The 72089-nt window shown below is 36.1% G+C and overlaps 2 protein-coding genes and 1 long non-coding RNA gene across 4 annotated transcripts; 2 read left to right on the top strand and 1 right to left on the bottom strand.

The window, feature by feature from the left end:
* Positions 1 to 18606: 18606 nt before the first annotated feature.
* LOC149183757 (aspartic proteinase NANA, chloroplast-like) lies at positions 18607 to 19473 on the top strand. The gene has a single exon (XM_089415068.1). The coding sequence runs from the start codon at positions 18607 to 18609 to the stop codon at positions 19471 to 19473; it is 867 nt and encodes a 288-aa protein (XP_089271194.1).
* An 11520-nt stretch (positions 19474 to 30993) lies between these two features.
* Positions 30994 to 31533, top strand: LOC149183756 (putative protein phosphatase 2C 44). The gene is made up of 2 exons (XM_089415067.1): positions 30994 to 31273; positions 31442 to 31533. Exons 1-2 carry the CDS (start codon positions 30994 to 30996, stop codon positions 31531 to 31533), a joined length of 372 nt encoding a protein of 123 aa, XP_089271193.1.
* A 4588-nt stretch (positions 31534 to 36121) lies between these two features.
* On the bottom strand, positions 36122 to 37282 carry LOC149183755 (uncharacterized). 2 transcript variants are annotated; one of them, XR_016257205.1, is made up of 3 exons: positions 36790 to 37272; positions 36485 to 36696; positions 36122 to 36413 (listed from the first exon to the last, which is right to left on the bottom strand). It is a non-coding gene; the product is annotated as an uncharacterized LOC149183755 (long non-coding RNA). The 2 variants fall into 2 exon arrangements; XR_016257204.1 differs by having other exon boundaries at positions 36122 to 36696; positions 36790 to 37282.
* Between the last annotated feature and the right edge of the window lie 34807 nt (positions 37283 to 72089).

The raw sequence follows: 72089 nt of genomic DNA, 5'->3' as shown, positions 1-72089 counted from the left end.
AGTAAAACAATACACATAAGACAACAATTTAATGAGGAGTTCACCCAAAACTCTTGTGGGCTACGTCTCCGTGAGCTCTTGTCAATTTGACTTGGCTCTTTGGGATTATGGCTTCAATTCTTTTACAAGTGCTACACTTAACTCCATTAGTTTACAACTGAACCAATGGGCTTAGAATGCCATCTTACCCCGCTGGTTGTCCATGCTCTGCTGACAGATCTAGGCTTCTCTGGACTAATTCCTTCAGTCAGTGCTCTGAGCTTCTTGAGCTTCTGGCCTCTCTGACTCCCTCAGATCTCTATACTATCTCTGGAAAATGCCTTCTTCTGTGTTCAACTCAAACAATACCAACAACAGCTCGATCATTCGGTCTCTTTGTTGTCTGATACTTCACCAAAGTATTTATGCGTTGCCTCCACCCTCTAGTGGCTTTGCTCTATTAAGCGCTCTGGCACACCAAACTTCCCAATGGGTTTCTCAGTGCTCCAACTCTGCTCACGCATTCACTTCACGCTATGGACTATCCTTTTGGCAAATTCTCAGCGTCCAAGCTCCTCTGCGCTTCTGGAGCTCCCTCTGCCTCCGCGCTACCTACTTATACCTCTTAATAATGCTCTCAAACTCCGCCAACCCCTGCTTCTATCATGGAACGACTTTTTAAACCCATCGGTGCTTGTCTGTTCTTTTCAACTCTTAGGCTCTCTAGCTCCTGGTCGTTGTCCCTTCACCTTCCTTCTGGGGTGTTTAACATTCATTGATAACATCCCAAGGTGTGGTGACCATTTGTTTTGCACAGAAGGGCAATCGATGCTTTAAATTCCTTAGTAACAGTCGTTCTCTGTTTACACAAAGAACGTTGTGAAAACATGGGAAATCGGCATAAAACCCAATATATCAGACTTCAAACATTCATAATCCAACTTTATAGCACCATCAGATCCACCTAGGTATTGCCATCGCATATCACAATTGGTCTGCTCCTTTATATTCCATAATACAATAAAACATGTGGAAATACATATAAAACTACCTTTCGGCGGATTTGAAAATATATAAAATCTGGCTTATCGCTCGATCGGGTCCAGCTAATCGCATATCACATGTCGCAATGTATATTGGCCTTGTCATCGGGGGTTCGCCGATCGGCGATATCGGCGTATCGCTATCGGCCCCTTTGCATTGGTGCTATCATTGATCGCATATCGGCGTATCGCAGAGCTATGACCCGGGGGTCTTCCCTTATGACACACACTGATCCGATACATATGCGGATGTGATATTGCATTGAACCATGTTGCAGTCGAACCATCAGGTCCACGACATACATCGCAGTCAGGGGTTTTGGGGTGATGGCCTATAACCGAACCCACCGATTACGTTGTCGCCGATATATATATGTGTCGATATATATAAATATTTCCCACTCCGATAGTGTTGAACTCATATATGTATGGGTCTTTTGGCCCCCGATAATGTTAAACGCATCCTTTGCTCCTTTGATAGCTCTCGATACTATTAATATGGGTTTATGCCACCAATAGTGTACATGACCCATATATATATATATATATATATATATATATATATATATATATATATATATATATATATATATATATGTTTATGCCTCCGATAGGCTCGATTTCATGGTTTTCTTCATGTTTTTGGGTCCCATTATTAGTGGATTTTGCTCCTTTTTACAAGGGATATAAGCAGCTTCATTTTATAATAACTTCTGCATCCTAATTTGGTTTTGGCCCATTCAAATTGCAGTATATTTAGAATGAGACAATCTCTGCAATGGGGCTAGTTCCAAGAACTTCCCTGGACTTTCATTTTCCCTCAATGAGGAATACTTAGACTTAGGAGTCTATCCAAAATCCATTTTGGATCACGCCTCCCCACTAAAATAACTTTTGGTCTCCAAAATACTGATATACTGATCTGAATAGTAAATGAGAGTGACTCACCCTCTTCTTTCAGCCTCCCTTACACTTGCCTTTGCATAGTGCCTATGAACCAAACTTTCTGATCACTTCTCTTCTCTAGATGGCCTAGTCTTCCTGAGAAGAGTTTTCTTCCTCCTTGCCTTCCTGCAGAACTTCTACTAAAATGGTCATAGAAGGTAGTTTGAGCTTCCTTTCCTTGATCATTGATACAATGTGGCTCAAACAAATGTGAAGTACATCTTCTCCACAAAACTTTAATTTGTACCTGTTTGACAATCTTCCAACAACAATTGTTAACAAAAATAGATATACAGACAACAACTGGATGGACTAAATTCCTACTTCCACAAAAGAAACAAATTTCACATCTTGTGAACACCTCCATGTCTTACGTCTGCATACAAATGATGGACTAGATAACAGCCCACAAAACATGCCTTTAAAGAAAATGACTCTTCAAGTCAAGCATGTAGAAAAAGACCATTAGGACTCTTTTTCAAAAGATGAAACTTTCATCATCATCTCCATTTGGAGACCAAGTTAACTTCTTTCAAGTCAACATGGCATCACATGCATGTCAAAGCAATCAACCCTGCAAGTTAATTACACATACATGTTCAAATACAAGGAAATCATTGACATCCCTTTGTTTATGCACATCATTTCATGCATGCATTTCATCCTTCAACTTTCGCTTAAGCACATTGTACTTTCAAAGCTGAAATAAACATAATGTTGCAACAAAAAAGTGAGCCTCCTACTCAACTTTTTCCATTCACCATCTTGGTATAAACCTACAACTTGCATTCCATCAACAAAAAAATGCAAACAAATGCATCAATAGACATACAATATTTAATTGGATAAGAACTCTAACCATTTCTTACCAATTCACTTTAAAGGTCCTTCCTTTGTCTGCACATCAGTATCAATATGTGAATCATTCTGAGACACATTAGTCATGGAATATTCCTTTCCATTTCTGCCATCTTCTCTTTCCACCTTCTCCCTCAGCTTTAGTGGGAGCATTGCTGGATTCAAAGTCCAACACCTTTCAGCAAGATGCCCTTGCTCATGGTAGTAAGTGGAACACATATGCATCCTCTTGATAGCATGATTTGCCTTGTCCAATGGACCTTTGGCTACTTGCTTCTTTTCCTTCAAAAGTTTCCTGTATGTGGCCATTCTCTTCCAACATATAGAAACATGATGGTTATCCAAACCACAAAAGGAGCAAGCAACTCTTTTTCCATATCTATGTGCAAATTTATCATGTTTTGCAAAATCAGAAGGACTATGGTTAGCACCAGATTTATACCTGCCTCTTTCACCTTTATTGCCTTCATGAGGAGGTGAAGCAAATGAAGAAGTGGCTCCCTTTGGAATTCCATCAATCTCTTCAAGGCTGTCAAAGTTTCCAAAACTCTCTGGTTCAAGGGTGTGCTTCTGAATACCTACACCCTGCAAAAGATGTTTCAAGCCATTGCATTCCTCCTTAACACAATCTTCACACTCTTGAGATAGAGTGTTAGCTCCCTATAATACTAGTGATTACCCCATTACTATTGTATTTGTATCCCTTATTAATATTGTTGAGCCCCTATTGTCCCCATATTTTTATTACTCTTCCCCATAAAATCTCTCTATTGTTATTTTTGTGGCTTTATATTATTATTGTTAGGTCGGCTGGGTTATATTGTGACTCCATAGACTCCTATATATAGAAAGGAGGTTTTGTCATTTGAATCATCCAAGAATTGTTCATTTATGTAATGTAAAGGAGGTTTCCCCCTCAAAGAGGCTGAATTCTAAGGCATTGATCTATCCTTTCTATCTTTTTTTGAGCTGGTTTCATAACATTTGGTATCAGAGCTTTGGATTCTAGGGTTTCGCTGCTCCAAATAGGTGATCGTGGAATTTTCACTATAACTGCTTTTTTGCGACGTTTTAGAAGCTAAAAAAAAAACCATTTGAGAAGAAATCGCACTGAACCTCGGGTCCAAATTTCAGAGCTTTTCGCGCTATATTTGCATAGCTATGATCTGCGAAAGTTGATCTTTTTGCAGACTCCTGAATTACATTCCAAACAGGTGACCTGGGGAAAATTGTCATAACTTTCTCTCTGAGCATCGGATTGAAATTTCGTAAGAAGGTACAAAAAGAGGACAGACTTTAGTTTCTTTTATATATTTTTTTAGAGAAAAATGTCGATACAGTGACTCGTGGCACGTCGTACAAGTTCGCTCTACAGAACTAGTCTATAATCAGGTCACTGTGGGAGATTTGGCATAACTCTTCCTTGGAGAATCCCATTTGGGTAAGACTGGTGGCACTGGAAAGAGGACACAAAGGGCTACTGCAGGTCGCAATTTTAGAACTGGATGATCCAAAATTACAGAGATACATCAAATTCAATATCAAGCTCCTACAAAGTGAAAAAAGGTGTGTAGTTTTTTTTAAATTTTTGCTTAAGCTTGGTTTGAAAAATTAGTTTGAAGGAATTCAAAGGGCATAGTAAAGCATTATTATCAGTAATTGATGCCTCGAGGAAAGAAAATTCAAACACCTAGTAAGCAACTTGAAATCTCTAGCATGACTCATGAAGAAGAGGAAGAAATGCAACATGATATATCAAAATTACGAGACCAAGTGCAACAACTATCACTTGCACAAAAAGTAACAGAATCTAAGAAGAAAGATGTAGAAGCTAAGATGGATAGTTTAAAGAAAGGTGTAGAAGCTAAGATGGATTGTTTAAAGAAAGGTGTAGAAGCTAAGATGGATGGCATGGAAGCTAAAATGAATGGCATGGATGCTAAAATGTATGGCATGGATGATAAGATGGAAGAATTGAAGATACATATGAATAAGTTGCTACAAGAAATGGTCACTAATGGTGAAATGGTAGTAAAGGAAACTCATGATGAGAACAAAAAAAATGTTAATCATGATTCCATAGACACTAATGTTGGATCGAAGACCCACCATATTCCAAAAATCGATATGAGGAAGTTTGATGGCAAGGATCCCACAACATGGATATTACAGATGGAGCAATTTTTCGAACTCAATAATGTGCAAAACACGCAAAAGGTACGTATTGCAACTTTATATTTGGAACCAAATCAGTTTGTATGGTATCGATGGCTTTGCTCTCATAAAAAAATTATCACTTGGGCAATTTTTACGGAAGAATTGACAGCACATTATGAGGATACAAAAAGCAACACTTTTTTTAGCCAATTGATAAGTCTCAAACAAAAGGGTTCAATAATGGAGCATATTGAGGAGTTCCAAAAATTGAACATAAGGGTAAAAAATATTCCAGAGGAGAATAGGATTGATATGTTCATAGGGAATTTAAAGGATAATATCCAACATGATGTTCACCTTTGGGAACTTGATTCATTAGAGAAGGCATTCAGGTTAGCAAGAAAAATGGAAAGCAAAATTATGGCAACCAGGAAGCATACCAGTCACAAATATAAAGATGGAAGTGTTTTTATCCCTAGCCTTCCACAACCTATAAGGTTGACACCACAACAATTGGAAGAAAAAAGAGCAAAAGGGCTTTGTTACAGTTGTGATAGCAAATACACTAAAGGTCATAAGTGTGCTAAGAAGAAATTATTCTACATAGATTGTGAAGAGGAAGAAGAAAAGGAGCAAGAAAGGTCAAAGGAAGAGGATATACTCCAGGAACAAAGCCTAGATAAAGAAGAAATGAATCCAACCATATCTTGTAATGCATTGGCTGGAATTACCACTCCTCAAACCATCAAGATAGAAGAACAAATCAAGAAGAAAAAGGTAATAGTGTTGATTGATTCAAGAAGTACCCACAATTTTATTCATTGTAAGGTAGCAAAAGAATTGAATTGCTTCCTATATCCAGCACCAGAGTGTCAAGTGATGATTGCAAATGGAGGAACGATAAATTGCTCTGGAAAGTGCCATAATATCAAGCTATCCATGGGAGAATATGTATTGACTAGCCCAATGCTTTCCATTCCAATGGGACATGCTGATGTTGTACTAGGAGTCCAATGGCTACAATCCTTGGGTACAATAGCTTTTAATTTTCAAGAACTTTTCATGAAATTTTTTGCCTAAGGAAAGGAAGTTGAATTAAGGGGTATTGCAAGGAAACCGGGAAAGATAATCAGCTCTAATGGTATGACAAAGCTTCTAAAAAAGGAACAAAGAGGTGTAATTTCTCAATTATGTTCGCTAGATGTTTCCACATCGGAATCATCTATTTCTCCAGATCTCCGAAAAGTCTTGGACAATCATTCCAAGGTATTTGAGACTCCCAAAGGTCTCCCACCTATTCGTGATCATGATCATGCTATTCATCTGATTCCAAGAAGTGTTCCTCCAAACATCAAGCTGTACAAATATCCCTATGCCCAAAAGAGTGAAATTCAATGTATGGTTGCAGAAATGCTAGAGGCTGGTATAATTCAACCTAGTCAAAGTTCTTTCTCTGCTCCAGTAGTATTGGTGCACAAGAAGGATGGATCATGGCGCATGTGTCTGGATTATAGGGAGCTCAACAAGCTCACTATTAAAGATAAGTTTCCCATTCCTGTCATTGATGAATTACTGGATGAAATGCATGGATCAATTTACTTCACCAAGTTGGATCTTCATTCAGGATATCATCAAATTAGAATGAAGACTGAAGACATTCTGAAAACAGCATTTAGAACTCATGAGGGTCATTATGAATTTTTGGTCATGCCTTTTGGCCTTACCAATGCACCTTCTACATTTCAAGGTTTGATGAATTCTATTTTCAAACCCTTCCTTAGAAAATTTGTGTTAGTATTTTTTGATGATATACTAATCTACAACAAGTCTTGGAAGGATCATGTTGAACATGTTGACAGGGTGCTACAACTATTGGAGGAGAAACAATTATATGCAAAAAGATCCAAATGTTTCTTTGGAGTACAAGAGGTGGAATATCTGGGTCATATTGTATCTCATGAAGGAGTTAAGGTAGACCCTAGCAAAATTAAAGCCATTAAGGAATGGAAAATCCCCACATCCATAAAGCATCTGCGAGGATTTCTCAAGTTGACAGGGTATTATCGCAAGTTTGTTAAGAATTATGGGAGAATAGTAGCACCTCTAACAACATTATTGAAGAAAGATGCATTTTCATGGACTCCAGAAGCAACAAAGGCCTTAAAACATCTTAAAGAGGCAATGTGCCAAGCACCGGTCTTAGCTACACCGGACTTCACAAAAACCTTTATTGTGGAATGTGATGCTTCAGGAAATGGAATTGGTGTTGTTTTAATGCAAGATGAAAGACCCATTGCTTTTGAAAGTCGTCCAATCAAGGGAATTTTTTTACACAAAGCTATTTATGAGAAGGAAATGTTGGCAATACTACATGCACTTACCTAATGGGAAGACACTTCAAAGTAAAAACGGATCATGATAGCCTTAAATACTTCTTAGAACAAAGATTATCCTCTAAAGAGCAACAAAAGTGGGTCACAAAGATGTTGGGTTATGACTTTGAAATCATCTACAAAAAAGGGAAGCAAAATGTGGTGGCAGATGCACTCTCAAGAAAGGATGAGGATGTGGAAGCATTGTTGTGCGCCATTTCTATTATCCAACTAGGTTGGATAAATGAAGCAAGGGAGGAATGGAAGAATGATGAAGAAGTATGGGCACTTATTCGAAAGTTACAACAAGATTCCAGTACATCTGATACATTTAGCTGGAAAAATGATTCGTTATGGTACAAAGATCGCTTATACCTCTGTAAGAATTCGCAACTCAAACAAAAAATTCTTATGGAATTGCACACTTCTCCCTTAGGAGGGCACTCAGGATTTTTAAAAACTTACCACAGGGTTAAGAAGGAATTTTTTTGGGATGGCCTTAAATCAGATATTCAAAATTTTGTGGCGGAATGTTTGGTTTGCCAACAAAATAATGTTGAAACAATTAAGACCCCAGGTCTATTACAACCTTTATCCATTCCAAACCAACGTTGGGAGGAGGTTTCAATGGATTTTATCACAGGTTTACCCAAGTCTGAGGGAAAGAGTGTCATCATGGTGGTAGTTGACAGACTTACCAAGTATGCACACTTTTGTGCATTATCACATCCATTTAAAGCCAGTACAGTTTCTACTGCATTTATGGAAACAATTCAAAAGCTACATGGAAACCCAAAGATTATTGTAAGTGACAGAGATCCCATTTTCACTGGAAATTTTTGGACAGAATTATTTTCTTGTCTTGGTACTCAATTAGCTCATAGCTCATCTTATCATCCTCAATCTGATGGGCAAACTGAGATAGTAAACAAATGTTTGGAAGGATATCTTCATTGCTTTGTATCTGATAAACAAACACAATGGGTCAAATGGTTGCCTCTGGTTGAATGGTGGTATAACACTTCCTTCCATACAGCAACAAAAATGACCCCATTTATGGCACTTTATGGATATCAACCACCATCCATCACATCATATTTAAGAGAAAATTCTAAGGTTCAAGTAGTGGAACATCACATCGAACATCAACAACAAGTCCTCCAACTCTTAAAGGATAACCTCGTGTTGGCACAGAATAGAATGAAACAACAGGCAAATCAACATCGCAGCGAAAGAAGTTTTGATGTAGGTGATTGGGTATTCCTACGGCTACAACCATATAAACAAATGTCCCTCAAGCAAGCTAAGAAGGATAATAAATTATCACCAAAGTATTATGGTCCTTACAAGGTGTTGCAAAAGACTCGTACTATGGCATACAAATTGGAGCTTCCTGCAGCATCTCGAGTGCACCCAGTTTTCCATGTTTCATGTTTAAAGAAGGTTAGAGGCGACAAGCTCCCAGTTCAAACAATATTACCAGAACTTGACGAGGAGGGAAAAATTATATTGGAACCGGAAGTAGTCACAGAAACAAGAACTTGATAGCTACGGAATCGATCAATTTCGGAGTATCTCATCAAGTGGAAGAACTTATCCGCTGAAGATTCCACATGGGAGGATGAGAATTTTATACAGAAGCATCCAAAACTACTCAAGCGTTGAGGACAAAACTTTTTTGAAGGAGAGGGGCATGTTAGGTCCCTATAATACTAGTGATTACCCCATTACTATTGTAGTTGTATCCCTTAATAATATTGTTGAGCCCCTATTGTCCCCATAGTTTTATTACTGTGCCCCATAGAATCCCTCTAATGTTATTTTTGTGGCTTTATGTTATTATTGTTAGGTAGGTTGGGTTATATTGTGACTCCATAGACTCCTATATATAGAAAGGAGGTTTTGTCATTTGAATCATCCAAGAATTGTTCATTTATGTAATGTAAAGGAGGTTTCCCCCTCGAAGAGGCTGAATTCTAAGGTGTTGATCTATCCATTCTATCTTTTTTTGAGCTGGTTTCATAACATAGAGGACTTGTAATGAAACTCCTTCTTTGAATGGTTTCAATGGCCTTCATGGCAGCTTTGGAACTCTCTCCATAAGACTGTCCATAGCCAAGACCAAAATACTTAGGCCTTTTCTCAATCATGATTGGTTCAATGATACCTTGTGCATGCTTTCCCAAGCCCTTTCCTTCATATCCCATCTTGGACATTAGCTTGGAACCTATGCCTTTAGTATGTTTCTCAAAAGAACCAATACAAGAATTGTCAGAAGAATTTGAAGACAAACTGGAATGGCTTACCTCTTCTTCAAGCTGATACTTGACTAAGGCTTTTTTGGCAACAAAGAGCTGTGACTCCAACTCATGCATCCTTTTCAGGTTCATATTTGCAATATGAAGTTTCCTCTCCATTTCCTGCAGTCGGTCAGCAAGCAATTGCTTCTCTTCCTTCATGGAATTCAACTGCTTTCTAAGTATGCTGCTCTTCCTTCCATCCTCATACATTTCTCTCACCATATCCATCATGGTGGATAATTCTTGCTTCATGTCTTCATCAAAGAGTTCCGTGAAGAGAGCAGAATTTGAGGACCCACTTGTAGAAGTTGTCATTATGCCAATGAACAAACAAAAACTTCAACAAGATAAATAAAGAGCTTATTTAAGAAACCTCTTGCAACAAACCTCTTGTGCTTTGGATTGCCTTGAGATCCTTTGGAATAGAAGAATGCCTTCAACTCTTCTTCCTCCTGCAAACTCAGCAAATAGTCAGTCTGCAACAAGCATACAATCAACCTCTTGTTGTTCAAACACCTTTCAGACAAGCAGTCTTTGCTTTGTCAATCAAGCATTCTAATATAACCTTCTTAAGGGTGTGGTTAATCAATCTTAAGCTCTGATACCACCTAATCTGAAAATGGGGCTCTTAGGCTTCTTGTCTAGCTTACAAGAACCTCTCCCACTTCCAAAGCTTGAATATTCCAAGTCTTTAATGATTAACCAATGTGGAATTAAGAAATGCTTGAAATTATAGGTATATGCTTGTATTTATGGTTGGTTTTTTATGTGCTTTAAAATCTGTTGTGTATGTTGATATTTAAATGTTCTTGAACATATGCATAAATGCATATAATAGTGAATAATGCAGCAGTAAAATAATACACATAACACAGCAATTTAATGAGGAGTTCACCCAAAACTCTTGTGGATTATGTCTCCGTGAGCTCTTGTCAATTTGACTTGGCTCTTAGGGATTATGGCTTCAATTCTTTTACAAGTGCTACACTTAACTCCATTAGTTTACAATTGAACCAATACGCTTAGAATTCCATCTTGCTTCGCTAGTTGCCCATGCTCTGCTGACAGATCTAGGCTTCTCTAGACTAATTCCTTCAGTCAATGCTCTGAGTTTCTTGAGCTTCTGGCCTCTCTGACTCCCTCAAATCTCTATGTTGTCTCTAGAAAATGCCTTCTTCTCTGTTCAACTCAAACAATACCAACAACAGCTCGATCATTCGGTCTCTTTGTTGTCTGATACTTCACCGAAGTATTTATGTGTTGCATCCACCCTCTGGTGGCTTCGCTATATCAAGCACTCCGGCAGACCGAGCTTTCCAATGGGTTCCTCAGCGCTCCAACTCTACTCACACATTCACTTCATGTTGTGGACTGCCCTCTTGGCAAATTCTCAGCGTCCAAGCCCCTCTGCGCTTCTGGAGATCCCTCTACCTCCGCTTTGCCTACTTATACCTCTTAATCGTGCTCTCAGACTCTGCCAACCCCTGCTTCTGTCATGGAACCGTTTTTTAAGCCCATCGGTGCTTGTCTGTTCGTTTCAGCTCTCGGGCTCTCTGGCTCTTGGTTGTTGTCCCTTCACCTTCCTTCTGGGGCATTTAATAGTCATTGATAATGTCCCAAGGTGTGGTGACCATTTGTTTTGCACGGAAGGGTAATCGGCACTTTAAATTCCTTAGTAACAGTCGTTCTCTGTTTACACAGAGAACACTATTAAAACATGGGAAATCTGCATAAAACCTAATATATCAGACTTCAAACATTCATAATACCACTTTATAGTGCCATCCAGTCCGCCTGGGGATCACCATCACATATTGCAATTGGCCTGCTCCTTTATATTCAACAATACAATAAAACATGCGGAAATACATATAAAACTGCCTTTCGGCAGATTTGAAAATATATAAAATCTGGCTTATTGCCTGATCGGGTCTGGCTGATCGCATATCATATGTCACAATGTATATTGACCTTGGCATCGAGGGTTCGCCGATCGCCGATATCAGCGTATCACTATCGGCCCCTTTGCATCGGTGCTATCGTTGATCGCATATCGGCGTATCGCAGAGCTACGGCCTGGGGGTCTTCCCTTATGACACATGCCGATCCGATACATATGCGGATGCGATATTGCATTGAACCATGTTGCAATCAGACCATCGGGTCCGCGACATACATCGCAGTCGGGGGTTTTGGGGTGATGGCCTATAACCGAACCCACCGATTACGTTGTCGCCGATATATATATGTGTGTGTGTGTGTGTGTGCCGATATATATAAAGCTTTCCCGCTCCGATAGTGTATTCCACTATACCTATGTTTTTGACCGCCGATAGTGTTGAATGCATATATGTATGGGTATTTTGGCCCCCGATAGTGTTAAACACATCCTTTGCTCCTTTGATAGCTCCCGATAGTGTTAATATGGGTTTATGCCGCCGATAGTGTATATGACCCATATATATATATATATATATATATATATATATATATATATATATATATATATATATATATATATATATATATATATATATATATATATATATATATATATATATATATATATATATATATATATATATATATATATATATATATACGATAGGCTCGATTTCATGGTTTTCTTCATGTTTTTGGGTCCCATTATTAGTGGATTTTGCTCCTTTTTACAAGGGATATAAGCAGCTTCATTTTATAATAACTTCTGCATCCTAAGTCAGTTTTGGCCCATTCAAATTGTAGTAGATTCAGAATGAGACGATCTCTGCAATGGGGCTAGTTCCAGGAACTTCCTTGGACTTTCATTTTTCCTCAGTGAGGAATACTTAGACTTAGGAGTCTATCCAAAATCCATTTTGGATCACTGATATACCCTGGAAACCTCGTAGGGTGAAAACCAAGAAACATTTAATTTTATTATTAAACACCCATGAGGGTGTTCACCCCTCACTCAATGGTTTATAAGGGAGTCCATCCCTTAACCATTGTCATAAAATCTTACAATGAAATATCACTTAAAATACAACATATCTAGCTAAAAGTTATTGCAATCATCATGATATCATTTACGCACAAATATTCAATATTTATATCTTTGTGGTTTGGTTGTTTCATCAGTGTAGCATCTTGCAACTCACACTCATCTGCATGGACCATTAATTCTTTACTTGCCACAATGTTAAACATAATCTATCATTTGCACAAGTCACTATCCTTTGCACAAGTCACCATCTTTTCCTACCAATGTTTTCATCACCAACATTGATATCATGATTAAATAGAGTATTTATCAACCAATAATCAATATTTAATAGTGATTCTTCAACATCTATTCATGGCATACATGAAATGACAATAAACTATTGCAACATGCTTCTTTTAACAACACTACATATGCATTAGTTATAAGTGTATAACCATCAATGAACGTTTATAAACAATACCATATTAACTAATATTTCCCCTCGCATAAGCACACATTCTTACAAGACAAATCACTACAACTTTCCAAACATTCCTTTAAAGGAACTAACACATCAGTTATAATCTTCTTACATGCAAATTACATAAACTTTATCAAAATAACTAGCCCTTTAGCTATTACTTTTGATGCATGCAAATACGTAAAGAAATCTAACACAACATGTTGTCACTTCCCGCATGCGAATGTATATCCTTTCCAATGAAAGCTAACACAAATCTTGCATGCATATACATCTCATTCCACAAGAAAACTAAGATAATAGTTATGTTAGCATAAAAGTAATCACATATAATTTTTCTAAAGAAATATAGCTCAATAGTTCTTCTATCCATACAAAGAACATATCTCTATAACACAATGACTATTCTTGGTGCATGCAAGAGCTTATCATAATACCCCTTCTTTAATGTATGCAACGCATATAATAGCCCTTCTTTTATGTACGCAACACATATTCCCTTCTGTAGAATTCTAATTCTACCATCATCTCATGTAAACAATTACATACTTCTTTCTTAAAAGGAAGTTAATATAACCTCATTTCTCTATCTTCCTATATGTAAGTTTCTCACGCTTCTCTTTCAATAAATTATTATAGATAACCATCTTTATGCATAGAACACCAGGAAACAATAACAAGGTTAACTTAACCTTTTATGTACCAAAATCAATAAATTGACATAATTCATCTAGCTGAACAATCTTTTCAAAAGATTATTCTTTTCAAGAAAGTTAACATAATAACTTTCTCTATCTACACACAAAAACATATTTTCTATGTCACAATGGCTACATTTTTGTGCATGCAACATGTGTTTTTCCTAACACAATGACCTTTACTTCAATGCACATAATCTTTTCAAGAAAGAAGCATGGATTATTGTTCTTATATGAACACGATTCATGTGCATTTTTTAAGAAAGCAATCTATTTTTGTTTCAAGAGATCTATCATAAAATTCATTATTTTCATACATGCAACTATGAACTCATTTTCTAAAAAGAAACTATCTTAATGACTGTTGTTTTTGCGTATATAAAACATACAGTTTCTTCAAGAAATATAGTAATGATTATCAATGTGCATAGAAGCACATATTCCCTTTCAAGAAACTAAAAACAAATCTTATATTCTTACAAGAGAATCTAGCTCATTAGTTATTTGTATCATGCATGCAATGCATATTTATTTCACAAGAAACTTTGAAAAATAACTATTATCACAATGCATTTAAGCATATATTCCTTTTCAAGAACCTATTATTAAAAAAAAATCACATATTCTATTCAAAGAAAATCTGGCCACTTTTCATACTATCTCCTCAAGAACTTTACATGTCTCATGCATCTTTTCTCAAGAGGATATCTTGGCTACTTAGCAAGAATCTCGTGTAATTTATTCCAAATAAATGACAAAGCTACTTAGCTTTTAACACACAATATTCAAGAACTTTACATGTCTCATGCATTTTTTCAAGAACCTATATTCCTTTTTAAGAACCTATTATTAAAAAAAAATCACATATTCTATTCAAAGAAAATCCGGCCACTTTTGATACTATCCCCTCAAGAACTTTACATGTCTCATGCATCTTTTTTCAAGAGGATATATTGGCTACTTAGCAAGAATCTCGTGTAATTTATTCCAAATAAATAACAAAGCTACTTAGCTTTTAACACACAATATTCAAGAACTTTACATGTCTCATGCATTTTTTCTCAAGAGGATATATTGGCTACTTAGCAAGAATCTCGTGTAATTTATTCCAAATAAATAACAAAGCTACTTATCTTTTAACACTCAATATTCATATGTAATCTTTCTAAGAGAAACTACAAATTTACTTAGCTTTATCTGCAAAAAGTAGTGTAATTTATTCCAAGTAAATAACAAAGCTACTTATATTTTAACACTCAATATTCATATGTAATATTTATAAGAGAAACTACAAATTTACTTAGCTTTTATCTGCAAAAATTAGTGTAATTTCTCTGAAGAAAATGGCAAAGTTACTTAGCTTTTAACACACACATAACAACTTATCTTTTAATATGCTTAAGCTATACAAATGATTTTAATATGCACCTTTTCCAATACCATGACTACTTTCTTTTATTTTGAATATAATAAGATTTGTATGCAAACTCTTCTTTCAAGAAAAATGATAAAAATACTTATCTCTTGCAACTGAATGGTCAAGTGTGTCCACATTTTCATTGGAATTGTCATCGCAAAGATAGCAAGAATTCCACGCTCGCTGCTCTCCTTCATGGTATCCACATTTTCATTGGACTTGTCATCGCAAGGATAACAAGAATTCCACACTCATAATCATCAAAATATTTGTAACAGTTAGATGTTACATTAGTATTTTCACCTGATGAATCTTGAGAATCATTACTCTTTTCAATGGGAAGTAATCTTGAGAATCTTGAATGGTGATCTCCTCTTTCTTTTCTTCCCTATCTCCCCCTTTCATTGTGCATTTTTCCTCCATTGAATCATAAATGGAAAGGCAATTACCAAGAGCTATAAGTCTAACCACTTCTTGATTTAACCGTGCATCAATCAAGTTAGAATAGTTATATATGGAAAAATGGTAAACCCTATATTAGGGATATTACACTTCTCCAACTTTGAGAATATGTGATGTTTCTATGTTAAATTCACTCAATTTTGCTTCTACAAATATTATGGTGCATATAAAGTTGGATATGTGATATTTCTATGTTAAATTCACTCAATTTTGCTTCTACAAATATTATGGTGCATATAATTTTTTAATGTGAAAAGTTGGTTTTCCATTATATCTCGGATTTTAATTTAAAAACAAATTCGTTACGTTTTTTAATTTTTAATAATTAAAGTATTTAAACAATCGTAACAATTATTTATTCAACTACTATATATATATATATATATATATAGAGAGAGAGAGAGAGATTAAATTCTAGAAAAAAAATTCATTAAAAAGTGATTTTAAAGTCAAAAATTTTAACATTTGTTCAAAGGGTTTTGGATTGACAGTAATTGAGCATTCTATTACTAGCAATTGCACCATATGCTACAAAGGAAACATCGTAAGGCATAATTAACTATTATCTTCCTCAACAAAAACATAACTATTATTTTTCTCATTGTTTACCATAACAAATCTTTCAGAACATTTCATATAAAATTAATCTGAAAAGGTGTGGACACCATCCATATCTCAACTATGTGAAACTACTCTTGACTTGTTAGTATTATTTCCCTTTTCTTGCTCCATCATGTCATGAGGAATTCACACCCAATATTGTAGGGGAGTAGTTGATATCAAGCCACCTCCACATTCTAGTCCTCAATAAAGTGGCATCAACTCTGTAGGGAAATACTCCACCTAGGATCACAAGTGGAATCCAATATGTAAAAAGAAAAGCATTAGTAGAAAGGAGATTTATTTCAAACAAGTATAGGAAAATGTAAGCATGTGGATCCGTATCACAAGGAACACCCACACAAAGAAAGCAATATACATTGGAAAGGTGCTTATACAATATACTGGAAAATAAAGACCATCATTGGAAAGGTGCTTATACAACTGTCAAAATTAACACAATAGAATTTTTTGCTAAATTTAAAAGTCTCCAAGGCTAGTATTCAAGGTAATGAGGAAAAGCATACTCATACATTATTTTCAACTATTATTGGACATTTTAGTTTTTATGAATATGCACATGGTATATATAATGGACAAAAGTCATCAAACTCTACCAACCATGACAAATTATTTGATCGAATATTTCTTCCATTTTAGCTTCCTTTTACAAATCAAGTGCTTAAAAGTTCGTTTCATATGTCAACACCAAACTAGAATCGTTTGAATAAATAATGGTTTTAAAGTAAATGATTGGTTTAGTTTTCTAATTATGAACAGTATAGAATACTTTTCCTTTACAGTTCTAACATTTTTAATGATGATTAATTTTATTTCATTTAAATATTCATTAAATTCAACAATATAATATTGTGGACAGAGAGGAGAGAGGCATGACAGTTCAATACCATGTGGACTTAACACTTTCACTAAAGAGAGATGGGGTAACAAGCCAAAGTTTGATAACAGTAATTTACATATCGATGTCAAACTGTATGTAGCTTTCACACTAATGATCAGATGACCTTTTGGTCCACCCCACAGACTGAGTAGTGATAGTTGGGGATGAAATCTGATCCTAGTGGGAGGCTAAGAGAGCATGTAAAGAGCAAGGAAAATCACAAAATTGTGTGCCTAGAATACCTTACTTGATATAATACAGAAACACGATTGTAGGATTTCTGCATAGTGAGAATGATCAACATGCTACATTGTCTTTTGGTACAAATTTGGTAAAATGCTCGATAGAGTGGCCCGAAATTTCCTCAAGTGTATGTTCTATCTTCCATATTCCAAACAAGAACACACTGTTAGCAATCAGAAATCTACATGAGACCATCGACTTATGCCAAATTAGCCAAAAAAGGGTTGAGATGCGAGCATTTCTTTCTTGCATGCTCAGCTTCTGAAGAAGCTCAGGAGTAGCTCCCTTAATTTCTGCAAGAAAGTTCTAGCATAATTTAATAAAAATAGAAGCATCATGTTCTTACCCTGTGTTTTGAAGTTGAATAGAAGGGGAAGAGGGCAGCCATTGGGCAAGCGAGCATTGGGATCTCGAAGCTCATTGAAGAAAGGGTGTATACAAGATTCAAGCTGTGACAGAGTAATTGAATTTCCATGTCTCAATAAAAAAAACTTGGAAAACAAAATCATATGAAAGATGGTACAAAATAAAAACTTAAATTCATGTTATAAAATATCATTACTTACAGTAGTGCAACGAAGGTTTGGGGAGTACTGAAGAAGTCTGGAAGGGTAGCTTTGGACAAAGGATCTGTAAGTTGTCCAAGGTGTTTTAATTGATTGCTTAGTAATGGGGAAATATAATTCTTTTGTATTCATGTTAACTCTAATTATTATCCTTCTGCAACATGGAGGTGGCTTGAAGTTGGAAATGAAGTTGATCCACCGTCATTCCATACATAGTCCCTTGTACAACCACTTCCCTAGCAGGCACCTCGCCATTTGAGCACTCATAAGCCTTGACTCCATGATAATAAGATCCCATCATCGTGTGCCTTACAATTCCGATAGTTTGGCTCCTACTTCCCCTCCAGTAGGTTCGAACTTGGCACCTAATATACCAGTAGCCTCTGGTGCAACTCTAGGAACCACTCTTTATTTCGTAGAGCTCTATGTTGGAACTCTGCCTCAAAAAATCTTGCCTATAGCAGATATCGGCAGTGATCTCATTTGGGTGAACTACAATCCCTGCCAAAATTGTAGCTTTTTCAATCCAGACAGATCTTCATCTTTATCATACTTACCTTGTTATTCCAAAGAATTCTATGCCCTTTCTTCCCTAGTATCATGCACTATTAACCCTAAAATGGCCTGCAAATATACTCAGAGTTATATGGATGACTCTTTCTCCATAGGTCCATATATCTATGATACAATTACATTGAGTTCTACATCTAGGAGGACACTAAAGGCAGAGAATGTGTTGATGGGATGTGGAATGGAGAACCAAGGCCACACAAAGGTTGGATCAGGAGGCGTGTTGGGTTTAGGTCAAGGACCCAATTCATTTGCAGCACAAACAACAAGATTATATGGAGGTAAATTCTCTTACTACTTAAGAGACTATTTAGAGCCTACCACTGTGAAAAGCTCTCTGGTATTTGGAGACATGATAGAAGAATCAGGCTCCTCACTATTGAGAGGGCCAATTCAATATACTCTAATTCTGAGAGGCAGATCATCATTCTATTACGTGGGTATTGAAGAAATCGTCATAAATGGAGAGAAACTTCCTATATCCAGCAATGTTTGGGAGCTGGATGAATTTGGCAACCGGGGCACAATAATAGATTCTGGGACTTCTGTCACTTATTTGCCAGAGGAGGCCTATAAAATAATACTGGAGGCCATGAATGTGACAATTACATATCCTATGGCTACAATGTTGTCTCCACAACAATTTGATCTATGCTTCAACACTTCGAGTGTGAATGAATTGGAGTTTCCTGAATTCTCAATTGTTTTTGAAGGAGGAAAAACATTTAGACCACCGCCAGAGAATTATATCCTGCAGATCGAGGACGACGTGAGATGCCTGGGGCTCAGACCCGTTACAGAACCAACGCCAAGTATTATTGGGAATCTACTGCAGCAAAATTTCTTCGTTCAGTACGACGTGCAACAATCTCTTCTTGGGTTTGCTCCTACTGACTATTCAGTTATGAAAACTTAAATTAATGTTATAAAATCTCATTACTTACAACAATGCAATGAAGGTTTGGGGAGTACTAAAGAAGTCTGGAAACTAGATCTACAGCTTCTAGAGGTGTGCGCTTGTGGAAAATCTAAGAAAACAAGTCTATCAATTTGTAAACTTACTGAGAAAAGGGAAGTTATCAAATATTTAATGAAAATAGTGTAGACAGTATGCATCAACTTTGTAGGGAAATACTCCACCTAGGATCACAAGTGGAATCCAAGATGCAAAAAGAGAAGCATTAGTAGAAAGGAGATTTATTTCGAACAAGTATAGGAAAATGTAAGCATGTGGATCCCTATCACAAGGAACACCCACACAAAGCAAACAATATACATATAGTGGAAAATAAAGACCATCATTGGAAAGGTGCTTATACAACTGTCAAAATTAGCACAATAGGAATTTTTGCTAAATTTAAAAGTCTCCAAGCTAGCAAAGAAAATGGTAGACTTGGAACTATCTAGCTGAAATGAAGACACTATGTACACCTGTGTTTATTAAAAAAGGTGCAGCTAATATCGTTTTGCCCAAAGTCACAAACAAAAGGAATAGAAACAATTATGCATTGAGGGAAAAAAGATTAATTCACTTTATTTTCTTTTGCAGTTGGTCACTCTTGCAGCCACTTCTCTCTAATGTGGTCATTGTTGTTATACATCTTAGAAAGAGACAAAAATCATATTAGAAACCAAATTTTATTTTAAAAAAAACTTCAATGCCTTCAACTTTAGCTCATGCATGTCATAATTCTGAAAGACACACACTGTACCATTGCTAACAGATTGAATATTCTATAGAATTTATTCTAAACAGATAACTATGAAACTGCACTGCAGACTTGTCCTTGTAACTACTAATATATTGACAAGAAAAATTGTGTAATCAGATTTACTCACTGTGCTCCTATTTTTTGTGGATTTGCAAAAAGGACAAAATTTTCTACAAGCATGGAAGATGATACTTGAGAAATGGAGTGGTTATGGACTTCCAAATAAAGATGCCAAAAAAAATTGTAGTTGTGCAATATTACAAGCACCAACAAAGTCATAGTTTCCTAAATATTATAGACCACATTGCCCTTAACAAAATGTAATGAAAAATAGGAGTATTCATTCACTGATATAGGTGATGAAGGGCCCAGTTCCCCGTTAATAACTTTACAAAGTTAGTTAGACTCCTTTAACTGGTAGAAAATAGTTTCATGCTTTCATACCATTATTATGCATGCTTATTTTCCTTTGTGGATCTAAAGTTAGAGTTAAATTTAATTTACATATGATATAAGTAATTTGAAATTTTATCTCCTCTTTAATTACTTTTTATAAATAGAACTCAATTATGTAAGCTAAAACTGCACCCTGTAGGCCTAAAGCTAGAATTTAGTCATAACATAAAGCAACATACTTTGAACAATTAACCAAATCTTAGGATCATGCTCAAGCATCTACCGAAAATGAACCTTGCAATGCTGAGAGACATCTGGTTGTGGATCTCTTTTGAAATCTATTTGACTACATTTACCTAAGAAACCCCCTGCTCCATCATTTATGTATGCAAATTACATAGAATACTAAATATAATTTTCCCGCACTATAAGATTAAAATTCAAGAAAAATACATAAATTGGTCACAATATATTTCTACAAACTTTAACGTGAAACCCATAATGGTGGCACTCCACAAAACAAAATAATGTACAAAATGACCCCTGCACTAAACAAATCAACCTCTGGTATATAGTTCTGCTTCAGGACTTCTGGGGCCATGTAATATGGACTGCAATGATATCTAACATCCACAAAAAATGTTTGTGAACCAAATATCATGAATGACATAATTCAAGTATCACTTATAAATTACAATGTGGTCAAAGTTATCATCTTGGGTAATGCACCTAGGGAAGGTGGTAGAAATGACTGCAGTAAATTTTTTCACACAATTGGGAAATGTCTCCCAAAATTAGGAACATTGTAACCCCAAATTTTGTAAAAATACTGACTAAAAGAAATAAATAAATAAAAAGTGATATATGGGCACATCAGGAAACCCTAGGGTGTTGTTGATGGGACTGTTATACTTGTCCATAAGCCCTATACACTTCTTATTTTATCACTTTCAGAATTTTGAACTCATTTGCCTCTTGTGAACAACAAAGAGGACAAAACATTATAACGTTTTGTGTGCTGATTTTTTGCATGAAAGTGATAACCAAAATTAGCAATTGAAGATGAGAAATCTTACTCTTAAATTTCAGTCTTCATGTTCAGATTTTTGGCTTCTTGATGTTGTTTTTCAAGGTTTGTTTTTTGAGTTTCATATTTCATATTTTTTGAAATCATCTAGATTTGAGCATATATGATCCTTCCACATCTACAGGGAGAACAATACTGAAGCTAACTGCCCAACTAAGGGCACTGGTCGAAATGGCAGCAGGACAACTAATAATTGACATCAACAATGGAAAAAGTCACTCCAGCACCTATGGAAACATATATCCAAGGCTAGTCATCTCTCCAAGTATCTGCAATGAAATAGCTCCTTTCAATTATAATTTCTCTTAAAAATACCAGCATCCTTTCATGACTCAGTACATCATAATGCATGCAATGAATGTCATTTAAGAAAGCAGCTATGGCATGGGTTCAAACCTTGTTAGGTAGACATGTGTTGGATTTTTTTTTCATTATGCTTAAGCACTAATTATTTTAACTCTCGTGCTCTAAAATTTCTAGCTCTCATGCTTTCAAGCACTTTAACTCACCAGTCGTCAGTTAATCAGTCTTCCAGGCTACAAAGCCATCTAAATGTATTCCTTTTATCTTTCACATAAAACAAATATAGTATTTTCATCTCAAGAATAATTTGTGGCTAATGATTATGCAAGTATAAGCAAGCTGGTAACTATAGGAGGAAGCTATGAACATGCTAGACAATCAATTTGAACATTTGAAAAACATGTAAACAACAATGAAATATGCAAGAGATGTTAAAATATTGTGAAAATTTCTTAAAACCAGTGGTGTTGGATAAATTTAGCTACGAGACACACAAAAACGCTTCAGAAAAAATACAAAAACTCCAGTACTCCATGTAAAGATACAAAGGGAGATTTGAATACTACCTAGTTCACAAATCATTTAAAGCAACCCCTACCCTTTAAAATGAAATTGAGAGGACATTCTAGATATGTATTGCATGCTACCTGGTAATTCAGGATCGAAAGAGAAAAGAGGATCACGTGAGAGAGGGAAAGAAACATAGCATAAGAGAGATCCCTTAACTCTTAGGGAAAAAATGAAGAGAGAGCCCTTAACTCCTAGGGTAGAGTAGGGTAAACTCGTATAATCCACGGCCAACATTTTCTTCTCACTTGTTTTGCTATAATCGCAGGGCATTACAACAGCTACTTTTTCATTGTTGTTCTGCTCTTTATCCATGGCACTGGAGACTCCAAACTATAATAACGAGAGAAAATGTATGATATATTTGGTTCACCTTTTACCTGATAAGAAGAGCATCAACATATACATATATACATACAGAGAAATCAGTGTTGTTCTTCTCTTTATCCATGGCACTGGAGACTCCAAACTATAATAACGGGAGCAAATGTATGATATATTTGGTTCACCTTTTACCTGATAAGAAGAGCATCAGCATATACATATATACATACAAAGAAATGAAGGACTATGTAAATTGTATAGCAAACAAACCCTCTTTCCAACGACAAATTTTACTAGAATCGAGCAGGATTGTCAGGCACATTCAAAGTTCTCTTATGAAAAAATTCCCATTTTTGGCAAGAACACCAAATAAAGGAAAATGAAAAAAATAATTTATATAAAATCTGGTAAAACAAACATATTTTGATAACTTTATCAGAAAAAATAACATCGGTCCCCACTAAAAGTCACCAACAACCTTCTGGTTAACATCATCAGAGAAAGGCGATGGACTTGAGAAATAATACGAGGAAAAACATGCTGCCATGGACTGCACTGAAAAAAAGGGCATATTGTCACCATATGGTATGATAACAGTGACGAATTTAGGGTGTTTACCTTTAAAAATAACGCTTTCAAAGCAAGGTCACATTCAATCTCTGCAACAACTATTTCTTGTCATCCTCGAAACGAATCCTTTACAGACCTTTTTCCCTTTGTTTTTCAACTCGAAGACAGAATCAAAGGCAACAATCTGTGGATTTAATGAACTTATATAATCCTTCATGGATTCCTATGCCTGAAATAAAACAGAAATAAAACAGGGAAGAAAGGGAGTCGAATCCCCTTTCCCACAAAAGGGCTTAGCAATAATTATTTCGAGAAGCCTCGTAAAACTCTAGGGTTTGAGAATAGGTGAACTGTGGAATGTGAGGAGGTTTACCTTGTTCCCCGGAAGACCAATGTTAAAACCCTCACCAACAAATTCTTCAAAAGACAGAGCAGCTAAATGGAACTTTGGCACCTGGGTATGTAGGGTAAGATATATGTCTAGGTCGCTTGACCATCTTTCCATTTAACTGTATGTCGTGCTCCACCTGCATGACCATAGTTTGGGTCAAAGCAATAATAGTTTCTATTGCACAAGGGCAGTGGTTCGCATTGTAGGAAAGATATCCAGTCGGTGCCTTATTGTTTTGAAATCCGTTTGTCGCGATGTATACTGTGTTTCTGCATTCCACAATTCGCCATGACCATGAACAGTAGTGGGGGATCCAAACGAGGTGCCGAAGGAGTCTTCACATTCTAGAACCTAACTTTCTTATAATTTTTATTAAATTTCTAACTAACTTAATATCGTATCGGTCGAATCAATCGGTTGGCTAAAATTATTTTAATCGTCTAACACCTAAATCGGGGACCCACGAATGTACACATAAGCTAAGAGGAAAGTTAATTTCAGAGAGGAATGCCTTACGACGTAAAAATACTCTTTGATATGAAATTCCTAGTTTAATTGCCCACCCCCATCAAAATAATATGTTAGACATAATAATAATATATTCATTATTTCTAAATTCAAAATATGAAAACATTACTTCAAAATTCAATAGTTCCAAAAATCACTTCATATTTTAACTATTATAATAAAAAATTCACTCTTAAATTTAAAAAGTCCAAAATCAATTACAAATTTCACCTATTATAATAAATATTCAAAAAGACAAAAAAAAAGAATTAACATGGGAAGAATAATATAATAATTATTTAATTATTTAATTAATTATTCATAAAAATTTCCATGTTAATTATTGATGAAATTTTAAATTATTTATTTAAATTCAAATAATTTTTTATAATTATTCAAACCATTTTTTAAAAAATAATTTAAATATGGTATGGTGTGATAAAAAAAAATTAATTAATATATATATATATATATATATATATATAAAACAAAGAGGAATCATATGTTGAGAAGTAAATTTTTAGTTTTACACTCAATAAAGTGGTTTGCACTTTTATAAATTTGTTTCATCTTTGTGTTAGATAGGCGTGTTTAATTTGTATAGAAGTGCTTATTTTGAAATAGGGTTTTTAGAATTGTAATTAAATTATAGATAATTATCAAATGGATTTAACTTGCTCGAGTTAAGATGAATTTTTTAGTTAATTTCTATCTTTTAGTTAATTTTGACCAATAGGCGTGTTTAATTTTTATAGAAGTATTTCTTTTGAAATAGGGTTTTTAGGATTTTAATTTAATTATAGATAGTTATCATAAGGATTTAACTTGCATATTCATAATAGATCAAAAGTTGAAATTTATCTGCAAAGTAGTTATGTCTTTTTTCCCTTTTCATGGAATTGAATTAAAAAAATGTTATGTGAACAAGTCTCATATGTATTATGTTTTTTTGGTTGTGTGATATTGGCCATAGTATTGTAACAAAGCCTACAATAATAATAATTTAAAAAGAAATTATAAATGACTTTGTTTTTATGATATTTTAGCAACAATAGATGCATAAGTGTTTTGATTTCTATTATGAATTGATACCTATTGGAGTTTATTAGCTATTTAATTTAGGTATTGTGAGTTTTGGCTAATCAGGTAAAAGAAAATTGGTCAAATCTTGACCTTTGTTATTTAAAATGGGTTTTTCACTACATATAAGGATTCAACATCCTGAAAAAACCAAGGCACATCTTGATCTTTATTGTTTAAAATAGATCTTTCACTGCCTACATGAATTCAACACTGTGAAATACTTTAAGCACTCGAGCACTCATATTAATTTCAACAAATTTTTACCCAATTTTAAAGTAACACTTTCTAAAATATATAGCAAATAAACTACAACTTTAATTTATATAACTATCCTAATTTAATACCTCACCTTAAAATAGTCCACTTTTCCAATTTTTATTTTAAATAAAGATTTATGTTGGGCTCACCTTAAAAATAAATCCAATATTTTTTTTTTTATGTCTCCACTCTATTTGGCTGCACCTTTATTCAGATCATTCTCTCTCTAGATTTTCCGTACCATTTCACAACTCAATTTTCGTGCTTATATACATTTATGACGTTTGATTGTAACATGGAGTTACAAAATTAAGCAACCATATTCATGTTGGTTATGGACGTATACACACTAGATAGTCGTATTTATTTATTGGTTTAGTAAACATAGAATTCTAATTAAGCAACCATATTCGTTTACGAGAGATTTTTTGACATAAAATCACATGATATTTCATTTGTCGACGTGTTTCGAACCAACCAGTGTGGTTCATCGTCAGGACAAGTTGAAGAATCAGATCAAGCTTTTGCATGTTAAATAGTCAAAGCAGAACCTCCAACGGCTACAATTCCTGATCGGGCAACGGCTATATTGACCAACGGCTAAATTTGACTAGGGATCAGTGAGTTAGACCAAGGTCATAAAAATAAGTTAATTTAATATATTAAATAGGAAGATGGTTATCTTAAGACAGAGGAAAAAATAACCACACCTTCAATTTTTTTTTTTAACTATATATATATATATATATATATATATAAAGTAATTTTAAATGGTTGTTAATAGTTAGTTATATAAGGTAATAACTATTTAATACATACATATAAAATATAAATTTTAGAATAAGAAAATGATATTAAGTAATTTTATCTATTTTGTTAAATTAACCTAGAGGATTATTTAATAAATTAACCAAATTTTAATTAATTATTTATATGAATACACCTAAAGGTTTAAACTACTTTATAAAAATTAATATATCTATAGATATATATCTATATCTATATCTATATATATATATATATAAGTTAATTTTATTAAGATAATAGTTAGTTATAACCGGTATTAATAGTTTAAAAATAATACTATTAGAATAAGTCAAAGGATGGAAAGAATAAAAATATTTTAGATAATCAGATAAAATTAATTGCATATCTAATTGCTAAAATAACTTATTATAATACAAGTAATTAAATTTTCTATCAAAAAAGAATAAAAAAAAATAGATGAGCCACAAACCAAGGGTGGGGGAGGGGGTGAAGAAAGGAAGAAAGCGACTAGGAAGAGAATGTTGGGACCTAGCATCTACCGATATTCTAGCCATCCTCTCTATTGAGATTTCTCGGCCTTTTTTCAATCTCAAGGGCTTCCCTAAATTTCCGATGATGGAACTGCGAAACCCTAGCAATGACACTAGCCTCCTCAATACAAACAAGATGCTTGGTTTTTTTCCGCATGCTCAGCTAAAGCGGAAGACTTGGTTCTCCTATGTTTAAGGTCAGCTGCATGCTCAATAATCCTTTGATCAATGGAGCTACCAGTCTCACCAATATAAGGGGTTCCATAGGAACAAGGGATAATATATACCCCTTTCATATCTTTAGGGTCGATAGGATCCTTCACAGATCTAAGGGACTTACGAATGGTGTAAAGGGGCCTAAAGGTCACAGGGACACTATGACTCTTGAGAATCCTCGCAATCTTATCAATGGTCCCCTGAACAAACGGAAGATGGACACCTGGAATCCGCTCCTTCAGTTCTCTTTTAGCTAGAGACTTCTTGGCAGCTTTGAGGAAAGCCTTCTGACCCATGTTCCTACTATAACCATTCTCAACAAAGACATCAAGGAGATGGGATTTTTCTTTCTCAAAGTTCTTGTTATCCGAGATCCTTAGGGCACGAGTAGCAAGGGTATTGAGAACACCCATCTTCTGAGCCAGGAAATGGTGGGAACTAGCATGAAGATACCGCTTTGTATGAGTTTTCTTATGAAACATCTGGTGGCAGAGGGAACCATCACTATTCTTAGAAATATCAAGGAAAGGGAGGCAACCATCGACTTCCTGCTCCTTAGTAAACTTAATGGCCGCGGATTGATTGTTGAGATGATCGAAGAAGAGATCTAACTCCTCTTGGCTGTGAGACTAGATGACATTGGTGTCATCTACATACCTTTTCCACAGCTTGGGCAGGAGGCGGGCTGAGTTTAGAGCCTTGGATTCAAAATCTTCCATAAAAAAGTTAGCAACAACAGGGGATAGGGGTGAGCCCATGGCAACCCCACAGGTTTGCTCAAAGAACTCCCCCTCAAAACTGAAGAAGGTGGAAGTGAGGCAGATCTCAACTAACCGAGCAATGTCAGGATTTGTTAAGCGGTTGATTACCTCCATGGCCTCATTTATAGGGATGCAAGTGAACAGGGAAACTACATCAAAACTAACAAGAATGTCCCCAGAGTCAAGCTTAATGTCCTTGAGTTCATCAATAAAGGAAGCAGAGTCTTTTACGAAGGACTTAGTACGACCAACTAAGGGCTTAAGCCTTAACGCAAGGAACTTAGCAAGAAGGTAGGTAGGACCTCCAATGGTGTTGACAATGGGCCTTAAGGGAGCTCCTTCCTTGTGAATTTTAGGGAGTCCATAGATCCTAGGAGTGATAGGGTTGCTCTCAATAAGTTTATGGTGTAGGGAACTCACTGAGCTACTGGATTTAATGGCAAGAGCCACATTCCTAGAAACCTTATTTTTATGACCTTGGTCTAACTAACTGATCCTCGGTCAAATTTAGTCATTGGTCAATATAGCCATTGCCTGATCAGGAATTGTAGTCGTTGGAGGTTCTGCTCTGACTATTTAACATGCAAAAGCTTGATCTGATTCTTCAACTTGTCCTGACGATGAACCACACTGGTTGGTTCGAAACGCATCGACAAATGAAATATCATGGGATTTACGCCGAAAAATCTCTCGTAAACTTGTTATGGATCACAGAAACCTCAATTCAACCATATTCGTGTTGGTTAGGGACGTATACACACTAGATAGTCGTATTTATTTATTATTTATTGGTTTCATAAACACGGAATTGTAATTGAGTTCGGAGGCTTACTTTATAGTTGATGGTAAAGGTAATGTGTAAGTATGTTTTTTTAAAGAATTGATATGCATTTTTCTTAACATAAAATATAACATTTTTCTAAATAGAAAAACAATGTCCACTAGTGAAAACAAATATGCTATGCATAATTAATTAGTTGTCCATGTAACCATATATAGTTTCATGTAAAATAATTAAAACTAAAAAAAATATATGAATAAGATATTTTATATATTGTTTTAAAAAATTTATGTATATCATATAAAATTGAAAAAAAATATTTTAAAAATTTTAATGTATATATTATATAAAGATTTTTTTGGACTTACAAGTTTAAGTCATGTAATCTTTATAGCATTCAAAAATACAATTTAAACAATGAAAAATCACATGTTCTTTTGCACATTAAAATAAGTTTACAGGTAAAGAAATTTGATCCCTCTAAGCTCATGTTAGATCGGTGTTAAGCTCATGTTAGATTGGTGTTTAAGATAGATGTTGCAGTATTGGAATTTCAAAACATACCTACACGTCAATTTTGATGAAGTTTACACACCTCCCCACCTATTTTCACAGTTTCAACCAAGAATATTGATGGTTTTGTAATTATATTTGATGAAAAATTCACTTTGGGACTGGAATTTGCTCGTCAGCTTCTAGCCCTATGTTTGTTATAGTCAGGGTGTCTATATACAAAGAAGCACAGTAAATGTTGATGGACGCGTGAGTCGTGGCAATCAAACCACCACACATTCTTAATGGACCACGTGCCACTGGTGTTACCGTCACTTACGTCAAGACCACACCTTGAAGAGTTCCGGAAAATTACCGTTACTGTCACTTACATGAAGATGGCAAAAAATGGAATGGGTTATTCAAGCTAAAGAACAGAGCTGGTTTGACAGGTCCTCCGGCACTGGCGATTGGGTCCAGGCGGCCCCGCTCCACCCTTCTCCTCCTCCAATCACCTGGGGGCCCCACCATCTGCGGCCTCCCCGGAGCCCCTCCTCCTCCGCCACCCTCCCCTGCCCAGCAACCTTATGCAGCCCTGCATTAAATTGGCAGATTTTGAACAACCAAAATGAATTTTCCGCGCGCACCCTTTCCTTTCCCTAATCTAACTCAGCTCTGTTAGACCATTCTGAATTCAACAGGCTCGCAAAAGACCTATGGCGCCGCATTTCGATAGCTTGATTGTGCTCTGTCAACTCCCCTGCCTCTGAAACTGGTATGCTATTCAAGCTTCTATTACATTACAAACGAGCCAAATCATCTTTTCACACTCGCAAAATTTCCTTTCCCTAGTCTACCGCCTTCATTGTAGACCATTCTAAATTCAATGGGGTTGCGAAAGACTAGTGACACCGCATTCCGACAGCTTGATTGCGCTCTGATAGCTCCCCTACCTCCAAAATTGGTATGTTATTCAAGATTCGATTACATTACAAACGAGATTAAGACCTTTGACCGCAACGCCCTGGGAAAAATTACAAATGTTTCAACTATAAGCCCGATTGAATTTCAACTTTTCTGGTCTTCAACCCAGCTTACGAGTCATTTATTTCTTGACTTGTATGGCAACCGAGGTTTTCCCACAATGTCGAATACAATGCACATTATCTCTAAAACTATCACTGCCCACAGCATAAGCCTCTTTCTCCCATGAATCATAAGCCTCCTACCACCAGTTTTCTTTGAAAACAATTTTGAACAGTCCATGCCTAAAGAAATAACTAGCATTTGCACCTGATGTTGCAAAGGAAACGCCGTAAGGCATAGAGTGTGGAAGAATAGCGACATGCGAATGGGCATTGTTGAAAGCAAGGGTGGATGATAATGAGTTGCAATTGAAATTGTTAGTTATGTGTATGCTGAATATGGATATTTTGTAAATAATAGTGTGTAGAAGAATACTGACATGTGATAATTTCCTTCATTTATATAAATATGATGGTTCTCAAATGACTCTTTAGAAAAAAATTGTATATTAGATGAGATTTCTAACTCTAATGCACATCCAGTAAAATGCTTTTACAGCTGATCTGCCATTTGTTGTATTGGTTGTCACTTGCTATTTTCAAAGTTTTGTATGGTGTAAAATGCTAATTAAGTATTTTAATGCTAACAAGTATCTCTGATAATAATGGAGCCGAAGTTCTGGACAAACCCAGAAAGTGCCACTAAGAATGCATACAACCGGACTGATGGGAAATTTTTAGCAAAGGCAGCTGATTTAGGGCCCGATGGCTCCACAGCAGTCGCTGCTATTTTAGTTGATGGGAAAAAACTCTTTGTAGCAAATACAGGGGATTCCAGGGCTGTTATATGTAAAAACGGCATTGCTATTGAGCTGACTGTTGATCATGAGCCAAGTATTGAACGCCAAAACATCGAGAAGGGTGGATTTGTGACACTCCTGCCAGGTACCACTACGAATGTTGTGCAGAGATTAATTTTAATGAGAACATACTTAAATAATTTTTTGATTTGTAACTTTCTAATTCTATCTTAATGGTCTAGCTCAAGAGTAACATTTGAATGGTCAGAGGGAGAAACTGTATACTTAATGGCGTTTTTTTTTTATATATTAGGAGATGTACCTCGAGTTCATTTAAGTTCAGAACCAGATGTGAGAGACACGACCATAGATGCAACCACAAAATTTCTCATTTTGGCTATTTAGTATTGTTTTTATATTACAGTACCATTTCTTATTAACAGACGACAGAAGATAAGATAAGACTAGTTTTATTAATGGCAGTGGGTGACCAAAAGAGAGGTCGACGAGACTAAAAAATACACTAGTTACAACATACTGTGGAAGTGCCCATTACTTGTCATTAGGTATAGATGTAAAAAGTATAGGAGGGAGAAGAATCATCCACATCTGTATCAATCACTCTGTAGCTACTGATGCGTTGCTTAATAATGTCACCTAGGGAGTGCCTGGGTAGTACCAATCTATAGTCTACATATTTAAATTAGTGCTGGAAAGGGGTTTAGAAAATTTCAGTCCTTTCATTAGTTGAGTAGGGTTTGATTCCCAACTTAAATCGTAATCTAGAATGAGATTCTTGATTTTGCCCACAATGAAACTCTCTAAATTAGCTAATTTGTAAGTCTATTTCAATTGTTACCAACCTATATCCTTTATGAGCTGGATGATAGGTATCACGCCTCATTACGAAAAGTATATATATTTTTATTATCTTATTTATGAGCCCTGGGGTTGGCTTGATTGGCCTTGGAGTTAGACATTGAACTTCTCAGAAATGGGATGTCACAAGTTCAACTCTTACAATTCCTTTGGGGTTATGCACTGTAATCAATGCTGATGGTCTACCTGGTTTACCATCTATGAATCATGGGGAATACTTGTAATCAAAGCTGATGGTCTACCTGGTTTACCATCTATGAATCATGGGGAATACTTGTAATCAATGCTAATGGTCTACCTGGTTTAGCATCTATGAATCATAGGGAATACTTGGAAGGTCTCTGTGAATTTAACAACATCTATTTAAATTTTATAGTTGATTGTATTGTGACATGTATTGTTTTGCAATCGCTAGTCAATCAAAAATTAAAATTATACATTAAATTGGAGCAGGTTCAAAGTTTCTTTCCATTTTCCAAATTGCATATGTTTATCTCAATTTCCTAACTTGATTGTAACTTGTGAAACAATTTCGTTTTTTCCTCTATTGGTTCTATTATGATGTTTCTACTTGCATTGACTTCGTGGGTTAATTTCCTGTGTTTTATCTTTGGCATATGATATATATTGTTAATTGTAACAATGATCTGCATCAATGAACAAGATTTTTCTAGTTGTGATATATTGCCATGTCCATTTCTCAAACCTCAAAGGTGAAGATTCTCCAACATTTTACTTCTCACATATAATGAATTTCTTGTTTTCCCCATCATATTTCTAGTTGAATATGTTTCATGCGTAAATACACTATTTTTCAAATAGCTTAAACTGTTCATATATTTCCTATACTTACATGTTCATTTGTCTCTTGCACCTATCCAAAGAAAAAACGCCCAATAGTAGCATTACGTCATGGCATAAAGCAATAGTGCTTCCTTATTGCAAAAATTGCGTTTGTGACAAATCGTTATCATTTTTGATAATTTCCTTCATTTATATAAATATGATGGTTCTCAAATGACTCTTTAGAAAAAAATTGTATATTAGATGAGATTTCTGACTCTAATGCACATCCAGTAAAATGCTTTTACAACTGATCTGCCATTCGTTGTATTGGTTGTCACTTGCTATTTTCAAAGTTTCGTATGGTGTAAAATGCTAATTAAGTATTTTAATGCTAAAAAGTATCTCTGATAATAATGGAGCCGAAGTTCTGGACAGACCCAGAAAGTGCCATCAAGAATGCATACAACCGGACTGATGGGAAATTTTTAGCAAAGGCAGCTGATTTAGGGCCCGGTGGCTCCACAACAGTCACTGCTATTTTAGTTGATGGGAAAAAACTCTTTGTAGCAAATACAGGGGATTCGAGGGCTGTTATATGTAAAAACGGCATTGCTATTGAGCTGACTGTTGATCATGAGCCAAGTATTGAACGCCAAAACATCGAGAAGGGTGGATTTGTGACACTCCTGCCAGGTACCACTACAAATGTTGTGCAAAGATTAATTTTAATGAGAAATTTTTTTGATTTGTAACTTTATAATTCTATCTTAATGGTCTAGCTCAAGAGTAACATTTGAATGGTAACAGGAGAAACTATATACTTAATGGTGTTTTTTTTTTAATATATTAGGAGATGTACCTCGAGTTCATTTAAGTTCAGAACCAGATGTGAGAGACATGACCATAGATGCAACCACAAAATTTCTCATTTTGGCTAGTGATGGATTGTGGAAGGCAAGGCATTTTTTCCAATCATTTACTTATTTGCATAGTTACTGTTACATGCATATTTTTTTTCGCAAACTCATCTCATGGGAGAAAGCATCTAGGAAATTTTTTGATTACTGTATTGTCATTAATTTTACTCGAATAGTTCATCTAAATACCAGAGGTTCTTTTTTGAAGTTCTTAAAGAAAGATGCCCCAAGTAACTGCATTGCAAAGAGAGGATTTCCTTTCCCTAGGTGCCAGATCCGAGGGGCATTTATCTGCCCAATCCCTGGAATTGCACGTAGTGTCACCCCTTAACTTATGCTATAGGAATGCGGAAAACTGTAGCGAGAATGGAGGTAAGGTGGTTGGCTTACATTCCGTCGACCTCACCAGTTGAATCAAAGATGCATTATATTATTACAAATTAACAATGTATACATGGGCAAGAATTCTCTTCTAATCGAATAGAATGCTAAAACAGACAGTATGTGGAAGCAGAATGATAAGTCAAGCAAATTGATGAAATGTGTGTATTGAACCTCATAGCTATCCCCTTTCTCCAAGACCACAAAACAAATTTGCAATTTGCGTATTTCAGACATAATCAGCCTTTGAATGCCTAATGATTCCTGCTGTGTTGGCAATGCTTCCAAATCAGAATCAAATACTTGCAGACAGAACTTTTATTTTCAACTTTGCCATACTGCTGCAAATGTTTGGTAATCCTCCGTATCTCTTCCAACGTTGGTGAATGAATGCCGCTTTTGTGAATAGATTCAAGTACAATTTTTTGTTCCAGCGTTGGCTTCCATGAGCTTCTCGTTGTATTTTTCCGTACAGAGATGGATAGATGAATTAATATAAGAAAAAGAGATGGATCAACAAAATTCAAAAACACAGGCAGATCCATAAATCTAGCACTCTAAAAAAACAAAAACACAGGCAGATCCATAAATCTAGCACTCTAAAAAACAATAAATACCTGATAGTTTTCTGGTCATTGTTGGGTTATTGTAGCCTTCATAATTTTCTGGTGATTGTTGGGTTATTGTAGCCTTCATATTATTCATTAGTGTAGCAACAACTCCACCCCACCGATGGATTCGATGATGAGAGGAGGAGCTCAATGAAAGTAAGATGAGATATATGAAACCCGCAGACGAAAGTAAATCGAAAGACTCTTTATATAAAACCCAGAAATGGGCAGAAAAACTAGAGGAATTAATGGAAATATGGATCGGTTGATTACTCTGAAATGGGATGGGATCAATTGTGATGTGAAGGCCGTTGAGTGGACCAAGTCTCCCCGTAAAGCATTCCAAGGGAGCCACGTACCAGCCAATTACGTGCATTCCAAGGGAGCCACGTACCAGCCAATTACGTGCATTCCAAGGGAGCCACGTACCAGCCAATTACGTGTAGCCAATTACGTGTAAACGCTCTTTTCTTGCGCCGCGGCCAGATGCCATGCGCTGCGAGGGATAATGAATGGAGCACTTTGAAATGGAGCACTTTGAATCAGACGGTGAATATTAATTCTATCGTCTAACAACGAAATCAATGGCGCAGAGAGGAAGGCCTTACGGCGTTTCTTGTTTGTATTTACTATTGTGTGAATAACATGGAAAGAATATTGTTATTTTTCTGCATTGTTGAGCATGTAAAAGTGTGATCTTGTTTCCCTGTGAATTTATGACAATGAGATAGTAGAGATATGGTTGTTTTCTGGATTTTTAATTTTATCAGATAGAGAAACTCTATGTGAAAATGCATATTATATGTATAGAGTCTATTCTTTATTTCAAGTAGAGACTAGATAAATAAAAGAAAACTAAATGTTGAAAATTTGTTGAGATTTAAAGAGATGGTATAATTGAAAACAACAAGAGAAGCTGGAACCATTACCATTCAACTATCCTCTGGTATTAGTTAAACCATAGGACAAAGACCCTAATTAAGTTACGAGGAATAATAACAGAACCTCGAGGGTTAGTGGCAAGGCCACACATTAGCCATCCTAGAAACAGTTCCTCAAGGACTCTTGCACAATCTCATGCATGACATTAAGAACTGAAATTTTGAAAATAGAAAACAACTGTATAAATAAATACTATTATCATGCAGAGTTAACCATATAAAGGGATCTGTATAAATGGCTCAAAGTTTATAAATATTATACAAATTTATGTTCATATACAAATTATAAAACTACTAAGAGATACCATATTTTCATCATTATAGAAATGGAACCAATATTAAGCATTACTTAAACAACGCAAGTAATAAAAGAAGAACTTTAAACATAATGAAATAGTGTGAAACTACAGAACTGTAACGATTTATAACCATCCGACACATGGAGCAAATGAAGACCATTACCACAAGAAGTCGCAACTAAACAAAACGAAGGTACTGAACAGTTCTAAAAAAAACGTAACAACATAACATTACAGTAAACCCCTCTCAACAGTGTCGAGGGTTTATTTAAAGAATTCACAATTTAGTAGGTTAAGAAGGCCAATTGATACAATCAATAACTAGAAAAACCCCAACTCCGGTATTGTTTGGAGAATTCTAGCAGAGTCACATGCAAGTCTATACACATGAATATGAAGAAAGAACCTCATCAAAACCCTGACAGTGGGTTGAAACCTATAGAAGCGAGCCCGCGGAGGAAAAGCACTTACCTGCACATTAAACATTTATTATCAACCGCTGATAAAGAATCTTCCAACCTTAGCAAAAAGAAGATGCTTACGTGTGGAGGAATGGTAGTCGCTTGGACATTTTGTTCCATGTTCATGAGTACCATGAAAACATTAGAACCCTTTGGAAGGATCCTCGGCAGACTTAAATGCTTTATGAGAGGTTATGCACTTCCCTCCCAGGAGAAGGGGCGTATCTTGTAGCCACCTTGAGAAAAATTTTGATATGAAACCAAATGCACCATTGCCACGGAAAAATGGAATCCTAGGCATGCAAACCAAACCATGAGTGTTACAGTAACTTCAAAGACCAAAATATGCCGTGAAAAGTGAAACAGGTATGCAAAAATGACCTAACCAGTTAAGAGTTGAAATAGAAGGCAAGTGGATTCGGCCCAATTGCACCCGTACATCGAGGAAGGACGCCATGGTTCGCAGAAGTTCAAACCCTAGGGTTTCACCCTTCATCACCGAAGCCATCGATACCAAAATAAAACAGAGCAAATGACACATGATGCTATGTTAGTTACTCGATCACCTATTCGGCGCCCTCCTAGCCATACGATCCAAGAACCTGATAAGAATATAAATGGGCATGTTGATCCCAAGGATTGGTTGCCAAGTGGACGGGGTTATTAAGGCTAGCAGAGCATGCAGATGCCTCTATGTGGGGATAAACGCTCTTTTCTTGCGCCGCGGCCAGATGCCATGCGCTGCCAGGGATAATGAATGGAGCACTTTGAATCAGACGGTGAATATTAATTTTATCGTCTAACAACGAAATCAATGGCGCAGAAAGGTACAGAGTGGCACTGGAGGGGAGTCTTTCTCAGAGGAACGCCTTACGGCGTAAAAATGGTTGTTATTATTACAATAATTCTAGGTTTAGACAGTGGAATGGCTTGGATTTCATACCATTTTCCAGCGCCTCCCTCAAATGCAATAAGAACAGCATAACTAAAAAATAAATAATGTTAGCATACAAAAGATAAACAGTAAGGTTCTGATCCCCAAAACAGTACCCCTAAAGTTCAACACTTGACAAACACTAGCGTTATCAACATTAGACTTGACTATGACCACAACATTGGTTAGAAAGGCATTGGTAGTAAACTCATTTCCTTTGTTGTCCACAACAAAATGTTTTATTGCCCTTCTGGCTACCAAAGAGCTAGAGAAGCCATCCACATTGAACCAACCTATTAATACAAAGTTGATTAATACTTTTGTCAACATTGGAAATACTAATGAGGCAGTTCTATACGATACTTCTTGCACACTATCCCCTCCACCATTGGTGAAGTAGTTTTCGAGGGCATCAAAAGCCATGATTGTGGCCCCTTTATCTTCTTTATCTTTAGATTTCAAAGATCTCATCAGCAGCTTTTCCCGATCATCACAAAATGCGGGTTTCACTAGAATGCAAATGCAAACAGGCTTTCAACAGGCCAAAACCTAGTCCATGCTTTCTTGAGATCCCTAATTGTTGATCACAAATTTGATAAGAGACCACACCTCTCTACTTCTTGGTTCATTGCCCCACATCCTAATTCCACATGATTTGCAGTCCCCACTTACTCTTGTTCTTTGTTCACCCACTTTCCAACACCTAGTACATTGGTGTTATTGCCATAAGACTCTAAACACATTCTTGTGTAGAGTGTTGATATCTCCAACACCAGAATGCCATGAAGACATTGTACATTCAGAAATCATTTGTTGATTGTTTGGAGAAATCATGACACACTACCAATGCTCCAGATTCTGAGATGATTTTTATACCTAACCCTACCACTCTGTATTACAATTTGTCACTCACAACCCACAATTCAGTGACCTCCGTTGATGACCTCCTCTTTACACACAACTATCACATGAAATATTAGATAATTATGTTGGTTCTTGATAATGATAGTCAAAAGGAACTTAGTAGATTATGTTAGAGTGATATGTATTACGTGCATCTACCATGAATGTTGTTATGTAAATAGTTATGTAAATTATTATGTGGCATGTACCTAATTATGTAAATTATTGTTTGGAAGTTAGGGTATATTCACACAAGTTGAACATCTCAAGACCATTGTTCATAGAGATGGATCAAATACCAATATTGTTATCACTCAGGTTGTCCCTTGGCTCCTTAAGGGATATGGCCGAGGTAACCACAAACCAATCTTTGGGCTGCAGGTCCTAGCCTACCTGCAGTCAGAGAGGGATCTCTCTTTATGATTTAACTTTGTTTTGGGTTGATTTTAGGCTAATTATGGTGTACATGGGTTTTGTTTTTATTTTGGTGGGAAGGATGATGTTTTCAAGCAGAGTTGGGATGCATAGAGTGAGAAGTTCAAACCATTGGGCATGGAGTCATGGATTAGGGCTTGCTGTTGCGTTTTCTTGGTCACAAGAGGAATACGGAGCAGGATAACTACACATAGAACAATATCAGGCTGGAATAAAGATGGAATGAAGGTCAGAGATGAAAGGCAACTAAGAATCTTTCATTAGCTAACAGAGAGGGAAGGTGAATGAAAGTTTGTCTAGGAGCAGTCAAGAATTCCTAAATATTAGTCATACGTGAAAGAAACAGGGTAAACATGATCATTTAAGTATGCATTTTCATAACCATTTCTGAAGAAAACATATAGAAATAACAAGCACTGAGCATAGGGTGCAGTCAAGCAAAACCTAAGCTATTCTTCTTTCTTGTTATTTAGATGGTAACACAATGGTGCATAAACATATGTAAATTGTAAACAGAGGTAGAAAACACTTATTGAGCCATGTAGCAGCACAGGAATTCCACAGTCACTCTTTGGCCATTTAAATAACACAACAATCAGTTCTTCATCCAAAGCATCCCAGCAGTCTTTGATTATAGAGCTCTCAAAATATACAGCGCAAGTCTAGAATGAGGATTATCAACCAACCAACCCTTTAAACAATGAATTAGGGTGGTTTATATAGATAAAATATCCAAAATATCTATTACAGCAGACCTGAACAAATCTGAGGGAAATGAGTTCTTTAATCTAATCTTGTCCTGAAACTAATGCAAGAAGATATTTATTTGAGCCGTGCTGGAGGCAGCTGCATCAAAATGAGTTAATATGGTGTCCTTGGTGGCTCGGTGCAGTGTTTCTCTATAACTATGCCTTTAATCTCTTATCTGCACCTCTAAGGCAGTTCTGCTGCTTTTTAGGTGGCTTTAATGTGCACTAATCTCGATCTGATGAGCTTTGAATGGCCTTTATTGTTTCTTTGACTTGGATGGAGGCCTTTAATGTTCACCTGCTTTGATATTGCCGATCTGATAATTTTTGCTGCTTTATTGATACTCTTTGATTGAATCTGGGCTTTATCTTTCCTCTGATATGCTTGAAACTATCAAATCGCCCCTTTTCTACCCTTTCAAGGCAAAAATAACTACTGCAAATGCTTTTCGTGGCCTCTAGAATGCTATCGGCATTGGCCAATTGAATATGAACATACCAGCATACCTATAGTTCTCTAGTTCTATTTATGCTGTCTTTTCTTTAGTTTCTCTGTTTCCAGGGTTGCTTCCCGCGAATTTTTGGGTCTTGCAGGTAGTCGAGCAAGGAAGCTCTCCATTTTGAGCCATTTTTCTTAGCGATGCGCTAATCGCGCATCAAAAACTGCCTATTTTTCTCATTTCAGGCATCCTTTGGCGCAATTCTCGCCCTTTGCACCTTTTCTGTGATGACGTCAGCATGACGTCAATAGTGGGTCCCGGTACGGCAGGGTGACGTGGTAGTACGGCAGGGTGACGTGGCAGCTGACTGGTTTGACGACGTGGCACAGGACATGGTGGCGGGGTACGGACGGAGGCAGATGCAGTGGCAGTGATGTGGTGCTGACGTCGGGGATAGAGAGACAGAAGGTGGTTTGTGGTTTCATCGGACCGCCTTCTGTACGAGGGCGGTAATTGTCAGAGCTCGCCCGATACAATCGTGTGGAGACACGCGTATTTTGTACGGTGACGAAACCGCTTGCCTATCGGAGGCTAACCGTCAATCATCGGGGCGGCTCCGAAATCCCCGAGAGCCGTCAGATCTAGGAGGGCGGATCGGAGGGTCAACGGAGCGCGGAGTGCGGAGCTGGCGGCAAGTTAGTGTACAGGGGCCCGCCATATATTTGATTTATTTATGTGGCGAGGGAGTCAAAACTTTGGGTTTGTGGGTAATGTGGGCTTTATTTGGTTTGTGCACCGGGGGTAGAGTTTAATCAAATAATTAAACAAAACCCGAAAATGTGAGCGCGTAGGGTAAAACATTAAGGTTTATGGGTGAGAAGGGGGAAGGGAATGGTTATTAATTTAGCCAAATGCTAAATCAATCCCAGGTTTGAACGCGGAAAGGCTAATACCAAGCCCCAAATGAACTTAACATTTCCCCAAACTGATGTTATAGGGCTATAGTGCCAGGGGATGGGAATATGTACACAGGGGAGCTATTTAGTGCTTTCTAGTAAGGGGAAGGGGAAATAGATAGGGATTTACCTAATAATGTTAGAAGTTAATATGAAAATGACAAGAAAGCGCTAAGTTTAGAGATCTTAGGCTACTTAAAAGGGAAAAATGACTTATAGAATGAATAAGAGTACTCCTAAGCAAAGCAAACCTTTACTTAGGCCAATGATATGAAAAATGATGAAACTTAAGAGATATCAAGCAGATCTTGACCTCTTTGGAGAGGTTAGTGAATGATTTGGGGAAATAAGAAGAAGGGGGAGTTAGACATGCCTCGCTTGAGCTCCTTCAAATGAAAAACTGCCTCATAATTGTGATCTGAATAGATATAACACTTGAAAACATGAAATGGATCACATAGCTTAATTCTACAACCACAAAACTACTTACCCAGCCTACTTACCTAGCATTTTTTCTTCTTTTTGCATGGGTGCACTTAGACTTGCAGACCCTGATTATCCTTTTTCCTTTTGACTGTCCTCCTATCTAAATGTACCCTTATCTCTTCCAAGGGCCCAGATTAAGCAGTTGGGCTCCTTCATTTCTCTACCTAGATACTAATCTGCCAAGCTTAAGCTGTTTGGACAGATATTCATTCTCTATCTTCTAAAACAAGCAATTTAAACCTAGGGAAGCCAAGATTAAGCTGTTTGGCTTTCCCTTATCTGTAAAACTCTTCAAAAATGGTATGATTCTTCAAAATGGAACTTCTTGGAAATATGGAACCTTTCAGCATGAAAAGATGACATATTTGGCATGTAAAATAGTCAATCATGAAATATGAAACCTATTTGCAATAGGAGGCTAACAGTGGCTCCACTTGGGGATGGTTTTTCAAGATGAAAAGCCAAGAACAACAGGTCAGAATGCCTTGATCTTCACTTGTTGCTGTAAACTGAAATTCTCATTCTTCTCAATGCCTTTGGCTGAATTGTTATAAGCTGATATGCAGTATCCTTTTGAGCTAAATTGCATAAAAAATTACAGCTCTGCTTCTTGCCTTTTGGGTGCTTGTAAACATATTTCAAAAAACAGAGAACTGAAATAGAGCTTTCTTTGATCTTCCCTTCAAAATTTGTTGCGTTGTTCCCTCTTATTGGCCTGCTATAAGAAAAAGTGCTGAAAATACAAATATTAATGTACAGATAGTATACGGAGCTGTGTTGCGTTTAACAAAAGGGATCATGATAGTGCTTTAGCATTCGGCCATTGACAGGGCCTTCTTCAGCTGTGCTGCCATCCAAACTTTTCAAAAAATATGTGTTGTTGCCTTGAACAGCAGAAATAATAAAGGGGCCTTTCCACAGGAAATCAAACTTTCCATGCTTTCCTTTATCCTCTCTTCTTGAATCCCATCTTAAGACTTTGTTGCCTATGTAGAAATCTTCAACCTTGGTTCTTTTGTCAAAAAATTTATTGAGCTTCTCTTGTAAAATCTGAGCTTTGTCGTACACTTGCTCTCTTGTTTGCTACAAATGGACGGTTTGGTTTATTCTTCTTTGGATATTATTTGGCTCTGCTTGAATCTCTTGCAGCAATTTGATAACAGGGATTCCCAAAGAAGAGGGGAACTTGGCCTCCATGCCATAGACTAACTCATATGGGCTCATCCCAATGGATCTCTTGGTTGACAATTTGTCTGCCCATAGGGCATTTATAAGCTTTTTGTGCCAATTCTTCCTGATCTCCTCCAAGACTTTTTTAATGATGTTAATCAGACTCTTGTTGGATGATTCGGCCAAGCCATTCCCTTGAGGGTAATAGGCTGTAGAGTGACCTAAGGTAATGTGGAATTTGTGGCAAAAACTGATCATTTTCTTGGATTTGAAGGCAGCAGCGTTATCTGTAATGATCTTCTCAGGACAGCCAAATCTGGACAAAATGTTGGTTTCAAGGAATTAGACGATGGTGGAGTCATTAGCTTGCCTACATGGGATGGCTTCAATCCACTTGGTAAAGTAATCTGTGGCTGTTAGAATCCACTTATGCTGGCCAAAAGAGGATGGATGGATTTCTCCAATGAAGTCAAGACCCCATTGTTGAAAAGGCTTCTCGGTTGAAATGGACTTAAGGGGCAAGGGCAGAAGCTTTCTTTTGCCTTCAAAGATTTGGCATTTGTGGCATGAAACAGCAAACTTTCTCACATCAGCAAACAGAGAGGGCCAATAGAAACCAGCCCTTAGTATCTTATCAGCAGTGGACTTCCAATATAAGTGCCCTCTGCAATCCCCTACATGAAATTCTTTCATGACACTGTCAGTTTCATTCATAGTTAGACAATTCAGCAATATTCCTTCATGATTTTTCCAAAACAGGGCACTATCTAAGACACAAAACTTTGATGCTTTCATCTTTAAACATCTCTTTTTGGTTCTAGACAACTCTGTAGGAGCACACAGGTTTAACAATATAAAACATATATCAGCATACCATGGGGATTGCAACAAAGCTTCACTGATTTGTGGAGTCGCCAGCTCCTGTTCATTGTCCAGTTGATTAATGTCTAAGGCTTGAAAATTGGTTTCGGACATCAGTTTGGCTAAACCTTGTCGCTTTATCAGCTTGGTGGGTTTTATCTAAATGTCATACTCAAGGATATTGGCAATCCATTTGCCTCTTTTGCCTTCTATGCCCTCCTGAGTTAATATGTCTTTTACAACAGCATTTGGCACATAAGCAATCACATGTGAATATAAAATGTAAATTCTGAACTCTTTGATTGCTTTAACAAGGGCATATGCTTGCTTCTCCATGATTTGGTATTTCAAGGGTGCATCTCTAAGGGCTCGGCTGAAAAATGCAATTGGCTTTTCATTTCCCTGATCATCTTTCTGCAAAAGGACAGCAGCAATGGTGTGTTCAGATGCAAATGAAAAAATGGTGAAATCTTCATCAAATTGAGGACTTGTGAGGACTGGGGCTTGAGTTAAGGCAGATTTTATGCCCTCGAAGGCTTGCTTGGCCTCTAAAGTCCATTTTACCTTGGAATCCTTCTTTAACATTTTATTTAGCATTCTTATCAGCTCGGCCAAGTTTGGGATAAATCTCCTTAGGAAATTGATCTTTCCTAGGAATGCTGGCAGTTCTTTGATGTTTCTCAGATAAGGGATTTGCAAAATGGCTTGGATTCTTTCCGGATCTATTCTAATTCCATATTTTGAAATGATATGGCCTAGCAATTTGCCTTCTTCTAGGCCGAAGAGAGATTTATTGGGATTTAAGGAAATGCCATATTTCCTACAGGTTAGGAACACTTGTCTCAAATGTTTTAGGTGCTCTTGATCAGATTTTGAGAAAGGAGTAAGGTCATCAAGGTAAACCACTAGGAAATCATGGATTTCCTTGGAAAATGCAATGTCCATGGCCCTTTGAAAGGTAGCACCTGCATTTTTAAGCCCAAAAGGCATTTTTTTAAAGGTTCCCCACGGTGTTGTAAAGGCTGTCTTGTCTTGGTCATCCGGGTGAACAAGTATTTGATTAAAACCTGAAAAGCCATCTAGCAAAGAAATTCTTGAAGACCCCACTACTCTTTGTAGAATGTGGTCCATTTTTGGCAGTGGGTAGTGATCTTTAAGGGAGACTTGGTTCAGATTTCTTAAGTCCACACATAGTCTGATCTCCCATGTTTTCTTCCTTGTGGGAACAAGATTGGATACCCATTCTGAAAATCTAATGGGTGCTATGATACCAGCCTCAAACATTCTTTTCACTTCTTTCTCAATCAAAGGGAGAAGCACAGGATTGATTCTCCTTAGTTTCTGTTTGAAGGGATTTTGATTTGGATTTAAGGGAATGGTATGTTGAATAACGGAGGTGTCATAGGACTTAAGGTCCTCATAACTCCAGGCAAATACATCTTGAAACTCTTTAAATAAATCAACATATTTTGGTTTTTGATCGGGAGGCAAAGACTTGGACAGTTTAATCATTTTGGGCTTCTCTGTTGTCCCAATATTACAGTCTTCCACAGCAGCGTTTAAGGGCTGCATCTTTGGCTTTTTGGGGACATCGTTTGAATCAAATATGTCTTCTAATGGAGTGAGGCCAGCAGGTAGAAAATTGTCTTTTAAATCAATCACTTCGGCCTCTACTTCAGCTATTTCATCTAAATGTATTTGCTTCAGCTCTTACATGTTTTTCTCATCAAAAATGGTTGGGTGCAGCATTTGATTTTATGCTTCAACTGTTATAGTTTTCTCATTTTGGCTCATTTTCTGTTGTGGGTCATCCATGGCATCTTCATCAATGTTTAAGCTTGAGAATTCTTGCTGTAAGGTAAGAAAATTGTTGATTTGAGCATCATCCTCAAACACTTGCCAATCTTTGATATTGTTAGGGACAGCAAGCCTGTGCTTTATCTCAGCAGTAAAGTGGTAATTGGGCTCAAAGGGCAGCTTGCAAGTGCTAGCAAAAGTAGCTAGACTATGAGCATGCATGTTATGGCTTCTAGAAATCTTAGCAAGCTTGGATTCGGTGAAGGAATTGAGTATTTCTGTGGCAGCAGACCTATAAGCTCTTAGCCTATTGTCATTAGTAACAAAGTTACCTTTCATCTGTTGAATGATCAAATCGGAGTCACCTAGAATGGACACTTTTGTAGCTCCTAGAGCTTTGAGCAGTTTAAGGCCTAAAAAGAGAGCCTCATACTCTGCCATGTTGTTGGTGCATTTGAAGTTTAGTCTGTAAGCATGACCCTCTGCATGGTTGTTATGTGTATTGTGAATCCATATTCCTGCCCCTGCTCCTAGCTTATTAACAGAACCATCAAACTCTAAATACCATGTGATTTCTTGCTTGTGGTTAGTATTAAGAGTTTCAGTCATTTTAGGATTGGGCGGACCTAGGTTTTGTGCTTCATGTGGTTCTTCTTGTATGCTGGTTGCACTAATTGTTTTAACAGTTTCACGGGTATGGGCAACCGACTCTTGATTGATGCATGTTTCTTGTTCTAAAGGCAAAGGCTTCTCATCAGTGGGAGGGCAGCTATCATCATTGAACAATATAAAGGAATCCGTATCAGAATGGATTGAGTAAATGGGAAAGTTTTGGGGTTTTTCCTCACTACTTACCACATACTTCATCAGTGTTTCTCTATACAGTCTCTTTGGTTGGCCAAAGACTGAAATAGTGGCATAGGAGAGGTCTAGTTGGAGAGATCCTTGGAGTTTTGCTCCCCAAGATCTTGACAAGAGCATGCCATACTTTGGTGGAATGTCAGCAACCACCACGTCCATTAGGATCGTTTTGTTGGGAAATTGGACTAAAGACACACAAAGGTCTTTGATTAAGCCTAAACACTTGACCTGACTAGAACCAAATGAGAATAAGTCTTTGTAGGGTCTAGTGACATCAAGGTTTAGCTTCTCCATTACAGCTTTGGGCATTAGATTGTGTGAAGCACCTGAATCAAACATAGCATTATGCAACAATTTATCATGAATGTGAAAACTGACATAAAAGGGTAGAACAAATCCATGTCCTGTTTTACCATTGACTTCAGGACCAAAAAGTAATTCAGGTTGGTCATTTAAGACATTAACATCATCCCTGTTCTCTGGCATTTGCAGTGATCTTTTGATTTGCTGTCTGTACACATCATGTTTGGCAAGCTCAGAGAGAGGAATAGATATCTTTAATTTACCAATTTATGCTTCTAAATCAAAAGGTTTTTCTGACTATGTTTTAGTATTGTGACTGGCAGATTTTCCCTTTTCAATTGTGTCTTCAGTGATCTTCTCTTGGTTATCAATGATTTCTTGAAATTGTTCTATTTTGAGAAGGCTTTGAGGAGTGCTATTTACATTATCTTTTGAGGGGAAGGATACAAAAGGTTGGTTATTAGAGGGCCGCATGTCAGATACATCCTCTATGGTCACTTCTTTTAATTTTGGGTCTGTTTTATCAGCAGGTTCTGTGATAGCGGCCTTGTCTTTTACTTTCTTAGCTTGCTTGGCATCCTTTGGCTTGATGGTATCAGACACATGAATGGCTCTTGTTCTCAATTTGTATTGTTTATGGACTTCGTAGACAGCTGAATCATAGCCTTGTTTGAAGTCAAATGACTCTCCAAAGTTGGTCTGAAATTGATTTATATCATGGTCATCTTGGTCTTCTTAGGTTAGGAATACTTGTTGTTCACTTTTCAAACCCATCAAGTTTATGTGAGTGTCCTCTATCTGCTCACTTGATGTGGATGCTTCAGCATAGTTTTCATGAAAAGGAGGTCTTATATCCTGGTCGGGACTTGCCCTTCCAACGTTTGGGTTCTGATTTTTTCTAAAGTTTGGATTTCTGATAAGATTGTTTTGCTGTCCTTCCCATGAGGCTTTTCTTTCAATAGTTCCCATTCTATTTTCAAATCTGTCCATGCCTTTGATGATTGTGTCCAATTTTTTCTCAAAGGCTGAAGGTTCATCTTTGATAGTGGTTCTTCTCTCAAATCTTGCTCTATTTCGCTTGGCAATCAGATTTGCCTCCACACTAACAGCTACATTCTGCATGTCTACTAAGGTTTGAGGGGCTCTTTCCCTTAACTGATAAGCCATGTCTGAATCAAATCCATCAGGGAATTTGTATAAAGCAAGATCAAGTGGAGGTCTAAGGTTTTGTGGAATAGCGTTGTAAACATTGTTAAACCTAGCACAATAGTCTAAGACAGCTTCTTGAGGGCCTCTTTTGATAGTGTCATACTCGGATAATATGTGAAGAGGGTCTTTCTTCTTCTCCCATCTGTTAAGAAATGTTTGGTAAAGGGCCTCTGGGTCAGCTATGGAATTTGCAGGAAGAGCTCTAAACCAGGGCCTTACATCTCCTGTTAAAATTTGGACAAAAATCTTCATTCTTACACTATCATCATCTATTTCATAACTCTCAAAATAGTCATGCATTTTCTTGGTATGTTGCAGGGCTATGCTAGAAACAGTACCATCAAAATATGTGATTTTGGTTTGATAATCTTGAGGCATAGGCCATGGATTTGCAGGTAACTGTAAAGGTGCATATCTGTTAGTCATATTTACAGGGATAAGTGGAACTACTGGAATAGCTGGGACAGCTGTAATAACAGTGGTGGTAGTGGTAGTATGCGCAGTGAATGGAGGTGTGGAAAAGGTGCTTGGAGAGGTGGATGATGAATAAGGGGAAGTAGGGGTTGAACGAAACAAAAATTTAATAGGGGTTGGAAAATAGCTTGGCTGAACTGTTTCAGGACTAGAATCAGCAAACTCTTCTTGGTTTTGTTTGCTAAGGTTTCATGAGATTAAATTGGGATTTTCAAAAACAGCTGGTGGATTTGGGTCTGGATTTGACCTAGTATTACATGTTTTCTTCTTAGGAGCTAGCTTCTAACTTGTCTTTTTTTGGAATTTTCTAAATAAGGTCCCCAGTGGAGTCACCAATGATGTTATCACTCAGGTTGTCCCTTGGCACCTTAAGGGATACGACCGAGGTAACGACAAGCCAATCTTTAGGCTGCAGGTCCTAGCTTACCTGCAGTCAGAGAGGGCTCTCTCTTTATGATTTATCTTTGTTTTGGGTTGATTTTAGGCTAGTTATGGTGTAGATGGGTTTTGTTTTGATTTTGGTGGGAAGGATGATGTTTTCAAGCAGAGTTGGGATGCATAGAGTGAGAAGTTCAAACCATTGGGCATGGAGTCATGGATTAGGGCTTGCTGTTGCGTTTTCTTGGTCATAAGAGGAATACAGAGCAGGATAGCTACACATAGAACAATATCAGGCTGGAATAAAGATGGAATGAAGGTCAGAGATGAAAGGCAACTAAGAATCTTTCATTAGCTAACAGAGAGGGAAGGTGAATGAAAGTTTGTCTAGGAGCAGTCAAGAATTCCTAAATAATAGTCATACATGAAAGAAACAGGGTAAACATGATCATTTAAGTATGCATATTCATAACCATTTCTGAAGAAAACATATAGAAATAACAAGAACTGAGCATAGGGTGCAGTCAAGCAAAACCTAAGCTATTCTTCTTTCTTGCTATTTAGATGGTAACACAATGGTGCATAAACATTTGTAAACTGTAAACAGAGGTAGAAAACACTTATTGAGCCATGTAGCAGCACAGGAATTCCATAGTCACTCTTTGGCCATTTAAATAACACAACAGTCAGTTCTTCATCCAAATCATCCTATCAGTCTTTGATTATAGAGCTCTCAAAATATACAGCGCAAGTCTAGAATGAGGATTATCAACCAACCAACCCTTTAAATAATGAATTAGGGTGGTTTATATAGAGAAAAATATCCAAAAATATCTATTACAGTAGACCTAAACAGATCTGAGGGAAATGAGTTCTTTAATCTAATCTTGTCCTGAATTAATGCAAGAAGATATTTATTTGAGCTGTGCTGGAGGCAGCTGCATCAAAATGAGTTAATATGGTGTCCTTGGTGGCTCGGTGCAGTGTTTCTCTATAACTGTACCTTTAATCTCTTATCTGCACCTCTAAGGCGGTTCTGCTGCTTTTTAGGTGGCTTTAATGTGCACTAATCTCGATCTGATAAGCTTTGAATGGCCTTTACTATTTCTTTGACTTGGATGGAGGCTTTTAATGTTCACCTGCTTTGATATTGCCGATCTGATACTTTTTTCCACTTTACTGATACTCTTTGATTGAATCTGGGCTTTATCTTTCCTCTGATATGCTTGAAACTGTCAAATCGCCCCTTTTCTGCCCTTTCAAGGCAAAAATAACTACTGCAAATGCTTTTCGTGGCCTCTATAATGCTATCGGCGCTGGCCGATTGAATATGAACATACCAACATACCTCTAGTTCTCTAGTTCTGTTTATGCTCTCTTTTCTTTAGTTTCTCTGTTTCCAGCGTTGCTTCCCGCGAATTTTTGGGTCTTGCAGGTAGCCGAGCAAGGAAGCTCTCTATTTTGAGCCATTTTTCTTAGCGATGCGTGACTAGTGCTAAGCGCTAATCGCGCATCAAAAACTGCCTCTTTTTCTCGTTTCAGGCATCCTTTGGCGCGATTCTCGCCCTTTGCGCCTTTTCTGTGATGACGTCAGCATGACGTCAGTAGTGGGTTCCGGTACGGCAGGGTGACGTGGCAGCTGACTGGTTTGACGACGTGGCACAGGACACTATGGCGGGGTAGGGACGGAGGCAGATGCGGTGGCAGTGACGTGGTGCTGACATCGGGGGTAGAGAGACAGAAGGCGGTTTGTGGTTTCATCGGACTGCCTTCTGTACGAGGGCGATGATTGTCAGAGCTCGCTCGATACAATCGCGTGGAGACACGCGTCTTTCGTACGGTGACAAAACCGCTAGCCTATCGGAGGCTAACCGTCGATCGTCGGGGCGGCTCCGAAATTGCCGAGAGCCGTCGGATCTGGGAGGGCGGATAGGAGGGTCGATGGAGCGCGGAGCTGGCGGTAGGTTAGTGTACAGGGGGCGGCCATATATTTGATTTATTTATGTGGCGGGGGGGTCAAAACTTTGGGTTTGTGGGTAATGTGGGTTTTATTTGGTTTGTGCACCGGGGGTAGAGTTTAATCAAATAATTAAACAAAACCTGAAAATGTGAGCGCGCAGGGTAAAACATTAAGGTTTATGGGTGAGAAGGGGGAAGGGAATGGTTATTAATTTAGCCAAATGCTAAATCAATCCCAGGTTTGAACGCGGAAAGGCTAATGCCAAGCCCCAAATGAACTTAGCATTTCCCCAAACTGATGTTATAGGGCTATAGTGCCAGGGGATGGGAATATGTACACAGGGGAGCTATTTAGTGCTTTCTAAGTAAGGGGAAGGGGAAATAGATAGGGATTTACCTAATAATGTTAGAAGTTAATATGAAAATGACAAGAAAACGCTAAGTTTAGAGATCTTAGGCTACTTAAAAGGGAAAATTGACTTATAGAGTGAATAAGAGTACTCCTAAGCAAAGCAAACCTTTACTTAGGCCAATGATATGAAAAATGATGAAACTTATGAGATATCAAGCAGATCTTGACCTCTTTGGGGAGGTTAGTGAATGATTTGGGGAAATAAGAAGAAGGGGGAGTTAGACATGCCTCGCTTGAGCTCCTTCAAATGAAAAACGGCCTCATAATTGTGATCTGAATAGATATAACACTTGAAAACATGAAATGGATCACATAGCTTGATTCTGCAACCACAAAAGTACTTACTCAGCCTGCTTACCTAGCATTTTTTCTTCTTTTTGCATAGGTGCACTTAGACTTGCAGACCCTGATTATCCTTTTTTCTTTTTATTGTCCTCCTATCTAAATGTACCCTTATCTCTTCCAAGGGCCCAGATTAAGCAGTTGGGCTCCTTCATTTCTCTACCTAGCTACTGATCTACCAAGCTTAAGCTGTTTGGATAGATATTCATTCTCTATCTTCTAAAACAAGCAATTTAAACCTAGGGAAGCCAAGATTAAGCTGTTTGGCTTTCCCTTATTTGTAAAACTCTTCAAAAATGGTATGATTCTTCAAAATGGAACTTCTTGGAAATATGGAACCTTGCAACATGAAAAGATGACATATTTGGCATGTAAAACAATCAATCATGAAATATGAAACCTATTTGCAATAGGAGGCTAACAAGTACACTGATATTTGGATGGTTTAAACATTTTTTCATTATATCAACACAAACCATTCTTTGACAATTTTTCAAAAGTTAAATTCCTTCACAACTATGCTACTTCCACAAGAAGGTTGTCAGCTAGTGATGAATTCACCATTCACACATCAATTATTAAGAAAATACAGAACTAGTTTCCCCAAGTACTGTTTTGAGGGGCCTTGAACATTTGGGGAAATTAGATATAAAGTAATAACAGAGTTGGTAAGTGGGTAGTTGAGAATTTACATACAGCCAAAACCATCTTAATGGCAGTTTTCTATAGCTATGTAGTAGAATCTGTTGAATATGTATGCTTTGCTAAGTGATTTTCTTATGTTATTACCCTAGCCTTAGTGCAACTTCTGAATGACTAGTAATTTTATTGTATGTTTTTCTCTTTTGTATCTTCATTTATTATTGGCACTACAGGTTGTTTAATGTTAAAATTTATATTTCCATTATAATATCATGTTATTGTTATCTTATTTTCCAACTATTGTAAGAATAAAAATGGTCCTAATCTGGGATGAGCAATCGTTCAATTTGTGTTTTACAATAGTGCAACCAAACATGTGTTACATAGAAAGAAAGAAGTGTAGGGAAAGACTACAAATAACAAGGCATACTACATTTCCCTTGTTGAAGGGCTGAAAGAGGCAAAAAATATTGGTGTCAATGATATCACCATACTCACAAATTCATATTTAATTTGCAACCAGATGAAACACACATATCAAGTTCGAAAGGACATTCTCAAACCCCTTTACAAGGAAGCCAAAAACTGGAGTTATAAATTTCAATATTTTAACATAAAATAACATGAAAATATACAAAGAATATCCAATCTACTGTGTGAAGCTGTCAATGATGACATAGGATCATCATTGGTTACACTATAAGTCAATGAGCAGTAGCATGATAGGTCACCATTACGGGAATGTGTGTTTGTTGTCATTTTTGTGGGGGCACTCATGCCATGGTTCTTCCATTAAAGAAGAATGCATTAATGTACTTTTTTCCCCTAACTTGCAAAGATTGGGTTCTTTATTATGGGTGACAAGTATATGGAAAAATGTGATATATTCCATGTATACGGAGAAATGTAATATTTGCATGGTTTGTGAATAAATAATTGAATGTTGTTGAGGTTATAAATATTTTGTTTTGTGTTATTTTACCATGTTAGTGATTTGGATTTTCTAATGCATTGAGGAAATTATGTCTAGATTTAAAATTTAAATTATTGAAGGGGCCTAAAAATGTTAACATTAATGTGAAAATGTTCTATTTTTGTGAGTTAAAACACAACACATGGCAACCTCCATCGCCCTCTTTCATGTTTTTTATTGGAATTGGAAAATTATGCTTAAATTATAAGCAAGAAAACAATATTAAAAATATTAAATCTAATGACTTTCAGATCCATAAAATTGAACAAAATATGGGGATTGTGTTATACATTTAAACCTTCTTTTTAAATTTTGCACAACTTTTGCATTATGCAAAATATAATTTTATCTATCACATACATGCTTATACTCACCTTTAAGTCGACAATCCAAAATTTTATCCATAGAGTATAGGGGTAATCTTACCTTCAAGTTTTCAATCTAGAAATTTGATGTATGAAGTACAGTTTGAGCCTCATAATCTAGGTTTAGTCTCAATTTGCACATTGCAGTGTGTTATGTTTCCTTGGCATTTGCAAATTGCAGGAAATATGGCTTAAAATGTTTTTATCTCTTGTTTTAGTGGGTTTGTTTTAGAATTTTATTTTTATTTTTAGCCAGAAAATAATGAAACAGGTGAAATGTAACTCAGTGGGTTTGTTTCAGCAGTGACCCTGAAAATATATAACTCAAGTTGTCTCAATCACAAACATGATTAATATGTTAATGTAAGTACTATTATGATGAATCTATCCAAATGTTATGTATGGTTCAAAACATCCATATTAGTCTTTCGATATCTACTTGCAGATTTCAACAAATTACATATAGAAGCTCAAAATAACCAATAAATATGTTTCCTAGATGCCCATCTCATTACATGAGGAATAGAATGACTCAGTATGACCGCTATAAAATTTCAATTTGACAACTGCATAACTACTTGCCCTAACAAGCATGGTCCCTCTTCAGCCAAGGATTAGATTTTACATGTAAAAAATATAGTTAGTAAAAAAATGAATAATTTTAAAAATAGAATCCTCATTAAAATTACTTTACTACGAAAAATTTGTATACAATGATAAATTCAAACATAAGAAATGTATTGCCTGTAATTCCAAAAGTCTAAGATGGTTGTCTAATAATAAGAAAATCAGAAGCAACAAACCAAGTATTAAAATATGGAAGAATCACAACAATACCTTCTTTACATCACCTATCAATGGTTAGCAATAGACAACTACCTAAGCACTATTTGTTACAAGCATTACTTACCATCAATATGAACGCCAAAAAACTGACATGTAAAATATTCTCAAAAAGAGACAAGATATTGTAGGAAAAGTAGAGCAATGCGAAATGCAAATTGCGCAATAAATAAAGAAAAAATTAACCACCACAGGAACTGATATAGAGATAACAAACAATACATAAAATAAAAGGCACTAACATTTTGCAAAAGGCCCTTGTTAGAGGAAAACTACTGTAAAAGGGGTGCATAAGTTACCATCCCCTTCCAAAAACCAATTAGTGTAAATAGTTTGCAAAAAAGAAACCTTGGAAAATAAATAAATCAATTGATAACCTAACACCCAACATATGTATAATTTAAGGCCATATTATATATCTATATATATATATATATATATATATATAGATATATATATATATATATAGATATATAGATATATATATATATCTATATATATATATATATATATATATATATATATATATATATATATATATATATATATATCTAGATATATATATATATATCTAGATATATATATATATATATATATATATATTTCTTCACTTGATTTATTATTGAAATTCCCTTTGTTGACTTGATGTCTCGGACTCTTCTGTTGGACATAACTGAAGATTACTAGGTTTAAGGGTAAAACTGGACTTTTATGGGTGAATGTTTGTAGGTGATTGTTTGTAGACTCTGGACCATCTTTTGAGAATGGGAAGGCCTTTGTAAAAGTAGTTATGTAACAGAGATTGTTTTGTTCCATATTAGGGATATTCCTTTCCTTTCCTTGGCTCACTTTGATAAAGGTAATCATGTGTAATGCATATCAATTTTTAACGTTATTAATGTTGTGAAAAAATCTTAAGTATATCCTCTCTTTTGTGTTTCTTGAACACATCCATTTCCTTATGAGTTAAAGTGGTTTGATATTTACATTTCACATTCTGGGGTTCAATTTTAGCAACTTAGACATCCCAAAATTCTGACATGCAGATTTCCATGTCCAGTAGCCTTTGCTTAAAGAAAAGTACAAATTCAAAGGTCATTGGCACATCCCTTAATGGATTGGACTTGATTCTTGAGAGGTTGGACATGAAACCAACCTCTTAGAGACATGGTCCCTCCTTTAAGAGGCATAAAGATTAAGCCATATAAACATGATCCTACAGACCATTACTGTACAGGGAATGGATTGAACTCAGATACATTATCTTTAAACAACATGTAGTTAAGAAAGATAGATACAATTTCCTACAAGGATTGGTTGGAAGAAACAAGGTTTTTTGGAAAGAATTACTTGCAAATGATATTGCTAACAGAAACACAGTGAATATCTTTAGCATCATGAATACAACCAAGCATCCTCTTAGCAAATTTTCAAAGGAAAAAGGGTAAGGGATGACTAAGGGGGAAATCATAGTACACTCCATTAAATGTTAAGACTTTTGTTATAAGCTTTACACATTACAATCTCTGGATTAAACATATTCTAAATGTTTTATGAGCATATAAAAGGAAACAATTTTGAAAATAGGGGAAGCAACATTCCCACTCATGCCCATACTCATATGTGTGCTTATGATTACAAAAATGAGTAAGAGCTGCAAATCCTTCAAAACTCTGTTAGAGGCAAGACAAGTATTGGCTTCTTTTTTCAGATTGTAAAAATCAAGATGTAATAGAAGAATAGCATATTAATCTAAAATAAAATATAGCACCACATAATGATTTTTGTAACCTCTAGATGGAAAAACGCTTAGAGCATTTGAATATTATGAGAGTGAGAAATCAAACATGAATTCTTGTCCTTTACAAGTATATTCCAATACTTAAGCTTTGCACATATGAGGAGTAAAAAAGAGAACAAGCACATAGAAGGAGGACAAACAAAAAACCAATAACACATGAAGCTTTGAGAACTTTCAAACTTTTGTAGAGAGGAAACTAAATTGATCTTAAAAATCCCACGTTACACAAAGGATTTTTCCCAAAGAGTTTTGAAGCCTTTGTCCTTCTTTGTCATACATTATATATCAATATGTACAAAAATTTAAGATCCATAATATCTGAGAAAGAAACCATAAAATATTACAACCTTTTTATGATACAATTTTCTAAACAAAGTCTATCCCTATTGACAAAATTATGTGTATTCCATGTCGAGCTCTCGAACTGGGAATCAGAATACATGAATGTTTTTGTACAAGTTGGCTCCAAATCATTTGTTTGGATTTCCAAATCTTTCTCTTTGGCATGTTGTTTGTTTGTGGGAAAGATGACCTGCACAACATAATCAACTCTTGATACGCATCACGAGTTTTCAATATATGCATGTCAATATTATATTAGGAACAATGCTCCCAAGATGAGAATTTGGAATCACATGAAACATAAACCTATTTTAGGCATCTAAAGTAATACAGACATTCACCTTTGCAAACATTCATACACTACATTAACAACATCAATAACATCCAGTACACACATTTAAGATGAAATTAAGAGGGAAGATATAGCAACAAACCTGAAAAATCACTAATTGGATAGTTCTCCACCAATGAAGTATGCTCTAGTGGAGGATGGTCCATAGGAGAAAACACACTATTGGTATTTTATGTCACTGCAAACATTTATACTACTTCATTAAGAAATGGTTGTCTATATAAACTAATCTAATCATGTTAATCTCGTGACTTTATGGAACTTACCTGGGTCAATAGAGGATTCATTGTTGGAACGAGGAGGACCTCACTTGTTGAGATGTTGAAACTGAAATGGTTCATAATTGGATGCAGGGACATCCAAATCAATTTCCAAGCTTCTACTTTGTTTTCATCTTTTGTTTTTCTTTTCAGGGCTAAGGAAACTTGTCTTTCTCTTCAAAGATGACTCATAAGCACCCAACATAAGGGTGAAGTCATAGTCCATAATATGAAGATCATTGTCATCATCCAACATTTTTGTAAACAAACCTATCAATTTTTTTGTCTTGCTCAAAGTAGAAGGAGGGCTATCCCTAAACACACCTATGTAGTCAAACAACTCCTCTTTAGTCAATTGAAGTTCCTCAACATTTGGATCTACATTGTTATCAACCATGATAGTTGTGTCAACATATGCATTGAGGTTTGGCTCCTCCATAACTATCTTAGGAGGGTCATTGAATGTATTGGGTGTGGTATCATGATCCAATAAAACATCTGAATTCATTGTATGGGAATACAACCAACCTACCTTTATGGCATGCTTGCAAACATTGCCATGAATAGACCATGGGCAATCCCAGGTGAAAAAATTTGTGCGATGCCAAGTGATAAGATATCGAATATCGGTTGTACTTTGACTCCTCACCGATTAAGCATGCAAGATTCTCTCATGAGGGTTGTAATCATTATCTGGAATTATTCTAGGTTTTTCCATTGACGATTCAAGTTGCCTCTATTTCTTGTGGTTGTTCAAATATCCTTATTTTTTCAAAATTTCCTTGAATTGGTAATACTGTTCAACATTTGTGAGTAGAGTATAAAATAGCCAATCCATCCTGCAAGAACATTTCTTTCTAAGTAAGATAGAAATTCAGTCTTGAGATAACAATGGTATGATTCCACAACATTATATGTCTCCTGATTTGCATGAGGAAAGTTTCAGCGACCTTTTACCCACATCCCTAAATGTAAAAAATTCAATTAGTAAATATATATTATCTTTATGAAACAAAAAAGAAAATAAACACAAGAAAGAGCATGTGCACTTACTAAACTTATCACCGATAACCCAATGCTTGTGGAAATATTCCAAAAAATTCACCTCAGTTGCAGATTTGATGAAAACTCCATTTATTGCATTAGTCACTTCATCGTTTGAACAATTTTTCATGATACAACCTAGTTCATTGAACATCTATTTTCTTTTTCTAGACTACTAGCTAACCTATTAACATTTTTGAGCCATGCCCTCCTTACATGCCAAACACACAATATTACTTCACACTTGGTGATGCTCCTACCATATTTAATTCATTTTAAATGAGAAATATTTAGATTGAATACAAGTTGCAATGTCAAATAAGAAGATTGAAGTTACCTCAAAGTAATAATTTCAACCAATGCATTATCAAACATAAAGGAATTGACCTTCCAATCATGACGAAGTTGATAACACCTATGAATTAGGTGCTCCAACCATAGTGTTATATCTCATTATGTACTACGTGAGATCACCACCCATGCAATAGGAACCTCAATTTGTTGCTTGTCAAACACCACAAGTGTGCACAACTGATATTGTCATATTAAAAAAAATGAAGTTAATTTTACGCCATTAACCATATTGAATTATTACAATAAAAATGATTTCACTAAATGAATCATTGGAAAATACTAACCCCATATTTATTTGTGTTGAATGTTGAATCCATGCCTATTAAGTTATTATGGGATAGCTTAACCATAGTGTCTATTGGGGTTTCAAAATGTCATGCAAATATCACTCATTACCATACATTTTTCACCTATGCTTCCATTCTATCACTCACTATTCACCACCTTGTCACTCCATTTTCCCTATTATTCACCATTAATGGGTCTCATTTATATTTTCCAAATATTATTTATTTTTAAGCATTTTTGGGAGAAATTCTTGATTAAATATTAGAAAATAATATATTTTACTTTATATATAGAAAGTGGGTTGTTTTTGTGACATGTGTAGGTGCCAAGGAAGCTTCCAAGACACCTTTATGTGGCCTTGAAGGATCAAATTAGAATTTGAAGAGATAAACCTCATGGAGAAGATCAAGGACAAAAGGGGGTTATGTGTCTAGATGGTTGAGAGATTTATGGAACTAAATGAGAGATTAGTGGATGATCATTATGAGTTTGTTACTCATCCCATTGTATAAATTGGAGTACAATCTCCTCTATTTGTAATCTTAGAATCTTAAAGTTTTAGAATCTTGAAGTTTTTGTAATCTTAGAATTTTGAAGTATGTAATCTTAGAAGCTTAGAGTTGTAATCTTAGAGTTGGTTTGTAATGGAGATTTTGGAATAAAGGATCATACTTCAATTTTGCTTCTACATTTGAGTCTCCATTGAAGTGGTATGCTTGTGGAGTTATGGAGGGCCCCCATGGCCTCACTTGCATGCTTATTTACTTATTTTAGGTATAATTTGTTTTATGTTTTTTTGTTTGATTTCAGCTTTCAAGTTTTATTAAATGTTCTAATATTGGAATGATCTTATTTGAAAGTGTTTTTGTAAAAGAACCATAAGATCTCATACAATGATTAGATCTAGGTTTATTTCATTTCAGCTTTTAATTTCTTATTATATGTTCTAATGTTGGAAGAGATCTTGTAGAATATGTTCTTGTAAGAGAATCATAGATCTCAAACAATTGTTAGATCTAAGTTTGATTAGTTATTGAAAGAGATCTTAATGAATATGTTCTTATAAGGGGACTTTAAGATCTTGGACAAATTAGGAATCTTTCTAGATCTATATATTTTAGATAAGCACTTCTAAGTTTACCTTCCCGGGTTGACATTAAATTAAACTCTAATTGACATCATGAATTGGAACCAAACAGTGTCCAACATCCATTTTGTTTGTATTCCAGCTATAAAAGGGACATTTTCACCATTTGGCTTTTGGTAAAAGAAGAAATCAAATTGGTGTTTTTCATACCAAAGATTCACACTCATTTTGTCTTTTTTATGAAGTTGGCAACTTCGTTTCATCAGACGATTATAGATGTTTGCGACATCTTTTCTGCGTAGGAAAATATCCATATCTCGATCTTTGGCAATTATGTCAAAATATTTTTTAATATGCATTTTACAAACTGAGTCAATTGGCACTTGTAGAAAAAAAACAACTTTCGACATAAGAAACCATGTCCCTTGAAAGCCTTGGTTGATGCATAGACCTAACATCACCTGTAATGTCATTTTTTCCATGACATGGCGATCCTTCCCCATCTTCATGATCATACATGTTGTTTTTTATTATTTCTATCTCAGGGCTTTGAACCATAACCTTTACAATAAAATGCCACTGGCAGCTCCTCTTCTTCACGAATTACTTATTTCGTTTGGTTGTACATTTTTCTCTATTGTCCTCTGGACCATATGAGAAAGCATAACTACATAACAAATTTTAAGACATCAAAACATATGAAAAATAATAAAGCACTATTAATACCAACATCTAAAGAAGGAATTTCTAAAATACTTACAGTTCCCATCACATGGAAAAACTACCCCTTAATCTTGTATCTTCAGTTAAGCCTGAAGTTTTGGTTTTTTGTCGAGAAAAGATATATGGAGCCTCTGGATTCATTTCCTCTCCTTTAATGAAGTCATCGACTCTATATAGAGGAATTTTTGTAACTCGATCAATACTCATGTTGGCCTTAGATACTTCAGAACAGACTAAATCTTTACCAGAAAATATGATTTTCTCTTTAGGGTCTTGCACCTCAAGGCCCATTATAGCCTTCCATTTATTTTCCATTTTGTCTCACAATTTGCAACAAATAACGAAACATATTAGGAAACCTATTTTATCAATGAACATTTACACATAAAAAATTCAATGAACCCAATTCCCTCGCATCATGTTCAAAATATCGCACTCTGGCCTGCAAAGAAATAACACAAAGGGGAGATGACTCTTCCTTATTTTCTAGAATGTATGGAATAAGAGAAATCTGCATAACGGACATAGAAACTGCTCTAAGCTCTAAATTTGTTTGGTAATTTATTCATAAATAAATCTCATGTAGATTTGAATGATGGGCCTTGGAACAACTCTAGAATGTGCTTGAATGATGGAAAATATCCCAACTATCTACCCTATAAACACAAATTTCTGAGTATTGTGAACAAATAACCCATTGGCAGGCACTCATGGCCATGATTTTGTGAATGTAACTAGTCTTGATCGTTTTGTTGAACATATAGTTGGTTGATCATATTTCTTATTGATACTTTTAAGCAGCAATTGTTGAAAATAACAACAAGAAATGCTAAAAATAGCACTGCTATAAATAGCAGTTTGGGTACCAGTTTTGGACATAGCAACAAGGAATGAAAAATGGAAGTGCTAAAAATAGAATTGCTATAAATAGCATTTTGGGATACCTTCCTATTTTAGTTAGTCGCTGAACTAAAATAGAGAAGTAAAAATTCGAATTTGATCTTAGCAGCTCTTTGTAAATTAATTAATTAATTCATCTTGATTTAATTAGTTGTAGAAAATCAAACATGAAGTCTATGTGGGGACATACAACAGTTTCTCAATTGATTGAGGAATTTATCCATCAGTTAAAGAGATAAGGATGAGTTGTGATATTGAGTTGTAATTAGTTGGCTCAGTTAACTAAGTCAAGTCCAGTTAGATTAATTCAAACAGTTTGTTGAATTAATTGTGAATTCAGTTAGTTAATGCATGCATACATGTAACTGCTGCACTTCAGATATATGAATTTTCTCTCATAAATAACTCATGCATGTCAGTTCAGATAGAGACCCAGTTGAGATCAAATGGAGGGACATTGTACTATCAGTTGTAGGAATATTCCATTGTGAATATCTCTTGCATGCAAAAGGAATTCTTTCCTTGAGGATTGCGCAATTACTTCTTCAGTTTTTGTGAGTGTGATGAGGCCAATTCACACATGTGGCATCACTCGACCCCAATAAAAACTGCGCAATGAAATAGGAGGCTTGGAGGGCTAAGGAAAGGCATATCTCTTGTCTACTCAGTCTGTGAGCTGTATTGTTTGATTGCAGAGAGAGTATGATAGCTTGAGAGCTGATTCCTTTTGTAACTTGAACATATTTCCACTTGTATGATAATACAGAGATTGGGGTTTTAGGCTGAGGCTTTCCCCGGGTTATTTCTTCTGTGTTATGTGTGATTTATTTTTCATTCTCAATTATATGTGTTCTCATTGATCTTGCTCATATTTGATTAAGCTCTCGCAAAGTTTGTTGTAGAAGTAGATCTTGTATTTTTCTTTAGTATATTGCATAATCTATTGATCTACGATGGGAATTTCTACATGGTATCGCAGAAAAGTTGATCAAAGCAAAGAAAAATATACAAGAAGGGAGAAGTTCGAAGTTCAAGTTCCTGAATATAGAAATTGAGTTCTTATCACATCTCAATTTCACTAATGGCGTTCAACAGTTTAAGACTCAAGTATGCCTTTGATGGCAGCTAAAATTATATAGCCTGGAAGGATTGCATGGAAGCAGTATTAGAGGATAACGGGCTAAAGGACTTCATTGATCAAGAAGTCTCCAAGCCGACTGATGCTATAGAATTGGCGGAATGGAAGAAATCTGTGGCTAGAGCAAGGAGAATCCTTCTGGAGGGAGTTCGAGACCACATAGTATCGAGTCTCCATGGGAAGGAGACACCTTTTTCGATGTGGAAAACATTGAAAGATCTATATTAGAACAACAGCGATCAGAGGAAGCTGGCACTGAAAGACAAGCTTCGAAAAATCAAGTGTGAAAAGGGCGACATGATCTCTACATATCTAAACAAGCTCACCACCTGCAGGGATGAGCTTGGAGGTGTAGGGATCATGACAGCCGATGATGACATGGTGAGTATTGCGCTCCTTGGTCTTCCTCAGAGCTGGCATAGCTACCAAGACTCGGTAAACGGAAGAGAAAAATTGCCAGATTGGGAACGAATTTGGTCAGATCTGATTTAGGAGGAGATAAGAAGAAGCACTGGAGATGGTTCTTCATCCAAGGAGGATGAAGAAAATTGTGCCTTAGCGAGTAAGGCGAAGAAATGGAAGGAGAAGGATTCTCATCCCAAATCTAGTTCTTCTCATGGTGGGAAGAAGTTTGACAAATCAAAAGTGCGATGCTTTCGTTGTCATGAGGTGGGCCATTTTGCTACAAATTGTCCACTAAGGAAATGTAAGATAGGATCCAAGGAACGATTTGAAGGTGAGGCATTGGCCTCACAATTCAAGTTGGATTTCACCCTATTCGCATGCATAGTTTCATCCATAGTGGTATGTGGTTGGTTTCTTGATAGTGGAGCTTCATTCCACATGATCGGCGACAAGAGTTTGTTCAGTACCTTGGAGGAGAAAGATCTCCAGATACTCATAGTGATGGGTAATGATGAAAAGTATAGTGTCTCAAGTGTAGGCATGGTTGTTTTTTAGAGGGAGCATGGAGCTCGCATTACCTTGACCGATGTCAAGTATGTACTAGGACTGAGGAAAAATTTGGTGTCGATCACAATGCTGGAAGACAAAGGCTATGATGTAGTCTTCAGTAAGGGAAAGGTTTTCCTTTTACACATCACCACGAGACAGGTGAAGCAAATCAGTTCACGAGTCAAGAACCTATATGCTCTTAAGGTTCAATATGCATGCAAATTCTTAAGGAGCAAGAAAACTGATGGAGAGTTGGTGGTTGAGAGGGAAAGTACATTACCTCTCAACATGCAGTGCCAGAAGAAGTCTCAGACGATTGTGGAAGAACCACAATTGGTGAAGCAGCTTCAGGAGGTTGTGGAACAGCCACAACTAGAGAAGCTGAGAGGAGATTGAGTAAGACATCTACTCATGCAGAGACCTCCAGTAGGGGGAAATTTTGAGTTAAGTGAGTAGAGGGATCACATGCATCCATACCTCCAGATCGGAGGTGGGGCAATGTGGAGTGACAGTCCCAAGTAGGTTGGAATAGGGGCAGGATCATTGAGGTACCCAACCTCTTTGATTATAACTTGCTATGGGAGCCTCGACGAGGAGTAGATGGACTAGCTGAGTGGGTAGAGACAGATGCGGATGGAGCGGCAAAGAGAGCCACAGTGCAGGAATCCAAAGACAGTGCAAAGCTAGCAGGCTACAACAATGCGAGAGGCATAGGAGTGTTGCACTAGTGTAGGATGGCACAGAGAGGTGTGCAACGGTGCAAGATGCATGGAGTGTTGTAGCAGCTCAGAAGTCAGAGAGGGAGCACTTGTTAGCGGCATATGGAGCTTCAGCATTAGAGGATGTTTCTAGCCCAACAGGAAGGTCAGTTGGGAGTTCTTTTGTTTCTAGAGTTGCTGGAGTAAAAACACTTGGGAGAAGTGTTGCATGCAAAACATTCCAAAGGTTCAGGATCTGGTTCGAGTTGAATGCCTTTCTTGTTGAGAGGGAGTGTTGAAAATAGCAACAAGAAATGCTAAAAATAGAATTGCTAAAAATAGTAGTTCGGGGACCAGTGTTGGACATAGAAACAAGGAATGAAAAATGGAAGTGCTAAAAATATCATTGCTATAAATAGCATTTTGTGATACCTTCCTATTTTAATTAGTCCCTAAAATAAAATAAATAAGTAAAAATTCGAATTTGATCTTAGTAGTTGTTTGTAAAATAATTAATTAATTCATCTTGAGTTAATTAGTTGTAGAAAATCAAACATGAAGTCTATGTGGGGACATGCAACAGTTTCTCCATTGATTGAGGAATTTATCCATCAGTTAAAGAGATAAGGATGAGTTGTAATATTGAGTTGTAATTAATTGGCTCAGTTAACTGAGTCAAGTCCAGTTAGATTAATTCAAACAGTTTTTTGAATTAATTGTGAGTTCAGTTAGTTAATGCATGCATGCATGTCACTGTTGCACTTCAAATAACTGAATATTCTCTCATAAATAACTCATGCATGTCAGTTCAGACAGAGACCCAGTTCAGATCAAATGGAGGGACACTGTACTATTAGTTGCAGGAATATTCCATTGTGAATATCTCTTGCATGTAAAAGGAATTCTTTCCTTGAGGATTGCGCAGTTACTTCTTCAATTTTTGTGAGTGTGATGAGGCCAATTCACACATGTGGCATCACTAGACCCCAAGAAAAACGGCGCAAGAAAATAGGAGTCTTGGAGGGCTGAGGAAAGGCATATCTCTTGTCTACTCAGTCTGTGAGTTGTATTGTTTGATTGCAGAGAGCAGGAAAGCTTCAGAGCTGATTCCTTTTGTAACTTGAACATATTTCCACTTGTATGATAATACAAAGATTGGGGTTTTAGGCTGAGGCTTTCCCCAGGTTATTTCTTCTGTATTATGTGTGATTGATTTCTCATTCTCAGTTATAGGTGTTCTTATTGATCTTGCTCATATTTGATTAAGCTTTTGCAAAGTTTGTTGTAGAAGTATATCTTGTATTTTGCTGTAGTATATTGCATAATCTATTGATTTGCAGTGGGAATTTCTATAGTAATATGTATATATGGGCCACTGAAATGAAATGGTTATTTATTTTTTACACTACCTTTCCTATTGGGTACCACTGTTAGGGTTTTTGAGGTTGTTGAATTCATCTTCCTAAGTTAAATTTGGAATTTTTTTGGTTCCTACATATATTGAATGTGATTATTCAGAAAAATCAAACAACGTTGAACATAACCACCAAGCTATAGATTCAAACTATCATGTTTGCCCTTTTTTTTGAAGATTTATGACCCCTTTTTGGCAAGGATTTTTACAATTATTTTGAAGTCATGTATTTGCTTAAATCCAATAGTTTGAATGCCAACACTTCAAGTTTACAATATTGTCACCTTAGAATTGTGATTTCAGAGGTTCATGAGTAGTCTAAATCTATATTAAAATTCCAATTTGAAGCATGAAAATTACAATCTAAGGATTTATTGGTTTGATAGATTTCAGTTCAAAACTAAAAAGACCATTGGATAACTTAAAAGGCATAACAAGAATTCAAACTTTCCCTACCTTATCACACAAGTTATCTTCGATTCTTCTCTTTCTAAAATCATTACTTCGTAGTATTCCCACCTCATTTCTAGCTTTCAACGAACTTTTTCCTCAATGAACTTGTCAAGAAAACACACCACCAAAGCTAATGGATATCGAATTTTGATGGTTTTCTTGATCAATACATGATAATCCAAGCACATACATAATTATGGAATATCCTCATTCTTTTGGAAGAGGACTAGTGTGCCATATAATGACTTAGTAGGCTTGGTGAAGTCAACATGAGTGAGCTCAACCAAATTCCACCTCAACTCTTCCAGATTGGATCTGTAAATTCAATAGGGATTTCTAGTTGTAGGCTACAATCCAATTTCAAGATCAATATCATGGTCAACTATGATCCTAAGTTGGGACAATTTATGCAAAGAATTAGGCATCTAACCTGCACACTTGTCTAATACATGATTAGAAAGTGCTAGTAAAACACACATTTCCACTCCACCTTCATACTCTAATTGTACATTAACTATGGATGCAACCCTAGTTGTTTCCCCTTAGTATTGACTAACTTAACTGAAACGTTAATCCACAATCATCAGGTCACTTGACATGTCACTTAGTGGCTTGCAGTGCTCACTACCCAACTTAAAGAAAACCAAGTCCCCAACTAAAAACTGTACTTCCATTTTATCATGATCTACCCAATATTTCATCATTTCTACAACATTTTTCAACTAAATGTGAGTCATCTCCAATTTTTTCCTTCCATCCCTCCATGAACGTTAAGGTTGATAGTTTGATGTCATAGTATGGTTGCAAAACTATGAGGGGTTACAACAATTACCATCATTTTTCCAACAAAAATGAACTATAACCTACCACAGAACTCTTCAACATGTTATAGGTAAACTAGATTGCATCCAACAACTCTAGAAAATTATTTTTGTAGGCGCTGGAAAATTATTTTCTAACACTCTTCTAGGCACTAGAAAATCATTTTTGAGTGCCTACAACAATGCTAGAAAATGGTGATATTGAAGTGTCAGTGCGAAGTTATAGTTTTCTTACCTTGAAAAAACATTATTATTGAAGTCAAGGGGTCAATACGTGCTTCTAGGTAATCATGTATTGATGTCTTTTGGAGTCTAATGCATCAAGTGAGTTGCATTACTCCTCACCGACACTAAGAGAAAAATGACATATATGAAGGACTTATATAGATATATTGATTGAATTAGAGTAGAGGTTTAATAAAGAGTGATCATTTACGGTATGTATAGTATCCACCAATTTTTTTTCAAATATCACCAACTTGTTTGCAAATGACATTATAGCTAACTACATTCTCCCTAGGAATTGCTACATAAGAATAAATTTAAAGTCATCCATCTACAATATATTCAAGTCTGCAAGGCCCTTCCACTCGTCTAATTGTACATGAACTATGGATGCAACCCTAGTTGTTTCCCTATCCTTAATATTGACTACCTTAACTAAAATATTAATCCACAGTCATTAGGTCACTTGACATGTCACTTAGTGGCTTGAGATGCTCACTACCCAACTTAAAGAAGACCAAGTCTTCAACTAAAGCTCTACCTCCATTTTATCATGATCTACCCAATATTTCATCCTTTCTACATCATTTTTCAACTAAATGTGAATCATATCCAATTTGTCTTTCCATACATAGCTCATATACAGCTTGAGTGAGCCTAATGGTTAAGAGTATGTTTCCTCCTAATAGGTCACAGGGTCAAAACCATAGGGGGGTAGAGTATGTATGCCTTCATAGACTTAGCAGTCAAATCAATGTGTAGAGGTGGGTCCCTTGTCCCACAAACAAGGGGGTCTCATACACCAATTTGGTGTTTACCTTGGGCGTGACCTTAAAATTGAATAATAATAATAATAATCCCCCCATGAACCTTAAGGTTGATGGTTTGATGTCATAGTATGGTTGCAAAATTATGAGGGGTTACAACAATTAGTATCCATTTTCCAACACAAATGAACTATAACCTACTGTAGAACTCTTCAACATGTTATAGATAAACTAGATCACATCCAACAACTTTGGAAAATAATTTCTGTAAGCATTGGGAAATGATTTTCCAATGCTCCAGTAGGTAGGCACTAGAAAATCATTTTCCAGCACCTACAACAATGCTAGAAAATGGTGATATTGAAGTGTGAGTTTGAAGTTATACTTTTCTTACCTTGAAAAGATAGTATTATTGAAGTTAAGGGGTCAATAACATGCTTCTAGGTAACCATGTCTTGATGTCTTTTGGAGTCTAATGCTTCAAGTGAGTTGCATCACCCCTCACCAACACTAAGATAAAAATGGCATATATGAAGGACTTATATCTATATATATATATATATATATATATATATATATATATATATATATATATATATATAGATATATATATATATTAATTAACTTAGAATAGATGCCTAATAAAGATTGATCATTTACAGTATCCACCAACTTTTTTGCAAATGACATGATAACTAACTACATTCTCCCTAGGAATTGCTACACAAGAATAACTTTAAAGTCATTCACATAAAATATGTTAAAGTTTGTGAGGCCCTTCCACTAGTATAATTATACATGAACTATCAATGCAACTCTAGTTGTTTACCTATCCTTAATATTGACTACCTTAACTGAAACATTAATCCACAGTCATCATGTCACTTGACATGTCACTTAGTGGCTTGAGGTGCTCACTACCCAACTTAAAGAAGATGAAGTCCCAAACTAAAAACTCTAGCTCCATTTTATCATGATCTACCCAATATTTTATCCTTTCTACAATATTTTTCAACTAAATGTGAGTCATCTCCAATTCTTCTTTCCATCCCTCCATGAACCTTAAGGTTGATGGTTTGATTTCATAGTAAGGTTGCAAAACTATGAGGGGTTACAACAATTACTATCCATTTTCCAACAAAAATGAACTATAACCTACTGCAGAACTCTTCAACATGTTATAGCTAAACTACATTGCATCAAACAACTCTGGAAAATGAATTATGTAGGCATTGGAAAATCATTTTCCATTTCCCTACAAAAATGCTAGAAAATGGTGATATTGAAGTGTCAGTGCGAAGTTATAGTTTTCTTACCTTGAAAAAACATTATTATTGAAGTTAAGAGGTGAATAAAGTGCTTCTAGGTAACTATGTCTTGATTTCTTTTGGAGTTTAATGCTTCAAAGGAGTTGCATCAACCCTCACCAACACTAAGAGAAAACTGATATATATGAAGGACTTATATATATATATATATATATATATATATATATATATATATATATATATATATATATATATATATATATATATATATATATATATATATATATATATATATATATATATATATATATATATATATATATATATATATAGATATATATTGATTAACTTAGAGTAGAGGGATAATAAAGAGCGATAATTTACAGTATCTACAGTATCCACCAACTTGTTTGCAAGTGACATGATAACTAACTACATTCTCCCTAGGAATTCCTACACAAGAATAAATTTAAAGTCATCCATCTACAATATGTTGAAGTCTACAAGGCCCTTCTACTAGTCTAATTGTACATGAACTATGGATGCAACCCTAGTTGTTTCCTTATAATTAGTATTGACTACCTTAACTGAAACATTACATGATCCAAATCTAAGTTCAAATTCACTTGCTAAATCCTTCCCCAAGTTCATTACAATCAAACATGAATTCTAGCTCATTACAAGTATATTCCAATAAGAGCTGCAAATCGTTCAAAACTCTACCAGAGGTAACATAAGTATTGGCTTATTTATTCATATTATAAAAATTAGGATGTAATAGAAGAATAGCATACTGATCTAAAAAAAATAAAGCACCACACAACGATTTTTGTAACCTCTAGATGGAAAATCGCTTAGAGCATAGAGCAAACTATATTGATCTTGAAAAGCCCACAATACACAAAATTGTTTTCCCAAAGAGTTCTAAAGCCTTTGTCCTTCTTTATACATTATATATCAAAATGTACAAAAATTTAAGATCCATAATATCCAGGAAACAAACCATATAATATTACAATCTTTTCATGAAACAATTTACTAAACAAAGTTTATCCCCATTGATAAAAAATCCTTATAAAAAAACCCTACTTCTGCAAGGATTCTTAGCTTGTCCTATTTTATGGTTTCCCTCGTGGATCTTGCTCTTTTTCTTTTCTTTTGTGGGGTCTTCTCAGTTGTTGGAACTCTTTTGCTTTTCTTATGTGGGGTCTTCTCAGCTGTTGTAGCTCTTTTTCTTTTCTTCTGTGGAGTTTTCTTAGCTGTTGGAGCTTGTGGCACCAATTCTGCTAACAACCCCTCCTTATCTCTAGCAGGCTCGTCTTCCTTTTCATCTTCAATGACAATATGCTCCTTAAAATTGGGATTTAGTTTAGCTTTAAACCCTAACCTTAGTTTGTTTGTGGATCTGGTTCTTAGCCTCCTTGCATAATTTGTTCTAAGGTCAGGTTCTATAGAATCTTCACCTTTCTTTTAGCCTTCCTCCATGGTCTCATCTTCCTTAGTCTCGTAGACTTCTTACTAGTGCCCTCTAGTCCTTCTTTTATAAACCCTAGAAACCCTAGGTTTTTTCTCCTATTAGGTTTTTCTTGTTGTTTGTCCAACAACTTGTTGACTGCTCTCGGCCTGTATAGCAACAATTTTCTTCTTCTTATGCCTTCTGGAAAAGGGGTGTCCTAATGTCCTCCTCGACTGTTGTGATTTGTTTTTCATTTCATGGGTGTATAGCATCTTGATCAAACCGTGGTGGTATACATCATGTGGGTACCAAACCCTCCTTTTTCTTGCAGAGGCCACCATCTTAACCAAGCTTTGATGAAGGTAAAAAGGCAGGTTCATCCTATTAAAACTAGCCAAATGTACAAGAAATTGCATATGGTATAAGAAAATTTTGGAAAAACAACCATCACATGTTAGTTAAAGTTGAATCTTCCTCATATTCCTAACCTATTCTACCTTTAAAATATTTATGTGCACCCCAATGCTCCAACGAGGATCATGGTTGTCGTCCTTTGAGAAATAATTTAGATTTACTCCTTGCACCATCTGTCTCTTAAACCATCTTTTCCCCTCAGCTGGTGTTTTCGTTGCCTCAGTGATGCTTTCTTCTGTTACTTGAAATAGTAGCCCCTGAACCCTAGCGTTATTGCTATCAAACGAATCAATGAAATCACTAGTGAGCTTAAGATCATACTTGGTGAAGAGTTGAAAAATCGGTTCCCAGCCATCTTCTATAAAAATTGAAAACGTGTCAGCCCCATACACCTGTAAGAGTATTGCTCCATCTGGCTCATACCGTTTGAGGTAGCCACTTTTACCCATTTGTCCAACTAGCAGGTTCAAAGAATTGACCAATTGAACCTTTTCCCCTTGCGTGCTCCACTGCCTTGGAAATGGCTGCCACCACCTCAAATTTGATAAACCCTTGTTTTTCATGCACTTCATTGCCACTTTATGCAGTAGGCCTACTTTACCAAACATTTAATTTACGAGCGCATACAATAGTGCCGAAAACTCACATTGCAATACTTTTTATCTTCAAATCTTCTTCAATCTTTCGTAAAGGAGCATTATGGTATGGATTAATATTAGTAACATTATGATATGGGCTAATATCAATAAGTACCTCTTTCCTCACTATTCCCCCTATTGGTTTGTGGTTTCATTCAAGAAAATGGTGGAGACGCCAATCTCTTCCTGCTCTCTTATGGTTGTAGTTGGGTTAATTTTCTTTTCTTGCAACCTTGGATTTGCTACATTTCCCCTTTTCTCTCAAAATATGGGAATCTTTGGACATGCATCCATTAAATAACTTATAAAAGTCATCAATGAAAACTCAATGCCCAAGCACATGTGGACACCACAAATAAAGGGGTAAATTAGTTAAATGCACCAACACAACAACGATAGTTATAATCATGGTTGTTGGATTGGGTTATGAGAGCCTAGGTGTGATGAAAACACCCACTTTTCCCATAAACCATGGCCCCTCTTGTAAGGACATAAGACATGGGGCCCTGAAATTTCATAATGAAAAAAACCTTTAAAACTTAGAAGAAGGTTAAAATCTTTGGACCATGTTTTCATAAGCCAATCATGAAGAACTACAATAAAAGGCTACAACCCATTACATATGTATATGAGACCATGGGTTTTGTAATGAATAATCTATTTAATAACCCTCTATCTATAATTATAGAAATTAATTAACATTGAAATCTCCCATGTATGGAGCTATAGGAGAGGAGGAATTCCATTTCTAAGAGTGTGCCTCTCCTCGACACACCACCACATTGGCATAACAATGT

This window comes from Pinus tabuliformis, chromosome 3_2 (assembly GCF_031772625.1).
Source record: "Pinus tabuliformis cultivar Carrire ecotype Pingquan chromosome 3_2, CPIR1, whole genome shotgun sequence".
In the NCBI taxonomy this organism is placed as follows: domain Eukaryota; kingdom Viridiplantae; phylum Streptophyta; class Pinopsida; order Pinales; family Pinaceae; genus Pinus; species Pinus tabuliformis.
This window is presented reverse-complemented; position numbering and strand designations above follow the sequence as displayed.

Excerpts from the sequence above, each read along its gene's own strand:
- LOC149183757 (XM_089415068.1), top strand. The coding sequence starts at position 18,607 with ATGGCCTGCAAATATACTCAGAGTTATATGGATGACTCTTTCTCCATA.
- LOC149183756 (XM_089415067.1), top strand. The coding sequence starts at position 30,994 with ATGGAGCCGAAGTTCTGGACAAACCCAGAAAGTGCCACTAAGAATGCA. Across the intron at positions 31,274-31,441 it reads ATTTGTGACACTCCTGCCAG|GAGATGTACCTCGAGTTCAT; the intron begins GTACCACTACGA and ends TTTATATATTAG.